This window comes from Sciurus vulgaris (assembly GCF_902686455.1).
Source record: "Sciurus vulgaris genome assembly, chromosome: 14".
NCBI lineage: Eukaryota > Metazoa > Chordata > Mammalia > Rodentia > Sciuridae > Sciurus > Sciurus vulgaris.
Genome location: NC_136475.1, coordinates 23,568,703 through 23,640,791, shown reverse-complemented (window position 1 = coordinate 23,640,791; position 72,089 = coordinate 23,568,703). Strand labels below are relative to the sequence as shown.

General features: G+C 38.0%; 1 pseudogene across 1 annotated transcript; it reads left to right on the top strand.

Annotated features, from left to right (window-relative positions):
- The first annotated feature begins 24,634 nt into the window (after positions 1-24,634).
- On the top strand, positions 24,635-58,307 carry LOC306644491 (10 kDa heat shock protein, mitochondrial-like; annotated as a pseudogene). The gene is made up of 4 exons: positions 24,635-24,715; positions 25,448-25,505; positions 26,375-26,485; positions 58,014-58,307. The product of its transcript is annotated as a 10 kDa heat shock protein, mitochondrial-like (transcript).
- Positions 58,308-72,089: the final 13,782 nt, after the last annotated feature.

Genomic DNA, 72,089 nt, shown 5'->3' with positions numbered 1-72,089 from the left:
CACTACAATTCAGCATTAAAACAAAGCAATATTGGGCACCCAGAAAGTAGAGAAACAAAGAAGTAGATATCAATGTGATATTGATGAAGCAAAATATGTCACAGGAGGGAAGGAAGGAAGGACGAAGCAATGGGCACTGAGTCCAGCTCTACCCTTCCCAGGGGAGCAATAGGAAGCCCTCAGAGGCTTTGAGTCAATAGCTTCCTTCTTTATTATCTGCAATGTCTATGACCTGCATTTTCTACTGACCACATGTGATTAAACAGGAGACAACCTTTTGTATTTTGGGGGATAAAACTGGAGGCTGGCTCTCAATTTCTACTGACCTCTTTATCAAAGCAGTGTGAGTCACTCTGAAAACACAACATTAGGAGAGAAATCAGAAAATTTTAGATAGAAGGGGGTCTTGAGATGAATGAGTTCAATGTTTTCATTTTACATATGAATAAACTACAAGCTGAAGAAATGCAATTGCAACTGGGGTTTCACTGCTTGCTTGTGGCAATACTTAGGCCTTTGGTCCCTGGAGGGTGTCCTGCTGTCCTAGCACACATAGGCATCTTTTCATATAAGAAATAGAAAACGTTTTGTGTATTATGTATAAAAATCTGTTAGATTCAATTCTTCTTCTAAATCTTCATGCTATCAGCAGTGACAGATAACGATTGAGATTTTGTCACTAGTTATGGTCTTAATTCTGGGTTTAAGAGTGTATGTCTCCATCCCCAAAGTTTTAAATACTTATGACCTTGGTGATTTCCCCCACTTCCTGCATTTGTCTTGTTTTAAGTTTCCCGGTGAAAAATGCAAAACAGAAAAAATGTTGAAATCTCTCTCGGCTTTTAAAATGCATCCACAGGATTTTAACCAGGAGGATAGAGACAGAAACAGGAGATAGGAAAAGTCATTTTCTCTCCTCTCTACTTTACTCCCTCCAGTGGAAATGACAGTATGTTTTAGAGGACTCTTAAGCAATAAATACATTCTGGATGGAATGGCTTACCTTACTGATTCTAGGGTATGACATTTAAGGGCTTATGAACAAAGAACTGAGAGGACTTGCCAATATATCTTAGCATACAACAAAATGAGGTTAACTACTACTTTTTTTTGTTTTGTTTTGTTTTGCAGCAGACAAGTCTTCAAAACCCAAACTGAAAAGATTATATTTACAGTGTGTGATGTAATTGTATATGTGTTTGTGATACATATGCATATACACATAGAATAGACCTACCTATCCGGGATATGCATACCTATCTGCTTAATGCATGACAGATTAAAATCTCAGAAGAACTTTTATTGTCCAGCATTTCCTCAAAAGCCTGAGTTAAACATCTCCATTTGATATATAAATTCTTTAACAGTTCCTTGAACAGCTTTTCACAAAATTAATTTCATCTTGGTTGTGTAAATTTATCTAGAGTAAGTGTTGAAGGTTCTTTGTTTAAATGAAAAATAATGAAGGGCTGGGGTTGTAACTCAGTGCAAAAGTGCTTGCCTAGCAAGTGTGAGGCACTGGGTTGGATCCTCAACACAACATAAAAATAAATAAATAAAATAAAGGTATTGTGTCCATCTACAACTTAAATTTTTTAAAAAATATATTGAAATAAAAAAAAAAACTTAAGAAGGAAGAGGAAAAAAACAACAAAGAAAGAAGGTGAGAAATAAAAAACAAGAAGAAACTCTCTTCCCTGAAATCAAACAAGTGCGTCAGAATGTAATAATCTGAGGGCCTTTTAAAACTGCATCTGAAAACCAGTTACTTAGGAAGATGACACACGATGGATATTGAAAACCACAGACTGGATCACTACAAAAAATATGTATAATACAAACCTACCTATTGATAGTCTATAGAGAAATATTATCAGAGTCAACAATCAAGTCTGTAAAAGTGATAATGTGAAAACTTTCATTCAAAGTAGAAATACCTAATTTAACTTGGCTCTGTTTATAATTATTTTATAATATAAGAAGATTTGCTAGTTATTTTTCTTGAAAATTTTTGTTGTTGTCTTAAAAATATTTGGGAAAATAATTCAAAGTGTATGGGAAGTAGTGCCGAGTTGTGAAGTGAGCCCACGAGCAGAAGTGAGAAATTGTAGCATCTAATCCCTAACTTATGGGGTCATTTTCGGAACCATCCTTGGGGTTGTCAGTCTCAGGTCCCCAAATCTGAGATGGCTGGGACTAACATCATTGTTAACATTACTTCTAGCTTAACTTTCTGTGGTTCATTTACTCTCACTGCATAAAACCTGTCTGGAAACTTTAGCATGAATGAAGGTAGAAAACAGCCATTAAGTTTAAAGGATATATTTTTATCGCAAACCTTGTTCTTGCTTCAATCACCAGCACATATACTTGCTAAGAAATCAAATTTGTCAACTCTTATTTTCAGTCACTAGCAGTGCATCATATTTTCCAAATGCCATTTGTGATCAAGCCCCTCAATACAGTGACACATCAAAGTTGAGTGTCCACTTAGGTTTTCTCCTCTTAGCCCTCGTGTCTTAGTCATTTAAGGAACAATGCTTTTGTGTAACATTATTACTCATTTATCCTGATCTTTCTTTTTCAAAATTCAGTTTCCTGGGCTGCTTCTAAAGGAAAAATTCAATCATGAGAAATACCACAAAGGAGAGCACCATTGCTACTTTTAATGTTAGCCTCTTTTAATCTGGGTTAGGTCGTCTAACTTTTCTGATTTTTACCTCAGGAGAGCTTTGTTCTTATTTTTAACATATATCCTTTTGTCTGGTTGGTCAGTAATTCACTTTGTCCCTTTTTTCATTTATTTCCCTGTCTCCTGGTTGTAGCATCTTCTCCCCGGAGTCTCAGGTTAGAAGTTTTCCCTTTTGTGAAACCATGACAGGTGCCTAATTGAATGATGAATGTCCCTTTATTACTCTGTAATTGAACTGCCAGCTTTTTGATTGGTTTGTAGAGATGCTGCCCCCCCTCATCAGGCACAGCAGGGGGCTTGATAGTTGGCAGTCTGGTCCTACACTCCATCTGTCTAATCCCATCTAGCCCCCACTTGCTTTTTTGGGGGGTGGTATAGAGGTAGGGAATGAGGGGGAGGGAAGTCATAATAAATTATGCTAATTCGATGTGGCTCTGACAATGAGAAGATCGTATTGTTCCGTGTATCTTGGGGGTAAACGCTTCAAGACATTTTGTCGTCATGGGTGCCTAGTCTGACAGGCCCAGGATGAAGATTAATGGGCCTCACCTGAGTGACAGAACAGGGGATTGTGGGGAAGAGAGGGTCATTCATCATACTCTGACAGGTGTCATTCAATCCGACAGCAGCTCCACCGTCACCCAGCTAGCAGTTCCATTTTTCTGCCAGTTAAGCAAGGAGTTTAATAACATCCCCAGAATTAAAACTCATTCTTTGTAGCAGGTCTGACAGCTGAAAATAAGAAAATCAATTCTTCACATGTTATAGCACAGTTAACTGACTGGGGCTTTGACTCTAATTTAGTCTTTGGGCTGCATTTCAAGCAAAGAGCTTTTTGCAAGACATCATCTATTAAAATTTACCCCTAGTGCTAACTTTGGTGGTGTTATTATTGTGGGTGCATTAAAGACTCAGGCTTCCAGACATACTCGCTGCATGCTGAAACACATCCCCGCAGTAGCAGGGTGTCTCCGACTTTATCCTCATTAACAATGTTTACTGCTTCTCTCTTCATTAATATTGATCCCCTCCCCAACTACCAGGAACAATAAGACAGACACTAATTTGAAGCATTTGGTATCATTAAACTGTTTGGATTTCAGGTTTCAGAGATGTAGGAAGGTAGAGAAAATGATGCAGAGATCAAGAAGAGGAGTTAAAGTTTAGTGCTTCAGGGTTGATGTGATGAATGATGACACTCTAGGTGGGTAGGTGTGGGAGATTGCAAAACCTGGCTCTGGATTCCTTCCATCCCTTTTCTCCTCTGAAGGAGGAGCCTGTATATTTTATTATTATTATTTTTTTAAGTTTTCTTATTTTTGTCCTCAATGAATCTGTGCTGTGATTGCCTGTTGTTAGTGTTAACCGATACAATGCGGCAGAATCGGTGCTGTGACTTTAAAGATTGGGGCTTAAGCAACTATACTTTCTGCTTACACCTCTTCTGCAACCTAAACACCAGGTGAAAATGCATTCCACCATATTGTGAGGAAGCCCAAGCTAGCTATATGAGGAGAGGCGCCAGACACGAGAGTGAAGCATTCTTGGATCTTTCAGCCCATTTCAGCTGTCAACTGAATGTACCCAAATGGAAGATTTCTTGGACATTTTAATCCCAGCTGGTGGCATATGCAACAGAAGAACTGCCCTGCTGAGCATTGCCCAAATTACTGGTCCTCAGAAGTGTGAACAAATAAATTGGTTGGAATTCAAAGTTATTAAATTTGGGGATAGTTTGTTACATAGCAATGAATAACTGGAGAAATGACAGTGAGATAATGGTGGCACAGTACTTAAGAGCTAGATACAGCTGTTGTCCTGTAACACAGAGGTAGAATTATTTGTTTTTGAGGGACATCTTTATTCCCTTCAAAAGTTCCCTGGCTTGAGAAACTCTGCTTTCTCATGTGACCTCCATCTATAGTTTCTTTCTTTTGTGTAGAGCAAAATAGCTTTTTAGTACACTTTCTTTGTCACTGGTTGTAGAATAATTCACATTATTTCTGTACTCCTTAGTTCTATCATTTCCATTTTATATTTCTAGGGTCAAAGAAAGCATCTTTAAGAAATAAATGCAAAAATTGTAGTAGTTAAGACATGGTATAATACTGAACATGGTGAAAGGGTGGTTAAGTTTATATGTTAATTAAAATAGGCAGATTACTGGTGCCATAATATACACAGTACATACAAGTATTTGCTTGTGAATTACTTCATTTGAATCTCAACAGTAATCAGATTAGCTAAAGACTTTGGTAAAATAATCCAATGGGGCATCAGAAGCAAAAATTATCCTATCCCTGCTGCCTATAAGGAGACAAATCATAACTGTAACCTTTTAGATTTCTGAGTAATGATCCTGGAAAGAATGGAGACAAAAATGTAGTAGAAGAGGCAGCTATTTGTTTATAGAGAACTCCTTTATGGCATCTGTTATAAGCAAACAGAGGGTATGTGATAACAATTTTGGATTTTCCAAATCCACAAGTCATGGGTACTTATGTCAGCAGAAGAACATCTGAAGCTGGAGAAAAAGAGACAAGGACGAGAGTACTTTGAGGAAGGTCTTCAGCTCATAGTAAATTCCAGGGTATGGAACAGAAGAAGTGAAGATAACCATGTGATTTTTATTATAATTTATATAACAGAATTCTTACTATCTAAGAGAACATCCTTCAAAACAAATGTATAAAAATTCAGTCTAGGCTGAATGCACTGTCATTAAAACCCATAAGTGCCATTTGCTAAAAAAGTCTTATAAAGCAGACACTGTGGCTGGATGCCATTGCTGTGATGTTGAATCAGCTGCCTCTTTTAGAATTATTGCTGTTCTTAAGTTCAAATTGGCCCTCAGGCTCCCATGCCCATTAGAGTAAATATTTCCTGACCCCCAAACATTTGCACTATAACCTGGTGATCTGATCACATCTCCTTAGCATCTGCCATGGCTCATTTCCTGATTTAGGTTTTGCAAGTTGATTTCCACACAGATGTCATGAAGGAGATCTTCCTGATACCTTGCCCTTGGAATAAGTGGTGGAATTTCCAAGGAACAAGTGTCTGTCTTTCCACTAAGCTTGAGCACCAAGAATCACTTACTAAAATGAATTATCCACTTCTAGTCATCATTCAGTAGCTGGAATGATCAGTTTATTTTAAAGGATCTGGAGTGATACTTCACAAAGAGCACACTATATTAATTAATAGTTCATGAGCTAAGAGAGACAACTACAAAGCAGGTGCTTAAGAAATGATTATCAATAAATATTAATGAGCCAACCCATAAGTATCAGCTTCTTGCTGACTACACCATTTAGGAGTTTGCATAATATGGAAAAGTTACATTCACTGACTTTTAAAAACATAACCGAGGCTAGGTAATTCTAATCCACTGCCCTGAATTGATGGATATCTTTGACTCTAACCAAGGGTCAAATTAAATGCTGTTTTATTGGAGGTATACTTTTTAAATTATCTTTATTGGTGCATTATAGTTTTACATAATAATATGATATATGCACATATGCACACTGTTTCATTCTTCATACTCCCCCTCTTCCTCCCTTCCTCCTTTCCCAGAACCCCTTTCTCTAGTCTACTGGCAGAATTTTTGCTTAAGAATCAGAAAGTCCTAGGAATATTCCATGCTTTTATGGTTCAACAAGGCTACCAAGAATATACATTGGGGAAAGAATAGTCTTTTTGAATAAATATTAGGAAAATTGGATACTCATAAGCAAAAACAAAAGAAAAATGAAATTATACTCCTATCTTACATCATACACAAAATATCAACAGATGATGGATTAAAGACTTAAACATAAAACCTGAAACCATGAAATTCCAAGGAGACTACAGGAAAAAATTTTCTTCTTGACATCAGCCTTGGTAATATTGTTTTGGATATGATACCAAAAGCACAGATAAAAGCAAAATTAGACAAGTAGGCATCATCAAACTGAAATGTGTCTGGATAGCAAGGGAAGCAGTGAGATGAAAAGGCAACCTACAGAATGGGACAAAACATCTACAAGCCATAGGTCTGACAAGGGTTCCTTTCCACAGTATATAAGGAATCCTTAACTCATTGGCCAAAAATAGTAATAATAACCCAATTGAAAATGGACAAAAGAACTGAATAGATATTTCTCCACAGAAGACATACGAATGGCCAACAGGTAAATAAAAGGTACTCAACATCACTCATCATCAGAGAAATACCAATCAAAGCCACAGTGAAGTATCACCTATGCCCCTTAGCATGGTTACTCTCATGATCACAAAAAAATAACAAGTATTGGTGAGGATTTGGAAAAAAAGGGAACTCTTGTGTGCTGTAGGTGGAACGTACATCGATATGTCCATTATGGAGAACAGTATAGAAGTTCCTAGACAGAAATTTAAAATAGGGCTACCACATGATCTAACAATCCCATTTCTGAACGTATACACCAAAGAATTCATATCAGGATCTTGAGAAGATATCTACATTACTATGTTCCATTTCAGCATTATTCACAAGAGCCAAGACATGGAAATAATCTAAATGTTCATTGGCAGGGGAATGGGTAAAGAATATGCGCTGTGTATGTATAATGAAATATTATTTAGCCTTAAGAAAGGAGATATTGCCATTTATGACAAAATGGAGAACCTGGAGTACATTAAACTAAGAGGAACAAGAAAGACAAATACTCTAGGATCTCATTTATATGAGGACAATTCCAAAATTGTCCAACTTGTTGAAGCAGAGCCTGGGATGGAAGACACCATAGGTGCTGGAGGAAGAGGAAAAAGAACAGCAAAATATTGGTCAAAGAATACACAATTTCAGGTATGCAAAATGAAGAAGGCCTAGAGATGAACTGTTTAACAAAGTACCTATCATTCATAATACTGTATGGTATTCTTAAAAATTAGATAAGAGAATATATCTTGTGTTCTTGACAAAAATCGTAATCTTTATATCATTAAATGAGGAAGGCAGGAGAAAACTTTTCAGGTGATGGTTATGTACGTGGCCTCAATTATGGTTATGATTTTATGGATATAAATTTATCTGCAAACTCATAAAGTGTATGCTTTAAATATATACAGCTTTATGTTCATCATACCTCAACAAAGTGGTTTAAAAATGCTTGCAACACATGGAATGACTATACTTCACAAGGCCCTGCAAGACTATAAGTATTTAATGATGTATTTATCTATGTAAAACTAAAAATAAACTCAAACACATTATGAAAAAAATGAAAATAATCCAAAGACGTGGATTTAGGCTCTGCGGCTTAGGAGGTAACTTCACACAAGTCACTTCTACTCTCTACATGCCAATTTTCTTATTTACAAAATTGAACTCATAATCTAACCTTGCTACCCAGCAAGGATCAACCTGGATGATGGATATTAAAATAACTAGCCTAAGTGTAGGCAAATCCTACACCCATCCCCAACTCCATCCTGCTGCCTGTCAAACCAGTTGAAACTTAAATTATTTTTGTGGATATGACTGTAATTCCAAATAAAATAATTTTTAAAAAAGCTTTTAAGATAGTCCTGTAGGAACTTCTGAAGTGCATAGGCAATTATATCAAACTTTGTTTTTCTCTCTAGTTCTAATAATCCTTCCGCATAAGCAGCTATTCCATATCTCTATAGATGGACCCGAGTTTTTTCAGCAGCAGAACTACAAAGCATCCTTGGGTTTCCAAAATGATACAGCACACTGTCTATGGAAGAAGGATCTGTGGCCAGGAAGTCATCATTTCTTAGGAACAGAAGACAAAGAGTAAAGGAATTGAAGACAAATGAAAGCCAAGAGGGGGGGGAAAAAAAAAAAAGAGCAAACACCTCTCAGAGATGAAAGTCCTTGCAGGCAGGACTCATGAAGTCTGAACTCAAACCTGGGAACGATGAATATGCATGCAAAAACCGTAAGTGCTCTCGTGGCCCTCTTTCTGCTGGGTGGAAGAGAACAAATGAGCCACCCATCACAGAGATTCAATTGGGACAACAGAGCTGGCTTGACAGTGCCTACTTTGTAGTATGACCCGTAGTTTCCACCCAGGGAAACGTTAGAGGGGCAACATGCCAGTGCGTGGGTCCAATGTCAGGGGGGTGGATTCCGTCCTACTTACAGCTGCACCAAAGGCTGACTTTGGCAGCAATTCCCGGGCTATAATTTTATAAACAGTCTTTTCTTTCCAGACTTCCAATGTGAATTTAGACCTCAGCACAGATTCTGTCTCACATCTTTATTTTGTGTCATCACATTCTAATTCGATGACAAACAGTTGGTTTGAGATTTCAGTATATTACTATATTAGTGCAATTTATGTCCTGTGTGGAAGCTGATGATGTGTAAAGACTATACTGTGGATTCGCCTGAATTCTAATCCAGCACCTAAATGGAGAGTGTTGCTCTGCTGATCACGACGGCACTTCATTATGAAATCAAATGGCTAGTTTGTGGTACTGGCTCACCAGAAGGCACTGGCAGCAATATTCATCACATTTCCCAAAAAACTGGGCCAAAGCTCTGTGATTCACCTTGAAATGATCATCATTATAATTTATCATTCAATTGTGTCATTGCTGCTTGATAAGGTGTATAGAAACAGAATTTTAAAATTTACAATCAATCTTAAATAAGCAAGGTGTTACCATGGAGTGGATCCAGCTAAGGAAGGTAGATGTCTACTACCTAGGTGTCTCAAAAGGCCATCGGCCAGCCAAGTAGGCTTGACTTCCCTGCTCAGTGAGGAATGTGGTGCTGGACGGCAAACCAGTCAGCAAAGTGCCTACTCATTCCAAATCTGTCTCGGTTATTTGTTTTTAAAAGAAATTCCCACAATCTGAAAACAGTGCAGCCTTCTGCATACCCCAGAAGGAGACCTGAAATAGATGAGCTCAAGAAGAATAGAAAGTAAATCAATTTCCATTTTCACAAGCCCGGGTCTGCTCATTTTCAGAGAGGACAAATCATGCAGAAAACAATGCCAAATTACTCATGAATTAATGACAATTTCACAGAAACAACAACTGATATCCTAAGTTGTTTCTGCTCAAGAATATGTCTGGAGAGAGTGGTTTAGACCTGGACTGGGGCATGTAATGCCTCAGGGACCAGAGCCTCACCCTTGGCTTCTTGGCTGGGGGTGTTCATGTAAGAAAGATAATTCTCCTGCAGGCAGCTGTGACTGGTGTGCCTCTGCAATGCTCCATGGCTATTTGTCTTGTCCCCGTGTGGCTGGTCCTTCAATCTTTGTTGAGATAAAAGAGATCATGTGGTAGTGTGTGACATAAATCCTCAGCTTATTCAACTATTTGCACAGTAGTCTCTGGTAATTATTTTTGCCAGGTCAACTGCTATTTGTCAGGCCATGTTCCTTCATTGGAGGACTGAGTTGGAGAGGGACAATTTAGTTACTTTGTGGAACTATCTCAAGATTTAAAAAGAGGGGGAGTAGATGATTAGGGTTTTGGTCATGAGACACACCTCAGTTTTCACCTGATGTTTAAAAGGCAGCTATTGACTTATTGGGGGTTCTTTTCCTCCAACATTCCTTATCATCATTAGGGATATGATGTCAGTGGATTACCATCAGCAGAGGTATGTGATAATAGTACATTTTCTATAAGTATTTATCAACTTATCATATTGAACTTTCCTTCATAATTTTTTTTTTAATTTTCCCCACCAGAAGCACATGAACCATATAGATAATTTTAAAATTTTCTAGTAGCCACATCAAAAAAGTAAAAAGAAACAATGAAAAGAATGTTAATAAAACATTTTATTTGACCCAGTGTATCTAAAATATCATTATAGCTCCTAATCTTAAAATAATAACTAATGGTATATATAACATTCTTTCATTCACAGCATGTCTTAGAAATCCATGTGTACAACACACCTCAATTTGGACTAGGCACATTTTAAGGGCTCAGCAACATGTGGCTAGTAGCTACATTAAAGGGAATAGATCTAGACCAAACAGGATTACCTTGTTTTCAAAATGCGTTTGTTTTAACAGTGTACCTCTCTAAGATTTTATAATATACAATATTAGAAGATTATTCTTCCTTTCAGTGGCATGACAGAAACTGGTACTAAAGAAGAAAAAGAGATTTACAATCATGAGATATAGTTTTCATTATTTCTGCCAAAATCATATTATTTTTAACTAAACAAAGTCACATGGTAAGTAAATTCTGGATCAAAATTCAGAAATATTATCTCTAAGATGTGAACAAAGTTGACAATTGCTAAATGTCTGGGTTTTGGTTTGGTTCTACTTATGGTGATTCTTCCAAGTAAAACAGTGTGTTCCTAATTTGGTAAGAAATGGTAAGAAATGGTTATTATGTCAGTTTGACTAGTTAATCAGAGTCTAACAACTAGGTTAAACTTCTGCACAGCAAAGGACAAAATTAAGAGCATGAAGAGAGGACTCACCTACAGAATGAGAAGTCTTTGACACCTGCTTCTCACAATATCCAGAATATATAAAGAATTTTTTAAAAATACCAAAAAAGCATTACATAATTAGTAAATGGACAAAAGAATTAAGAAGACACTTCTAAAAAGATGTTCAACATCTCTAGCAATCAAGGAGATACAAATCAAAACTACACTAAGATTTCATTCACCTCACTCTAGAAAGAGTGAAAATTATTAAGTATACAAATAAAAAAAAGAGTTAGTGAGAATGTGGGGGGAAAAGGTACATTCATACATTGTTGGTGGAACTGCAAATTAGTAAAATCACTCTTGAAAGCAGAATGAAGGCTACTTAAAAAACTAGAAATGGAGCCACCAAATGACTTGGTTATCCCAATCCTGGGTATAAATCCAAAAGATCTAAAATCAGCATACTTTAGGAATGCAGTCCCATCAACATTTATAGCAGCACAATTCACAATAGTCAAGCTATGGAACCAGACTAGGTGTCCATCAACAGATGAATAGCTAAAGAAAATGTGGTATATATACACAGTGGTGTACTACTCAGCCATAAAGAATAATGAATTATGTTATTTGCTGATAAAAGGATAGAACTGGAGACTATCATGCTAAGTGAAATAAGCCAAACCCTGAAAGTCAAGGGTCAATTGTTTTCTTGCATCAGTGGAAGCTAGATCAAAATAAAGAAAACAGAAAAAGAAAAAAGAAAAAAAAAAAACAAGTGTATCTTTCAGGGGAAGAATCCCATGAGAATAGAAGAGAGATTAGTGGAGCACAGAAACAGGGTTGATGGGGAAGGAGGAGGGAGGAAGGACAAGAAAAGGGGAGAACAGTGGAATGAATCTGTTCCAAGTGGCGTATACACATATAAATACACTGCAGTGAATTTCACCTTTATGTATATCCATAAGGAACTAATTTCAACAAAAATTAAAAATAAATAGAAGAAAGATCAACAGAGTAGAGGAAAGGGAATGGTAAAATAACCAGCAACTGAATTGCAGCAAGTTATATTCATGCTTGTATAATTATGTCAAAATGAACCCCAATATTATATGTATCCATAATTAACTAATAAGAAAGTCTAGGTCAAAGGAGAGCACGGGAAAGTATATTTAATGATTGAATTCATAAGATGAGAGGGTTGGGCTAGAATTGACAATCAGTAAACATTTATTTAGGCAGAGTAAATGATTCAGGTTTTGTGGGCCACATACTCTGCTCTGAGACTCAACTCTGCTGTGTCAGGAAAGTAGCCATAGAAAGTACGTAAATGGGTGGGTGTGGTAAGATTTGGCCAAATGGCAGTTTTTTGATGATCATGGGACAAGGACAGTGGGCCTGTGCCACTTGTACACCTCCTAACCCACATGGGCCGGTTGTGCACAGCACTCCCACTGAGCTTAAACCCAGCCTCACTATGCTCTGCAGGCACCCACTATACATCATTTAGATGTGACATATTGTTTGGGTTTGGGTGTGAGGTGTCCCCTAACAGCTCACCTGTGAGACAGTGGGAGAGGGTTTGGAGGGGAAATGATTGAGTTGTGAGAGCTTTAACGGCATCAGTGAATTAATCACCTGATGGGATTAATTGAGTGGTAGTTGAAGGCAGGTGGGCACTGGGGACATGGCATTGGGGTATATATTTGTATCTGGCAAGTGGAGACCTCCCTCTGTTTTCTGATCATCGTGTGAGCTGCTTTCCTCTGCCACACTCTTCCGCCATGATGTTCTGCCTCACCTGGAACCCTCCTGAAGAAGGGAGTTGGCCTTCTATGGACTGAGACCTCTGAAACCGTGAGCCCTCAAATAAACTTTTCCTCCACTGTAGTTGTGCTGGCGGGGTTCTTTTTAGTCACAGCAGCAAACAAACTAAAACATATATGAATGGAAAATTATATTTTTGCCATTTCTAGATGATTTCTAGAATTTGAGGAATTCTCATTTTTACTACAGGTAGGTACTTAAATATTTTGAATGAAGAAAAGAGTACTGGAAAAATATTTTTCAATCTTTAATTGAGGTGAAAGAAATTTTTAAAAATCGTATATTTGTAAGAACAGGTATAAAATCTGTTTTCTGAATGTAAAACAGTTTTGTTTATTCTTCCAAAAATCCAAGCTTTCTGGATATTGTAAAGCTGTTGAATATGGATGTGTATTTATCTCAGAGTGTTTTATTTATTTATTTATTTTTATATCAAGAATTGAATCCAAGGGTGCTTAACCACTGAGGTACATTCCCTAGCACTAACCCCCCCCCCATAATTTTTTTTTTTTTTTTTTAATTTTGAAACATGGTCTCACTAATTTGCTGAGGCTGGTCTTGAACTTGCCATCCTCCTGCCTCAGCCTCCCATGCCACTGGGATTACAGGCATGCACCACTGTGCCTGGTCAGAGTGTTTTATTTTGAGGTGAGAGTTTTGTTTCAGTGTATACAAGACATTTTTCTAGTTAGACTTACAAATAGATATGATTTCCCAACAGCTTCTATTCTTGATTTTCAAAAGTTCCTGATCTTTAAATTCAATGTAATATTTTTTAGTAGAAAGAATATGTTTTGTTCCCATTTAACTTCTGACAAATTCTATCCAATGTTTAAACAGTTCAGAAATAAAATATGTGATAATTGAAAAACATGGGGAAGTTGTGGCAAAAAAAAAAAAAAAAAAAAAAAAAAAAAAAAAAAAAAAAAACTCTTGCAAAATAAACTTATGTTCATAGTTTAAAAAAATGAATTGTGTGCTGGGCCTGGTGGTACACACCTGCAATCCCAGTGACTCAGGAGGCTGAAGCAGAAGGATCACAAGTTCAAGGCCAGCCTCGGCAAATTAGCAAGACCTTGTCTTAAAAAATAAAATTAAATAAAAGGACAGGGGCTATAGATCAGTGGTAAAGCAGCCCTGGGTTCAATCTCCAGTATAAAAAAACCCAAACATATCTATTGTGTGAGAAAAGAAGGCCTGCTACCTGCATTTGTCCTGGGATGGGCTGCAAACTATCTACATACTTCAAGGTCAATCTGTTTTTGGCAGATAGAATCTCTTTACCACCATTGAACCTTCAATCTGAAGAGTAGGCACAGGGCTGGGGATATAGCTCAGTTGGTAGAGTGCTTTCCACTCAGCACAAAGCCCTGAGTTCAATCCCCAGCATTGCGACAACAACAGAAAAAGAGCAGGAATAGTGTCACCATGGCATAGGAATAGTGTCCCCTGGACAGGTCTAGTCTCCTTACCAGCAGAGGCAGCAGCCATTGTAAGTCAAGGGAAGTGCTTTCTTTTCTGGGGAAGTCAAGGGGCACTTGAATTGTAGGCAGATGGTAACAAGGTGGTAGTATGGGATGCTTGGGAGGTAAAAAACAGTAAGAAAAATAAACAAGAATACTTTAGAAAACTCTGGAGGTAGCCACTCTGTTATTAGAGAAAGATTGTGTTGCTTCTTTTTTTTTTTATGGAGACTTTATAAGGTCCTATTTTTCCACTGGAAATTTGTAATTCTAAGACAGAGGTTATGAAAAAAATTATTAGTACATTTTTTGAGGTCCATATCCTTACTCTACATATGCTTTATACTCTGACTCATGCCTATGGCATAATTAATAGAGAAAAAGTTATTTTTTAGTTGCAGTGAATGGGTGGGTTTCACTATCTCATTCCATTCCAAGAATGGCTTCTTGGACTGCAAATCACTGGGTAGAAAGCAATGTTACCAATTACAGTAATAAAAAACCAAGATCATTGCAGGATTCTAGAAAGTTAAAGTACAATAGAAGATCATCTATAGATCATCTCATAATAATAATAGATCATCTCATGTAAGTGCAAGATTTTACAGATAAAGAAGTGGAAGTAAGAACTGAAATGATCTGTCCAAGGTTGCTTAGCTAGTGGCAGCTGAGGTTAAAACCTGAATCTCACTGGGTGTGTTGGTTCATGCCTATAATCCCAGCAACTCAGGAGGCTAAAGCAGGAGGATGATAAGTTTGAGGCCAGCCTTAGAAACTTAACAAGACCCTTAGCAACTTAATGAGACCCTGTCTCAAAATTTAAAAAAAAAAAAAAATTAAAAAAATTTAAAGTCCTGTGGCTGGGGCTCAGTGGTTAAGAGCCCCTGGGTTAGATCCCCAGTACCAAACAAACAAACAAAATCTGAATCTCATCCTGCATCTAGTGCTCTCTCTACAATCATAATTTGTGTTTTCATGTTTTCTTTTTCTTTCTCTTTGTTAAAAAACTGGATTCTCATTGTGATCATTCACTGGAAACTTCTATGTGCTAAGTGCTATGCCAGGTTCTCTCACACAGATTATCCTGTTTAATCTTTTTGAATCTATGCAGAACCTCTGCTTTAATAACCCCATCTTACATTTGGAGAAACAGAATCGCTGAAAGACAAAGTGATGTGCTCTAGGTGATATGGTCAGCAAACAGTAGGGCCAGAGTTTATAAACCAGGGGTCTATATTCCAAATCCAGTGCTTATAATTGCTACACTAGATTTGATATCAAAAGTTGCAAACAATATTTAGCTAATGTTTGGACTAATGCACTCACTAGTGTTCTTACAGATGGAAAATTAGAATAGCAGTTGCTTTAGTGACCTGAGACCAGCTGGTTGAATTGTGGTTGTCTGTGTCCATTCCTTCCAGGAGCTATTGCAATGTTATCTTCCTAAGGTGGAGCAATGAGTGAGGAATAAACAAAGACAAGATGTGGCAATCCCCACAGATCGAGAGGCCGAGGCAGGAGGATTGTGAGTTCAAAGCCAGCCTCAGCAACTTAATGAGGCCCTAAGCAACTCAGTGAGACCCAGTCTCTAGATAAAATATAAAAAAGGGCTGGGGATGTGGTTCAGTGGTTAAGTGGCCCTGCATTCAATCCCTAGTACCAAAAGAAAAAGATGTGGCCAATGGGGAATGGCATTCGTCTTTAGGTTTATGGGGGATAGAAAAGACCTACACGGCAATTAATAGGACTCCCTCTTCTTTATAGACGATGAGATGATGCTTCAAAAATGGCTGGTTGGGGCTAAGTTTAAGTTCAAGAATAGTAAAGTCCTGTAAGTACACACAGCCTTAGTTCTTGATCTTGATAAACTGCAGTTGTGGGTAGTTTATTTTATATATGTGAATATAGGCCGAGGGTTTTCCTTAGTAATGATAAGTCCTCTGCACTTCTGGTCTGCCCTGTAGCAGGCTGTCAGATATCCCATGATTTAGAGAAAATACTAAAGTCAGAAAAGTAATCAGTATGGCAGTTCCTCAAAAGTCTAGGCCTGGAATCACCATATGACCCAGCTATACCACTCCTCAGTATTTATCCTAAAGAATTAAAGTCATCATACTATAGCGATAGATGCATACCCATGTTTATAGCAGCACAATTTGCAATAGCTAAACTATGGAATCAGCCTAGGTGTCCACATATGAATGGAAAAAGAAATGTGGTATATATACACAATAGATTTTATTCAGTCATAAGAAAAATGAAATTATGTCATCTGCTGGAAAATGGATGTAACTGGAGACCATCATGGTAAGTAAAATAAGCCAAACTCAGAAGGTCAAGGGTCATATGTTTTCTCTCATATGTAGAAGTTAGAGAGGAAAAAAGGAAAAGCAGGTTGGGGGGGGGAATCTCTCGAAAATCAAAAGGACATCAGTAGAATAGAGGAAAGGGAACAGAGGAGGGAAGACATTGGTCACATTATATTGTTACATTGTGTGCATAGGCAAACAGGTAACAACAAACCCCACCATTATGTACAACTATAATGCAGAAATAGAAAATGTGGGAAAAATAAAATATGTGTTTTTTGCAGGTAAGGAGATGCTGTGGAGACTTGTGCTGGGCCCAGCCAGTGTCCATGGTCTCCATAGCTCAGCTGAAGTTTCAGATGAGTCAAGGGAAAGAAGCATTTGCTGCAGCCCATCTCCTACCAGTCAGAGGGACACTTGTATTCTGTATTATGACCGATCCATCCCAGACTCTTCAGAAAATCCTGAGACAGATGACTATAACTCCCTCTGCTGTAGCTGGTTCCAGGTTTTAATAATGTTCACTGCCTCCCTCCTCCCCTGCCCATTCTGGGCTTTCCTTACTTTTAGCCAAGTGGTTAGTTGGCATAGCAGCAGCCCCATGCCTTCCTCCTTGAGGGTTCTAGTCCTTGATGCTTTACCTTTGTCAGTTGCGACTACTGCCCTTTCTCTTTTCTCCCAGTCATGAGAGCACCAAGCCCTGCACATACTCCTTGCAGTCCACCTTGTGAAGGATCAGTCTCAGCCTGATGGTGAATCTGGTGACTTTCCCTTGCCTGGGGAACTTCTTTCACTGCCTGTTGATTCACAGGCGTGAGGGGCCTAACAGGACCAAGCAGTAATCGACACCTTAGGTTCAGAGAACCCTTGGGGTGCTTCCCCCATGCGTGGAACATTGCCCATACTCTCCACCACTCCCCATCCATCCTGACCCACAACCTCTGATAACAGACCCTCAAGTGGTGGTGGGACACACATATTCAATAGTCAGGTAGGGGGATGGTTGGCCCGTGTACACTGACTATTTGGGGGCACAGAAGTGTCTCAGGGTGTTGATTTTTTCAATACACAACATTCTAGAGCATAGCACTCTGACCCCGAAGATGGTAAACCTGGAGGTGGCATCTTTTTGGAGACAAAGCCCTTCATAAATCATGTTGTTCTAATCATTATTGCTGATTTGTACGTAGATTTGTACAACACAGGCTTGTGTTGACTGGAAAGTTTCTTTGGGACTTACATGATCTCTTTGCTTTTTTGGAGAGAAAGATGTGGAGGTTCAGAATGTGCATACCAATGGTGCATTCGAGCAGGCTGAGAGGGCACCTCTGCTCATTCTTAAAGGTTGTCACTTGGACCCAAAACATGACTTTGCTAAATTGGTACTGTCCACAGATGAGTGAAGTGTAACCACAGTAAATAAATGGGATCAAAGTGATGGAGTTTTTTGAGTGGAAAGAGGAGAATTAGTGTAAAGGCTTTCCTCTTCAGTCTTTTCTTTGAATTTTGGAGATTACAATATCAGTTCTCTTTGGACCTTTTATTTAGACTATGGACGATGACTCACTAGATACCGCAAATGATTACACAAATGATTCTGCATATTTTTATTGAAATTCAGCTGATAAATATAGAACTGGATATATCTTAAAATAGGATCTTCATTTTACTGCAGTTAACTTTTTTCTTTCTGATTCAGGAGAAAAGTACTACACTTCTTTATCCCTAGAAATGTGTCAAAAATGCACTTGTTCAATTTATCCAACTCCAAATGGTTCTCAGTAGCATTATCTCTACTTAGAAATATAAGTCACTGTGACTTTACATCCTTCCACTTTATCTGAAGTGCCTAAACTTGGTCATTCAAGTATGTTCTTTCTAGATGAGTAGAATGGCCATTTTTAGAGCTCATGGCAAGTAAAGACATCTTTTTTCAGGAAGAATGGAAATTGGGGAGAATAAGTCACTGGCCCATAATGTTGTTTATGGATAATATTAGTTTTCTGAAATGTGACCCATTTAGGGTTGAAAGAAGCATATTATGCTCTAGAGAGTACAATATTAGGGGTCAGGAATACCAACTCTGACTCTCTCTAGCTCTATCACCCTGACCAGTCACCTGTCCTCGGGCTTACAGCATACTCTACTAAAGCAATGAAGCTAAAATAATCCTCTCTCTGTTGTGAGCGTCGATAAAGATATTGTTATTCCTGTGAGGCTATTAAATTATTATATACATTACCTATTCCTTTCCCTGAAGGATAGATTTTCTTAGAAGGTTTTTGTTTTGTTTTTGCATTGAGTAGTGAACCCAGAGGTGCTCTGCCAGTGAGCCACACACCCCGATTTTTAATTTTTTTTATTTTGAGACAGGTATTGCTAAGTTTCTTAGGGTCTGACATGCTGAAGCTGGCCTGGAACTTGTGATTTCCCCCTGCCTCAGTATCCTGAGTTGCTGGGATTGTAGCCATGCACCACCGTGCCTGGCTCTTAGAAATTTAAATATTCAAAATAGATGTACATTTCAAAGGGCACAGTAATGATGGGAATTATTTATCTTAGACCTGCCCTCAGATCAATAGAGATAGATATAGTTCTATATTTGTATAATCTATTCAGGAATTTGTGAGAAAGAAAAACGTAAATGGTTTATCAATAGAAAGATGTCTTTCCAATATACCAGATTGCTCAACACCAAAAATTTACTAAAATGGAGCAAAGTTTTCTTCCAGTACAGTCTATAAATAATTGCCTTTGGAATGAGCTTGTTGAGCACTAAGATGCTCACTTTTTACTTGAGGGGGAAATTCTTTCATGATATAATAACATTTTCACCTATGTTAGTTGTTCCAACATAGTTCATATTTTCATCTCAGTTTGTGATTCTGAGAAGCAATTATCCTATTACTCAGGAAAGCGGGTTTTCAGTAACTTATCTCATAGTCTCTTCCTTTCCTTGGAGACATCCTCTTTTATTCTCAGAAACTCTGTCTCTGAGCTTTCTTCTCTTGGCCAAGGGTATAAATCAAAAAGCCAGTTCAATTTGGAATTTAGGCCTTTGCCTTAGTTGCTGTAAGAAACAGACTGGATTATTTATAACCACAGGTGTCTGGGTTTTCCTCAGCACAGACGGATGGGTGTTTTAGAGCATTCACCTTTAAGATATCCAGAATACAAGCTGTTGATCCTCTGTGGATTGTAAATTTCTAGAGTTGGGCTTCTTGGTTCTTGTCTGCGAGGTGAATTTTATGATCACCATTACATTAGCTTCTCTGAAGTGTTGGGAAGCTGGGAGCCTCCTTCCTATTAGGAAGCCTTGCCTTGCCTTTCATACCAATAAAGTTGTTCTTAGACTAGAGTTCATCCTAATAAGCATCTTGAGAATTGCACCTGAACTAAGAAATATTTCCCCCTCTGTCTGCTCTAAGCCTCAGAATCTCTAGCAGCCTACATGCTTTGAATCTAAGACAAGGCTTATGGCCTAACAGCTTTCCCCGCCTGCTCTCTCCTTTTTTATCACCTTCCATCAAGCAGCAAAGCCTCCAGGTGGATTAGGCTGAGTGTGTAAGAAGCTTACAAGGTAGCAGATGTCAAGCCTCAGTAAAGGTCATTCTATTAGGACTATTCTCTTTCTGGACACAGATTTCCTCCTGGACTAGTTAATAGAATGGGGAAGGAGGACTTGGTATTCTGCCACAGACCTTTGGAATGCTTAAGAGGGAGGACCCTGTGTGACAGATGTGCACATGGTCTAAGAATCTAAGCTTCAAAGGGGCAGCATGTAAAAGGACATTGGAATACAAATGAGAAAATGCAACTTGAGGAATCTTTCCAAGTGAGATACACCAAGGATTACTGGAATGTGAGCCTGTTATGGTTTCTGGAATAAAGACTCTTTCTTATGCAAAAACACACATTTCTTCATCAGAAGAAAAGTAAGTCAGAGGTCCACATGGTGGTTGCCTTTGAGAAGAAGGATTTAGGGAAGTTCTCTACCTTCCTACAGTTCTTACCTGGTTGAATACAGCACAGTAATTTGCTGAAGGATACAGAGCAGATGTGCAGGAATGGGGGAGTGGAAATGAGCCTTAATAAATATTCCTGACAGCCAAGATCCATGCTGTGGTGGCAAACTGCACAACAGTAGAATTGTTTCAGGGGTTAAAAAACAAAACAAAACAAAACAAAAAAACCCTCCACGTAGAGTATTGCCGTAAGGCTCTGGCCCAGTTGAGTTGAGTGACTTTGGCCAAGGTGTGGCTGTTGATGCTTCACTTGCTGGTGGGCTATGGGACTAGTGTGGTTAACCCAGGCATTCATCTTATACTCCATTAACAAGTACAAGTGCCAAAGTCATATCAGTGTGTGTGGGGAGTGGGGGGCAAGGCAGGGTCTATTTCTCAAGGAGCTTCAGTTATTTTAGAATCTGGTTGCATAGCACTCTCTTCTCCTGGCTCCAACTTCCCCTAGAAGTCTGGCCTTCTAGAAGACAATCCAAATTAATGTCAAGTACAAATGGATTCTCCATAAAAGCATTTGACTGATTCATTGCCTAGATCTGAACACTCAGGGCCAAATTTCCAGTCTCCTGCTGAATAACTTTTTGTTGGAAAATGCCAGGAAGAAGGAAGATATCACAAGCCCTATGTCCAACTATTTCCTTCCACACATCTGAGTCATGGGTCAAGGGTTTAACCAATTTCCTTTCTAAGATTTTTCCTAGGCTCCAATCTAAAAAAGAACATAGTGCCAGATGGGTGGGAAGCAGGGAAGTGATTAGGAATTTATTTGTATTATTAAAATGTTGAATATGATCTTAGTGCCAGGGATTGACATTCATTTTCTCTGAATAGAAATTTGGTATTTCTGAGGGCGGGTAGGAGAATGTCTTTCTGTGGCAACACAAAACCCATCACAATCTGGTGAGCTCTTGGAGTGTCTTGCTTAAAAGGGTTCTTGTCACTGGGAGTACTTGTTGGAGCCAAGCCAATTCCCTGGGGAAGGCTGGTGTCTGCTACTTGCAGAGCTGGCTGTCAGGTTGGTCCTGTGTGTTTGTAATTAACCATGATGTCTGGATGTTGATAGAGTGAGTCTGGCCAATGGTTCTCCTCCAAAGAGGGGTTTCCTGGCTAGCTCTCCTGTGTCAGAAATGCCAAGTTGGGAGTTGCCTGGAGACTTCAGAGATGCAGATTCATTTGGCTGAGCTCCGGTTGTGAAGCCAAGTGCCGAGAAAACAGATCAGAGACCAAACCTGAATTGTAATCAGTGGGCTTCTCCAACCATTTGGCTTCTCTGCTTTCCAATGTTATGTTTAATGTTTTAGAGCATATTTAGTAAACATGTCACTAGCAATTGCCAGTCCTTAGTCCCTCCCTACTTGTTCCTTAATGGTTTTTCCTGCTTCTTCAGGTCACTGTGGCAGGCTAGTTTTATGTATATAAACGTGTGTGCCTGTGTCTCAGGCTAGACAGATTGGAAATTTGTTTATACTAAATCTATGGCTTGTTTATAGCATCTACTCCTTATAAACCAGGTAAGTAATATAAACTCCTCGCTTTACTCACTAGATTTGGCTGATTTTAAAGTCCACATTAATTGCCAAAACTTAGTTTGAATTTATAGACTGATGCAAAATGTACTGCTTTTTCCTGAATTTAGTTCAAGGAATGATATTCTCTTGTTCATGTAAGGTACAGCAACACTTCGCCAGTTGGAGAAGTGAATGTTTCTCTGCCATGCATGAAGCAGCATGAAGCCAGTTCTCACCATAAGCTAAGGAGGTGCTGGTACCATTCTCTTGGACCTAGAGAACTGTGAGTCACCTCCCAGCTCCCAGCACCATCACGATACAGACCAAGCCTCCAGACTGTAGGGACATCACAGTCATTCCTTCCACAAGTGTTTATTAAGCATCTACTCTATATCAAGATCAATGCAAGGCTCAAAGTTCCCCTTCCTTACTTTTAAGGAGCTTAAGATGGGAGGAACCAGCAAATCATTAAAAGTAGGCAGTAAAGAATGAATAATGAATCCTAGCAATAAAGTATCCAATCCAAGGGAGGATAGAGAGAGTCATAAACTCAAGTCAGAAAATATTCCTGGGAAAGGTGGTGTTTGAGCTAGTAGCTGTCTTTTAATTTGATACTACTTAAAGTTTAGTTGTGGGCTAGTGGCCTCTGCAAACTGTTACTGGTTTGATAGATGGCCACAGTTATGAGTTTGGAAACTTTTCTAGTAATTTGGTATTGCTACAAAGTCCAAGCATGTGGTTTTGAAAATATATTAGTCAACAACAAACTGAAATTAAAATTTGGGAAAAAAAATTAACCAATGTAATAGATAGTCTGAGTTACCTAGCACTGACTAGGTAACAAGTGTAAACAAGGGTCCAGGGTTCAGACAACAGTCTGGGTGTGGTAGGATTAATAATAACCCTTCCTCCAAGATATTCAAATGCTAGTTCTTAAAATAATAAATATTATCTTAGATGGAAAAATGATTTTTTTCAGGTGTGATTAAGAATCTTGAAATTCTGCCTCTTATTCCATTCTCTGTAGTTCTGGTAGTAATAGAAATTCTGATAATTTCTGGTAAATATTTGATGATAATTTAAAATGAAAAGAAGTTTTAAAGGACTTATTTGGGTAAAATTTAAGAAATGAATGGAACCAATGAGAAGAAATTTAGCATGGTGTAGTAGATTGGAAAAAAAAAATGTCATGAACTATTTCCATTAAGAAGGAAAATATGTTTCCTTGCCCTTTAAATCTAGGTGGCCTAGTTATTTGCTTTGAACAACTCAATGTGGCGGAAATTATAACTGACTCCTGAACTAGCAGTTCAGAGACTTTTCAGCTTCTTCTACCATCTGCTATCGTGTATCAAAAGCTGGGTTTTCCTCCTGAACAATGAGACTTGCAGTGATTGGCTCCAGCCCTGGGTTAGTCCAATCATTCTTCCGAGCCCCTAGATATGTGAGTGAGCACAGTGAAGGACAGTTGAGCCCAGGTCAGTCCAGAAGAACCACCTGGCTGAACCCAACCCTGCTGGGTGATACTCAGAATAATAAACTAAGTAAAGTGGTTATTGTTTTAAGCCACTAAGGATGGGTAGTTTGTTATAGAGCAAACGCTAATTGATCCAGAGAGGAATCAAAATGGGGAATCAAAGTTAGTAAAGTTAGTTTGTTGTCCTCACCCAAGGCAGAACAGAAATGGTTTTAAGGTGACAGGGAAGATTAGAACTCAATATTAGGGAAGGATTTTGCCTTGTAGACTGTGGCATGTTAGAAAACCAACAGAAATAGCAAGAGGAATTAACATAGAATATCATTTAGGTCTCTGACTATAGAGCAGAGGGTGCTAACTGATTCACTTGGAGCTGAAACCCAAGGTCTGTCATCTATAGATGCAGAATCAACAGGCAACTTGCTGACTGTGTAGTTCAGCCCCACTGAATAAAAACTGACACTAACTTGCATTGAAATTTGCAAGCACACTAAGAAGAGAACTACCATTAAGAAATTCAGGTTTGGAGTTTGATAACTAATTCAACTTGTGTTTTTGCTTCCTTATGCCTCACTTGCTCATCTTTACTCATCCCTTGCACAAGTGTGGCCTGTACACCTCCGATGCATTGGGCACAAGGCTACAAAATGGACATTTAGCGATGAGTAGGGCAGACACAGACCTCGCAGTCCTCACAGTAGGGAAAACAACCAGACAAGCAACAATTGAGCTTCAAAACTCAGGCATTTTTGCTCTCTTCAGTCAAAATCAATATACCTTTCTGCCTCTGTGATGCCCACTGCCATGTACAACCAGCCTCTGTCAAGCCCTTGGCATCTGTACCTTTCAACATGACACTTAGATTGCTTCATGATAGTCTGAAATCAGACATTTGAAATCCTGCATTTAAATTATTGATGTGGATCATGACTGGAGCAGGGAGTGTGGAGTCAGACAGTTTGAAGAAAGAAGTAGCACATCTGCTGGAGGTTTTTACGGGCTTACAGGTGAGCCCGTTTGTGCCAGACTATGGTGTACATTTTTAACTTCTGCTATAAAACATCTGATGCCTAGAGATCACAAATCAGATATATTGTATCCAACATGAAGAACATCTCATAATTTTCCACTGTAAATCAATCAATATTTTCCTAGAAATATTGGAACTGAAATAAGAGTTGAGTGAAAATAGAAATATCTCTGGAGGTTTAGTTGGCTTAAAGATATTTCTCAAAATATTGGATCCCAAGGGCTAGAAAACTCTATCAGGGATATCCATGAAAGATGTTTTCCCAAGTGAAGAAAAAATGGCTTCCAGAAAGTTATTTATGACTTAGTAAAGAAACCCGTTAGACCACAGAGGATGGTCAGCTTTCAATCACTTGGGGGACAATTATTCCAAATCTTTCAACAGGTTTGTGCTGTATACAAACCTCTTTGAGCCTCACGTCCATTTCTCCATACATTAGAGCTGCCATCCAAGGGACAGCTGAATAAGGCAGAGGGCACGTAACTCAAATCAGCTAAAAATTAGCAACACATTAGCTAAGCTGGTTCTTCAAATGACTTTGTGAAAGTGTGGTTTCATCTTTCTAACATGTTGGCCTTTTCTACATGTGAATTTGTACTTATTCCATAATCCTTGTCCATATTCACCAGAGCAGGTAACCAAAGTAGGTAACTAGAACACAATTTTCCTTTTCTTCTTCTTATTTTTGCTTTTATCTTTAAATTTTTAGTATAATGTTCCTCCATCCCAAACTCCTAGCAAGTTCCAGAAGAAAAACCATAGGACTGGTGACTGGGAAACACACTTCTGCTCTTGGCTCAGAGATAGTCTAACTTCTTGATTCTCCATTTACTTATCTAAAATAATGGACTCAAAATAATGTCTTGCAGTTCTTTACTGAGGAGGAGGATGTTATGCTGATTGACAGAGAAGGGAAGTTAAAAAAATGTTAAAAGCACTGTGTAAATGTGATATGATGTGTTAAGTCTGAAACTCCCAATAATATATTTTGTGGAAACCATATCCGCAGTAGCTGCCCATTTGGACCCAGGGATGAGAGCCTCAAGGTTGTGGAGGAGGGCCATGGGTATATCCCTTTCATCACAGAAAGACTTCTTTTGTGTTTTAGTGTCAGGTCTCAGCAGCTTGCCCTTCTTGTGTTGGCAGCTATCCAACCAAAAACTGAGAAATCCTGATTGATTTCTTTTCCTAACTCACAGGCATAGTAGTAAACTTTGGAATTATAAGATTATCTCTTCTAAGTCACAATATTCAGTGAGCATATAACAATTTCAGGGTCTGAAATCTTAAAACAGTTTCATGAACTGTCACTACCAAGTCAATTCCAAAATTACACAATCATTTTCTTTAGTTAAAGGACTTTGGTGAGAATTTTGAGTTTTCACATTCTCTTAATTCGTTGACCTTGCTGAAGAAGCCCTATAGATACTAAACCTTGCTCTGCTCTTTGAACTACAAGGGAACACACATACACACGCACAAATCCACACGTGCAAAACAGGAAATGCTCTGTTGTCAATAAAACAACAACAAATCAGAACTGATCATGTCAACCTACTGCATTCAGTAAATAAACAGATAATACATTTCTTCATGACTCTTAATAAAGTGTACTGTACTTTTTCAAAACACGTAGAGAATGTGGACAGAGACCAGAAGTTCTCCCTGAAGAGGTCAGAGAGTGTAAGGGAAAAACTCTTTGACCCAGGGCCAGAAGATATGGGTTCCAAACTTGTGTTTGACCATGGTAAGCCACTGAAATTTCTAAGCCTCAGGAAACAAGGGGCCAAGTTCAATAATAATTATGAAATTCCTTTTCAACGTTAGTTTTGGACTTTGATACCAAGAGCAATTCTAGGGTACTGCCTTCTTTGGGTTTCTCTATATTGCTTGGGGTTTAGGATGACTTCCTCCCTCACTCCTTCCCTCCCTCCCTCCCTCCCTTCTTTCCTTCCTTCCTTCCTTCCTTCCTTCCTTCCTTCCTTCCTTCCTTCCTTCCTTCCTTCCTTCCTTCCTAATATTCACTTCCTACAAGGCACCTGGCACGCTGCTAGGAGATTGTTTGAGCAATGATGAAGACAGATGGGATCCCTGAACCTCATACAGCTTGTAGTAGTGAACCCAGACAATAAACAATGGGTTCACTAAAGTCAGGAAAGACTTTGCCAGTCTCTGCCCCATGGCTCCTGTTGTCTTTCAAATCTGAAGAAGATAGACTGTCTAAGGAAAGGCCAAGGCAGATCTATCTTGCATTTTAACCTCTAATTTGTGTTGTCTGACAGAAGAGAGTTTAAGTTTAGAGGCAGGAACCTGGAAGGCGAAGGGTAGAGCATGATCTAATGGGTACCTGTCATCCAATTCTTCGGACTCATGGTCTCTTTTATAATCTCTATTAGAGGGGCAGATTGGGAGATCAGGTGTCCTGACCCGGTCACCTAGAAATAGGAGCCACATTTCCTGCCTGTCAGGGGAGTGCACCAACCACTCCCTCACCCAGTTCTCTGAGGTTCCAGGTGATGAACCAGAGATACTACTTGTATTTCTCATGAAAAGCGACTGTGTCTCTTTTGTCAGTATTTGAAAAAGGGTGTGGATGAGATGATTCTGTACACGCATTGGAGAAATTTCCTGAAAAATGGATCTGAAACTTTTGATGATCTTTTGCCAAGTAAAACTGGCTCAGACTCTTCAAATCAGACTCCATCCAGCACCTCCAGGAGACAGTCTCTGCCTATCCTGCTGAAAGGAGTCAGCATTATACAGCTTCACTTGTTATACATAGGAAGTGATAGTAATAAATATCAATGGCAGCTTATATGCCTCATTTCATAATCCAACCGGATGTGCTAGCAAAGGAAGAGGCTTCAGGAAGATTGCATGCATTTGCAATCCTCAGCTTAGCACAGTACTTGGCACACAATGAACATATAGTGAACTGGAGAAATTGATAGATACAGAACTTGCAGAGATTTTTCTGATTTATTTCATGTCTCAAAATAGATGTAAGTTAGCATGTTGGGAATAAACACCATTAGACTTTATTTTCTTTCTTTTTTTTTTTTTTTTTTTTTTTTTTTTAGTAGAAACTACATATTTACTTCATTTTAGGTACCTGTCATGAACTCACACCTCAAAAAACCATTGTTTTCTTTGCTCATGAAAAGCCAAAAATTTGTCATTAGCATTTTGATGGTTAGACAATGGGAGTTTTACCATTTTCAAAATTCTTCTGGAGATAATTTGAGAGAAGCAAATCCTCTGTCTCTTTGGTCCAACACCTAATGAGTTGGGAAGAGTAAGCCAAGTAATTCCTAAAAATAAATTTAGCATACAATCCTGATCTAAGAGAAGAATGGGGAAACCTCAGCTCTTAAGAGAACAGTATTAGACCTTCTCACCTGATCTGTTCACTTAATCATATAGCATTACTGCAGGCAAACATGGTTATATCCATTTTATAAATGAGGATATTATGGCTCTGAGGGTTATGTCCTAACCTTAAGTGCTTCAGTAGTTGGGTGCTAGATTTAGAATCAAGTATTTCTAATTTCAAAGCTCAACCTCTTTCTCAGATTGCAGAAAATAAAGGGAAGAACTGAGAATAAGCAAATAGGTCACATTGGAATGGGAAGGTTTATAAGATAAAACGGGCTTATTGGCATTTGCCTAGGACAATCCTCATAATAAACAAAGAACAAGATAGGCAAATATGTCTGTCTTAGTGTTCTCAGGTTGCTATAGAAAAATGCCAGAGATTGGTGAATTAAACAACAGACACCTATTTTGTCACAGTTCTGGAGCCTGGAAGTTAAAGACTGGGTGCCAGTCTGGTCAATTTTTGGTGAGATCTGTCTTCCTAGTTTTGAGGCACTGGATCCTGGTATCTGTGCTTGTAAAGATGACCCTATCATATCAGGGTCCAACCCTATGACCTAATTTAACCTTAAATACACCGTATGGGTCCTGTTTCCCAGGATAGTACCTTGGGAGTTAGAGCTTCAACACATAAATTTGGAGAAACATAATTTAGTCTATACTTCTGCTTTTCTCTGAGTCTACACTTTTTTTTTCCCCCAAATCTTTCCCTTATTTTGTATTCCCAGTACTTAGTATGGTCCCCATTATACAATTCAAGAACTGATTTTTTGGTGAAACATTAAATGAATGAATGCACAAAAGCAACTGGGGGTTCTTTCTTTCCAAGAGACTATAAAAATTGATGCTAAATTATAATTCAGGATTTAAAAAAGATAATTCCAGCAATTTAACTTAAAAAAAAAATTCCTAAGAGTTTCTAATGTAAAACTTGCAAGATATTAGCTTTTAATCTAAAACAGGATTTCTCAACAGTGACATTATTGACATAATTCTTTCTTGTAAAGTCTCCAGAGTTCATTATAGGATGTTTAGCAGTGTCCTTGACTTCTACTTACTAGATGCCAGCAATGACTGTCCCCACTTACTCCCAACCTTAGCCTCAATCGTGACAGTAAAAAAGGTTTCCACACATTGCCTAATGTCCCTGGGCAGGATGGGGGTGGGTGGCAAATTCATTCGGTCAACTGACATAGATTCTGGATTCTAGACCTTAGAGTATTGTGGAATTTAGAAAGACCTCTAACTCTAAAACAGAGGATCTGCTTAAACCTCATTGGCGTGCACGAGACCTGATTCTCCTCTCATTCCCCAAATTGTGGTCCCTTTCTAAACCATAACTGACCTCTCACCTCATTCTGGGGCATTCTTGGTCCTAGGAACTGCCTGCTCTAAACTCCTGCTCCCAGTTAGGTAAAGGTGGGCTGCGTAAGCGACACTGGTAGCATCTTAGATAAGCCTCTGCTGCCAAGGTGTGTTCACTAGTTTCAGCAGAGCAGTACTGACCTGCACTCTGCTTCTCACCTTTCTAGTAAATTCCACTCTCAGATCTGATCACATTAAATGACACTCATCTATAACTTTATCTAAAAAATCAAGACTCACTGGTTTGATTGCTCTTTAACCTCTGTCCCTAGTTCGCAGGCTTCCCTTTGTTTATTTGCTATGGGGAAGTCCTTTCTCCTATCCAAGGCACTCTTGGCCTTCTTTCTCTCTTTGCACCCTGGTCCGCTCCTTAATTTTTCTCGCCTTCCTCTGCATCTTCACCCTCTCACATTCTACTTGTCTTATTCCTCCCTGAGTATTTGCTTAAGTTTTCTCCACCTTAAAATCAGAAGCAAAAATCTTTTTTCCCAAGGGTTCTCAGTCAGGGAAGGTTTTTTACAACCCTCTGGGCATTCGACAGCATCTGAGGACATTTTTGATTGTCATGACTGAGGAAAGGGTTGCTACTGGCATCCTGTGTATAGAAGTCAAGGGTGTTTTGAAGCATCCTAAATTCAAGGGGCATCCTTTCCCAACTCTAACAAAGACTTTACATGCTCCAGATATCAACAGTTCCTGAGGTTGAGAGAACACAAAACGACAATTTCCTGGAGATACTATGTCTTCTCTTTTACTTGGTGACTTCTTGAGAGAACTGTGCTTGCCTGAGGCCTTGCTTGCTCACACAGCTCACTCACACTCACCGCGTTCTCCATGGGAATCTAACTCTCTCGTAGGTCACCAAACCATCAAATCAAGCAACCCTGGCCAGACTTCAGTTTCCCAAGTCCTCTGTGGTCTGATACTGCCTTTCTCCCTGAGGTTGAAGTAGCTTCTCTTATTTTGGAATGGGCAATCTTCTAAAAGCCATAGTAGTTTATGGTCTAGAATCTAGATCAGTGGTTCATAAGCGAATTTTCCCCTCTTCTCTCCTACCTGGAACCATTTGGCAATATATAGAGAAAATTTTTATTTTCATGATTGGAGCAGGGGCAACTATTAGCATCTAGTGGGTAGAGGCCAGGGATGCTACTGAATATCCTATAATTGCCTTTTTTTCTCTTTGGCTTCCTTTCTTGACTTGGACTGTCTTTATCTTCTTCCCATGTGACAAATCCGCTTCTATTAATTCTGATGTTCTTTGCCACCTCCTTTGTCTTATTTACCCTGCTGTTTTTTAAAGACACCAAAAACATTTTAATCTTCCCAGACACCTGTAATATTTTACAGGGTGCCTTGCATAGGGAATAGCCCAATAAATATTCATTTGTTTGAATTATTATTGAATAGCATATGTATCTATGTGTAAAAAAAAAAATAAACTACTCTCGAATCTCATGAAAATCCTTGAGCAAAATTTGGAGCTTTACCTATCATAGGATATATCTTCTCTGCATTGTTATGTGATAGTAAGATAGGTCTATGAAAAATATTGAGGGGACAGAATCAGAATTTGAGTTTAGTTGCTGACACATCTACCAAGGAGCCTGAGTGACCTCAGTAAATCCTATATCATTCTTGAACATGTAAAACAAAGGGTGCTATAGCAAATGGACTTCGCCACCATTTCCAATTCTAAAATTTTATGATCCCAAACAGAAAATTCATAAAATTGAATCCTTAGTAGAACATTTTTAATTCAGTAAATTTTTTGGTAAAATGACCTTCTAAAGTTGTCCTAATAAATTAATATGTATTAACTTTTTTCAAGTCAAATGTATGGTATGTAAACATGTATATGTATTTATAAGATATACTCATTAAGCATATGCACGTACATATACAAGAAATGTATGAGCATATATGTATACATGCAATGCATGTATGTGCATTTTTAATTTTCTATCACATAAATCTGATAAAATTAGGCTTTTTAACTAGATCAAGTATTTCAATGGAGTTCTAGGTGAGTTAAAAGAAGTTAATCAAAAAAACACAAACTCAGCCTTAACAATTGTGGCAGAGATAATGACGATGTAATAAGAGGGAATTTGAGAAGCAATCAGAAATTGTATGTTTTTTTTCCCCCTTCAAGCACATGTTAAATGAACCAATAAGCCTTGAAACCATGTATACCTGATGATTATTTTATGTTATCTTGTGTTTTTAAAATGGTTCCAAAAAACTAGATTTACAGCAGTGCAGAAACCCACATTGTTGCAATGCTGTCTTCAATTCAGCCATTTCATATTGAAATTTCACACACAATAATTGGCTGACCTTCACAGCTATGGCAGAAACTAATTAAAGCTGTAAGGCTGTGCTAGCAATGCGTTTGTGTAAAATGTGAAGTTTGGTGATAATGAAATATGGGGTGCAGATGTTATTGTCTTAGATAGACTGTGCCCTTGGTTCACACTAATGAAGAACAGCAATTATTAAACAAAAAGTATTTTTTACCCATTAATTATTTTGTGTTGTGATCGTAAGAATAAAAACACAGCGGCATCTCTTCTAGCAGCTTCTTCCCAAAGTAATTTTATGGAACTTTACCAGCTGACTTCTTTATCATTAGACATCTAGTTTTCACTTTGTTTCCCTATGATCTTAGACCTTTGGGAGCCTCCAGCAAGGACCTGGATGGGTTCAGAGAGCAAAGGGTAAAGGGCAGGCTCAAATGGTCACCCATAAAGATTTTCAGACAGCTGGAGGATTAAATAAATGAAGCTTTTTGGAAATAACTTCACACACCAAACAAAGATGTCAGTGGAAATACGATGCCCTCCACACTGTCGGTGCATGATAGACAAAGGTCACTGCTGCTATTGAAGTGCAAGTAGAGAAATGAAGCAGAACTGAGCTCTGTTTCTAGGTCTGGATTTAGGAGTCTGGATTTCTATTCATAGGTCAGTGTGGAGTGGAGGACTTCCACCAGGTCAAATATGACAAATCACAGATTTGCAACAATAGAAGAAAAAGACTAAAACAAAGAAAAGGCACACTGTCTCATCAAGTCTTAACTTTTCATGAACTAGTAATCTATTCTGCTTTCTCTTTCATCCTGTCCTTGCTGACTTCAGTTTTTGACTGTATGTTCCTCCTTGACTTGGGATCACTTGGTTCGTTTATTTATTTATTTATTTATTTTTGTGGTGCTGGGAATTGAACCCAGGTCTTTGTGCTTGCAATGCAAGCATTCTAACAACTGAGCTATATCCCCAGCCCGCTTGTTTCTTATTAACGGGAAAGAGAGGAGAAATGTGAGTTAAACCCAAAGTGGCCCATTTCCCTATCTGGAGAAGGGGATAAAAATGATTAAATGTAACAATTGCTTGCATGATTTCCTCTGACATCTGTGTCCCCTATCATGAGAACAGACATGGCGACCATCTTGGGTACTATGTTAAGGCACTAAGAGGTGCCAGCTACTAAAACCAGCAATGATGAGACTGGGAAGTGGTCATGTAGTGGGTAGGAGGACATCGGCCTGATCACATCATCTCAGCCGAGGCAAGGACACAACGGTTAGTACCTTAGGAGGAAGAGGTTTAATGGTAAAGAAGGATAAGCTGTAGCCAATAGAAGAGATACTTTCACCACAGACTGGGCTCCATTTTCATGAAGGTTCTGCCACTTTTCAAGAAGTTTTGTTTAGAGGTAACAATATTAAGTGGACTAAATTTGAGGAGTAATTAATATAACCAGTGGAGGGGCAAAATGACTGTTGAAGCTATGTGACCCTTCATCTTGGATGAAGGATAAAAACTTCTTCACTCGTATGAATGATGACTATGTATTGCCGAGTGGAAACACAGATTTATTATGTTGTTATAACAATGTTCAATGGTATGCAGATGGGTGCATTTAGAAGCTGAGTAGCCAAAAGAGTGGACTATGTGAGTTCTTAAATTATTGCCTCTCAACTCTAAATCTACTGTTCATTGCTCTGCCTTTGATAATGGAACATTTCTCTCTGGCCAGCTACACAATGTTAGACCTTTTCAGTAGAGGGCACTGGAGGGACACAGGAAGAAAAAAAGGGCTCTTCTTCCAGATTCTGCTGTGCTTTCTGTTTGTTTATATAGTGTAAGGTGCCCAGGAGCTCCAGAGACACCAATGGCACTCAGCACCAGCAAATATCACCAGCATTACCTGCATGTGTGGCTCCTCTCAGCAACCTAGGGGGCGGCAACCCAGGGCGTAAAGAGTTCCACCATTGTGGCAAACTTGTCCACCCTCTAGTGAGCCATGGTGCTGTGCGCTCCAGGGGAAACTGAATCTCATGCTTGAAGGAAGAGGGGTTTCTTTGAGTCTTCTGCTTCAACTCTAGAGGCAGTGGCTGCTCCCTATGTCTGCTCTGTGTATAATCTTACCCCCTGGTAGGTAAGAATTACTTATCCCTAGTAGGTAACTCTTTTTTGTCATGAATAATCTTTTCCCTTAAGCTTTCCCAATTCAAATTGCTGTTAGGTTTCTTTCTTCTGATTGGCACCCAATTGACTCAATGGCCCTCTCAACCTTAACAACTTGTGAAAGAAGTTTTATGTCATGACTTTTTGAGTTAAATATGAAAGGTATGTGGGAGGCGAGGAGATATTTGTAATAATTGAAGAATAAGATAACAATTGATGCAAATGTCAGCTTTCAGAAGAAGTAGTTATGAATTACAAAAGATTTCAATCCTATGCACTCTTTGGTATTTAAAAAGCAAGAATGTACCAAAACAATTAATTTTACCATATACCAAATAAAGAAGTAAATCAGAAAAACCTGTAATACAGACAAAACGAAAAGGTATTGAAGTGGGCACATTGTCCTGGGTCAAAATTATAGACTATGCATGTAGATATTTAAAAGGTGCTTCTATGGTTCAATCTTTTGTGTCAAAATATGAAACATCTATTCTGGAATAGTCCTGGTTTATAGCAGAGAGGGAATATTAGATTGTCTCCATCTCAGAACTGATTCTGCTTCTATCACCCTTCATCCAGAATACATCTGCAATTCACTTATTTGATGCCGACTCCATAGCATCACTAAATTGTATAGACACAAGATCCCATACAATCTTTACAGCATAATCATCATTTTCCTCAGTCAATGTACCATTACAGACAATATGATCAATAATGGAGTGGATGCAGTTAAATAGAGCAGCAAAAAGACCTAGCTGGGCACATTAATGAGAGGAAAGGCAGAGCAATGGAAGCCTGCCCTTCCCCAAGGAGAGAAATCGCCCCCAAGGATATCAAACCACATTTCTCCTCTAGCTGCTTGGCATGGGGACCTATTGATGCCAGGAATAGAGCATTTTGATGGTAGAGATCACCCATGGGAATGGAATGTGGGGATAGCCGTTTGGGCAGAAAAGAAAGGGTAATAACTTGTTCAGTGAGAAAAAAGTGAGTTATAATGTTACTGACCAGGTGTCTGGTCTGACACTGTTATGCTAGGTGTGCCCCTTTGGCTTAGAAAAAATAATGTCAAACTTCTTTTCAAGCCAGAACCCTGGGGACAACTAAAACTGGGTTGCTGCAAAGAACTGCTTTTTAACCACGGACTGAGTAAAGTGCTGCTAATAAAACGTCAGATGATCTTTGTGGTGGTGTCTTTCATACTAACCTGGCTTCTGAGCGTTGGGTCTTGGGTATCTGCATGTTTCTAGCAAAATTTTAATGTCAGGTCCTGTTTGTGGTGAAATCTTGTTTACCTCCAGGAAGGAACAAATGCCACTTTAAGAAAGAGAATGATCTCTTCACCATCGTGAAGTTGCTTCTGGTGACTGTCTCTGGGTCACCTGTGGAGTGCAGTTTTCAATTCTCCTACCTACTACTCTTTAGAGTGTGAGTTAATTGCTACCCTGCCTGATAAACACTGTAAAATGTCTTTCTGAGTGTCTCACTGAATAAGTAGTTTCTAAACAAGGGGTGACTTAGGGCTGGGTGCTGCCTATAGAAACTTTGATTGATTAGGTCTGGGGAGGGGGATAGGCATCAAAACTTTGATCCCAGGTGTTTTTGATATAACTACTCTCAGGGATCATCTGGTAAACACTAGATACTTCAAGGACCAAGGTGGATCCATGTGATAAAGCTGGAAAAGGAAAAAATGGTGCTCTTTGGAGATTACTACAAGTTAAAAGGAGACCAGGACATTTGGAGAGGTCTGTTAACTAACAGAAATATAGATGGAAGATTTAAACTGGATGCGATCTGGAGAGCAGAGTTTTGTTACCTGGAATGATATGAGTCTGGTGTTCCTGGTACTATTCTATACATCTTCAGGAGATATGTTCTCATCCTATTCTTGGTAAATAACACTCTTTGTAACACAGTTGGCTACTATGTTCAATAGTTAACAGATCCAAAGCACCATCAGTGTGGCTCAGTCCACGTCCTTCATCATCATGGCCTCCAGGTTAGGGAGAGGGGGCCACTGCTAACCAAAAGCGATCTGTGACTGAATGGTTAGGTGACGAAGCAACCAAAGCTGATGAAGAATGGAGAGAAATTTCTTCTTGCATAATTTTGTAGTTTGAAGAAGAGTCAATTTATCATCTTCAGTTGCAAGTCAAGAGGAGCCTGATTAAGGATGTTCTTGGAGAAAGTCTTTGATTTCCTTACAGAGAGGATTGATTTATTTCATTTATTCAGTCTTTTAGAAACCCATTCAAAATAATCACATGAATTTGAGAGACAGGGGATTGATATAAGGGCATAGCCTATACCCATGTAACAGAACAAAGATAATTAGTCCATGTGTAAATCACATACATGATGTTGACATCTTTGCTCTGTCCTCTAAACAACCAACTTATATTATAGTCAGGGTCACTCATGCAAGATATTTATTTGCTTAATGTAAAGATAATGTATTTTCCATGTAGATACACATGAAAATAATATTACACATAATGCACATTAAGGATATGAACCATTCTTTTGTAGTGAAACAATCCACATCTCCTAGGCAATCTTCAACACTCAAAACATCTTACATCAAATTGATTGAGTTTCTTGGGTCATGTTTGTTGGGTCAAAAGTCATTTCCTTGTACACATATGATTGCATGACTGATGTGATCCTATAATATGTATAATCAGAAAAATGAGAGATTACACTCCATTTATTTATGATCTATCAAAACTTATAAATGCATTTTTACTGTCATGTACAACTAATTAGAACAAAAAAATTAAAAAAATTAAAAAGTCATTTCCTTAATCATTCAGTTAAATCACAGTGTATTTCTGCTTGTTTGGATATATCACAAACTAAATATAGTGTCTAAGCAAAAGCAACCTAAAAAGTGGTCAAAACCTGAGATATTGTATTTGTTTTTATTCAGAGTGGTCATCATCTGAACAAAATACCATCCATTGTTTTGAAGAGATAAAAAGGAGAAAATACCAAATATTAAATGTGCACATTATTCATAATAAATGTTCTGATTTGGGAAATTTTAAAATGTTAGAAAAAGAAATAAAAGCCCTAAATCAGGTACCTTATAGCTGAAGAAAATGCCAGCTATCATAGAATTGTTCTTTCTGTTCTTGAACATTTGATCATAGAAAAGACTAAGGTATTTTCAGTACAAAGTGACATCTTTCATGAAGTTCAAGTAGTCTTACAAATATATAAACACCACTAATGCATTTAAGCTTTAAAAGAAAGGCATCCAGAGAATTACTTGAAATATACATGTCAAAGAAGGTTTTTATTTTGACCTTACAAATCTTCTTTGGAGATGGACCATTCTCTGGGCAAATTTGCAGGGCCTGTGGATGCACTCAGAGGAGTTTGTGAATAAAAGATGGAGAAATCTTTTAGGGGGTGGGAGGAAGGAATCATAAGAAGGAAGATCACCAAGTCACAGAAATTTCCAATGGCACCAGGCTTGGGAAAGAAAGATGGCCTCCAGCCCAGCCCAGGTGGACTTGTGCTTGAGTTCCAAGGAGAGGGGATTGTGAGTAAATTGAAACAAGCAAAAAAACAGTCAGAGTATCTGCCTTTTTTCTTTTTCCACAAATTTGTAAAGATGTGGATAATGTAAGACAATGTAACACCACAGGACTAGAAATCATGGCAAATTTAAGCACATTTCAAGTTTCATTTCCTGTGTTCAAGCAACAGAAGATGAACCTGCAGGTCAAAGCAAGAAAAACTTGGGAAGGAGCTCATGTGCCATTGGTATCCCAGCCGCAGCAACAATAGGGACATTCTTGGAGGGCACCAGTGGCCTTGCACTGACACCATGGAGGCCTTGGGAGACTTTTGGCAGAGGCTCAGCAGCTGTCACATGTCATTGAAAGCAGCTGACGGAGACATTTTTAGAGAACTAAGGTGTCAACTAGGCAAAGGGATGTTGGGGGGCTGGAAAAACATTTCTGAGTGTATATGTGAGGCTGAATCTGGAAGAGATGAGCTTTTGAGGCTGTCAACTGAGTAAAGATGCCCTCACCAATGTAATCTGGCACCATCCAAACCAAGGAGGGCCTAAATAGTAACAAAAGAGGAAGAGTGAGTTGTGAGTTCTCTCTCTGTCTCTTTGGACTTGAGCTTGAACATCCAACTCCTGAACTCAGTCCTTGTAGCTCCTGGTTCTTGGGCTTTCAGACTCTGAAACTAACACCAAGACCTCAATCCTTAGGACTCAGACTGCTGTATACCACTTACTTTCCTGGATCTCCAGTTTTCAAATGGCAGATCATAGGACTTCTCAGCCTGCATAATCACTTGAGTGAATTCCCATAATAAATTTCCATGTATGTGCATGTATGAGTGTAGACAGATCTATATTTACATATAGATCTGATTGTCTGTACCTATAAGCGCATATCTATATTTATCTATCTATAGAGAGACTGTGTATATGTGTATGAGTGTGCATGCTATTGGTTGTTTCTGTGGAACAACAACAACTAATATTTAGGAAAATGCAAGATATTGAATTATAACCAAGGGTTTGTCATACACCAACAAGAGACTTCCCCAAGTTTTGTGTGTATGTGGGTCAGGGGCTAGAGGTAGGGAAAGGAGATGGAAGAGAAATGTAACTTTAATGTAAAAGGAAATTCCTTTTACTTCTGAATGTGGACAGAACTCTCAAAAAACAGCAGATTTGGGTTGGGGATTTAACTCAGTTGGTAGAGTGCTTGCCTCACAAGTCCAAGGCCCTGGGTTCAATCCCCAGCACCGAAAAAAAAAAAAAAAAAAAAAAAAAAAAAACCAGCAGATTTTAATTTTATTGGATTGATTTAGTAAGGAAAACCTAGGTTCTACTTCAAAGAGTATAAGGACATAATGCATTTTCTAAGTAAACTTTGATTTTAGTAACACATTAAATAATTCCATGTAATCAGTGCTCTATATTTTAAAGAAATTACATAGCTCATAATAATAAATTATTCAGCTATTAAATAAGATTATTTAATTCTGAGTATTGTAAAAATATATTATTTTTGTATTGTCTCTTCATATTATTAATCAAGCAAATTAAGGTAGTCAAGTGGTTGTGAACAGAATGTGGTAATTCATTATACATAGCACTGTTAAAAATTATTGAATTAAACTATGTGATAACTGTGTTTCTAGAATCAAACATCCACATGTTTATGTCTTGAAGACTATTCAAATAGTTTTCTTCTTAGTCAGATTTTTAATAGCTACTTTTGTTATGACTTAAAAAATATCACTGTCAATAAAGTGGATAAACAATTTGAAAAATCACGGGCACACACTTTCATACTTTTCTTTAAATGAAATGCAACACTAACAATTCACATCTTGATAGATATTAATAAGCATCTTATGTTTCAACCCGGGTTCCCTACTTTCTTTCTCTCTGGTATTTACAGTAATTTTAAAACACATCGTCAGAGAAAATCAAAGAAGTGTTAACAAGTAAATGTGTTTATTTTATAGATGCTACTTTTTATTTAGACACTTAAATGATATTTAAAGGAAAAACATTGTTAAAAATCTCAAGGGGGACTGCTCATAATTTTCTAACATGTTTATAAAAGAACTCTAGGTGACCTCACCTGGTGTTTCTATCCTTGGAATCACTGACAACTGTATGTTTTGTAGAACATTGGTTCACCATAAAAGATTTAAAAAAAAATAAAAGACATACGTGTTCGTTGGATTTCCGTTATTGCAACAAATACCTGAGATGAATCAACTTATAAAAAGGAATGGTTTGCTTTGGCTTGCAGTTCCACAGGTTTCAGTCCATGACTGACAGCTCCTGTTGCTTTGGGCCTGCGGTAGTAGAGTACCTCGAAGTGGGAATATATGGCAGTGGGTAGAAGAGGCTCATTCACCCCATGGCAGGGAACCAAACGAGGAAGAGGAAGAAAATATAGTCCCACAACCCACTTTGAGGACATGTCCCCAGTGCCCTAAGACCTCCCACTAGGCTCCACCTCTTACATGTTCTACTACCTCCTAATTGTACCACCTGCTGGGGACCAAGTCTGAAACACCTGGGCCTTTGGGGAACACTTATCCAAACCATAGGGACATGTTTATTTTTTCTTGACAGTTTTAATTTTTTAGAGCTAATGTGTGTTTTCCCATGCATTACAATGTAAAATTCTTTGGCCCTCAAATACCAGTAAAGATGGAATTGGTATATGTATTAAAGTCACATTGATAAACAATGCTTTTGGCTCCCATTGGCTAGCATAGTTGTAAAAAGAAGTATCTTTTGTGAATAAAAAAGGAACAAGAAATGGTATTTATTGAACCTGACAGTTAAGCAAAAAGGTTATGCTTAATTTTTTTCATAAAAATTGTACATATGAAATTCAAAGGATTGGAAACTTTCTGATGAAAGGAAATGTGTGAGGAGCTGTTTCTACAAAAATTATTTAGAAGGAATTTTGTTCAATGTCTTTAGATTATGGTACCACGGGATCCAAGTAGGCCATCTCTTTCTTTTCTATTTATTTATTTTTTTTATTAGAATGTCAATGCTTTGACCTTCAACATCCCCAGAGTGCAATCTATACATTTTGACCTTTGCTTGAGAAGCAACTGGAACAAAAGCTTGAAAAGTTAAGAAATGAGGGTTGGAAAATTTCTTCTTTTTTGTGAATTAGAAAACAGAAGTTATGCCTCTCAAATATTCCAGTTTATTAAAGAACTAAACACATGTCTTGTTTGACCCTGTCTCTCTGCAGAGACTAGGATATTCTGCCTTTGTCTGCCGGGTGTGCTTCAACCTTGTCAGTGGGGACTTTCACTGGGTTGACGGCATTGAGTCTGAAGATCTCATTAGAACCATTTACCCCACTGAGAAAGAGGCACAGTGCAATCCGTACTTAGGAATTTCCTCATGAAACGGAACTTTGAACGTTTGAAAATGTTGCCGAATTTAACTTAATTCTGAATATTTTAGATATGTTGCTAAAATTGGGAGTTGAGAAAGTTACAGCTAAAAATCCCAGATCAAAATGGAATATGTCAGGGCTGTTGATGTGTGGAAGAATTTTTTAGAAAAAAAAGCTTCAATCTTTGTGAGTTTTGTGAGTCTCCCTAAGCACACACGTGAAAAAGGCTTTCAGTGACGTGACCATGTTTGTACATGGAACACCTTATAATCTTGGATGGGCCCTGTTCTCAGGGTTCCTGACCTGCTGAATGCCTCCATTAGCTTAACTAGCTCAAACACTTAATAGCCAAAATTCACAGGCCTTCTTTCCGCAACCAAATTGATTGTCTGAGAATCAAGTAACAGTATCTCCAGAAAGCTCTACTGTGAAGCTGAATTTTGGTAATTGACACCAATAACATTGCAGCATTAAATCACTCATATTTTTATAGTGGATAAGCTAGTCTGCTTGTAAATATGTTCAAGAATAGCATGTAGGTGGCAGAAGAATTATGCTACAACTTTAACAGCTAATAAATCTTTATTTAACCAGGGGACCTCTGAAATTTAATTAGGCATATGAAAGCAGAGATCATTCTGAGGGTAAAAATATGCCAATTCTCACAAGAAAAGATGACTGCTTTGTAGAGAAAAGGCAAGTTAAAATTTACTCTTCTGTTCCTTTGTCAACAGAAAAGCTTTCTGGTAGAAGAGCAAATATCTAACTTAAAAAAATAACAGAGCCCAACCTGAGGTATTCCTGGCACACCCTTAAAAGGGAGGGGAGAAAAGCCTATTTGTGAACTTCGTGAGCATTTTAGCTAATTCGGGTCAATGCCTCTCCTTTCTTTTCCTCTCTTCCTCTTTCCTGGGTCATGGAGGGTTAGTCAAGGACCTAGGGCAGAAGTCACCTTATGCAAGTGGTAGGTAGAGCAGTCAGCTCCTCACCGGAGAATTTTCAATTCAGTGCTCCTCCAACACTTCCAACTAAAAAAGGTTTCCTTGATCACATCACAAAGCTTGGCTACATTAAAGCAATACCACTCCTTCCACAATTTATAATTTATAAATGTAAATTACAATTGGCTCCTGAGCCGTCTATAGGTTGCCGACGCCTCAGTACCTGAAAGTTCTCCTTAAAATGCAAAGACCGCTGGGATTGATTGCATTCTAATTCCAAAGCTCATTTGTGAGTTAATGTCTTCCTTTGCTTTCCTTCTTGAGAGAAGAGAACTGGTTCAGTACACAATTATGACCTGACAAGAAGCTTTAACCATCAGTTGCATTATTTTCCAATTGATTTTCTTCTTTCATAAGGATAGAATTTGGTGGGCACTGGAATAAGATATTAAGGCACAGCGTTCGACTCCTGGAACTTGATCTTGTTCAGGAGATGAGACAAATACTTGAAGCATGAAGTACACTGCAGTTGTATAAGGTGTAGCCCAAGGCAAAATACACACATGAACCAAAGTATCAGGACAAATAACTCTGGTTTTGTTTCCTGGATCAGCCCTAGACCTTGAACCAATAAAACTGGAGTTTTGTTTGATTTGTTTTGTTTTGTTTTTGTTTTTTGTCTCTCAGGAGTCCTCCTCATAACAGAATAATAAAGTTGAACAAAATCAATTTAGAAAAGCAAGCTCTGTTTTTACCTAATGCTGCTGAGATGTGCAAATGAAGTAGAATGCACACCACAGAAGCAAGACTACTCCATGTTAGGATGTATTAATGTCTTTGCTCACACGTGATACATCCTGAAGATGTTCTGTCCTTTGCATAGTAGTTCCTCCAAATAATTTACTTTTATGCTAAGAGGGTAACTTTGGTGTTTCACTTCAAATGTCAACAAGCATCATAAATATTACATTGAGAATTGAGCTTATATTAACTCAATTAAACTGTCCTTTCATTTGATTAAATGCCATTCAAGCCTTTTTGTGCACTTTACTTCATGCTATTTTAAAAGTCATATGCAGTCATTTAAAAAAATAAGCAACAGACTTTAGATCTAGCTTTAAATGACTGCATAAAACAATTTAATGAAAACAGAAATATGATGTAAGGAGAAATACAATTGTTTATCTTTTCCTAGACTCTAGGAGGTAACCCTGTACTATGTACTCTTGGTAAGGACTCAGGGACCTTGTGACTGGGTCTGAAAGGCAGCAGGGATGGACTGGGAATCAGGTACCTGGCTTAGCCCTGCTGCTGTGAACTGGCTAGATGAACTTGGGATAGTCTCTTGGACCACCACTCTTTAGCTTCTCTATTGGCTGTCTGAACCCAATAGCTTCTAAGCTTCCTTTCAGCTCTGGAATTCTATGAGCTAGACCAACTCCATCAAAAGGGTACTATATAATGCTTAATAGAAACTTGAGTCTTATTTCTATTAAAGTGAGAAATTGCAAATTTTGTTAGAATAAAAATGGTTTTGACATTCATATGCTGATATGTAATAAATCATGCCAGACTTTAGTGGCTTAATGCAGCCACCATGTAATTGCTTGTGATCATGTGGGTCAGGAATTTGGGCAGAGCTCAGAGGAGTCTGGTAAATAGCTCTACATGGAGTTGGTTAAAGCAAGAGTTACTAAGGGCTTGTCCATATGACTTCTCCCTCAACCTCCACGATCTGTCTCCCCATGTGGCCTCTTCATCCTGTAGGATCTGCTGGACTTCTTAGTCTGGCAGTGAGACTCCAAAAACAAAAGGCAGCCTGGGCATGGAAGTCTCAGAGAGTTATTTCTGCTGCTGTCTATTGGTCAGTTCAAGTCAGCAGGCTAGCCCAAATTCAAGGGATGGGGAACTAGGCTCCATCATCTTTTGATGGGAAGAATAGCAAAGTCACATTGTAATTGGCAAAGACCCAGGAAAGCTTGATTTACTGGGGGCCATTCTAAAGTATCAACCATATCTCAGATAAAGCCTGGCATCCAGGAGGCACTTGGTGAATACCTAGCAACCTTCATGTTGTGGTCATTCTTAGAAAGGCAGTGCCTATTGACTCTGAATTAAAGAAAACGAGAAGAAATACTGTACTTGCCCAAATTTCATCTAGTCAATGATTCAGATAATGACTTGATTAGGACTTGTATATATTTTTTTTTCTGGCTGAGAATTCTCTATTCTTTCTACTATAATTTACAGTTGATACATTGGAAAGAAAATCAAATATGGAAAGTGATCAGTGAAAGCCATGGCTTTGTTATTTTATAAAATTGCACTTTTTCGTTTATGAGCCAAATGTTGGTTGTAAACACTGAAAGAAGATGATATTCTTGACTATATTTCTTAGATACCTCCTCCAAAACATAACTACATCTGGGACAACTTTGCAACTGAGCTTTAGACAGGTATTTATTAGTAAAGGCTATTTTGGAAACATATCCCAAATTTTACAAAGTTTCAGCTTCTTGTAAGAAGTTTACAGAGAGAAGTGAAAAGAATGCTAGCTTTGAGGAGTGCTGTGGAAGCTGTGCTTACCACCACAAATGCACTTCACATCTCTGTTCAATCTTTTCCTCCTTCAGATCCAGTAGGAAAACAATGATTTTTTTGAGGAAAAATGCAGAAGGAAGTAAATGAAAAAAAATAAATTGTAAGAAGTATAGCATACTCATTATGCTTAAAGCCATCACAACATATTTATATAACATGCAATGTAAGAATCTCTTTATGTAAAAAGGTCATAGAAATAGTCTTATTCTTTGTCTTGTAGTTGTTATTGTCATTATTTTGATTGAGTCCCTTCTTGAACTCTGAATTCTATTTGAACCTGAAACAATAATAAAAACTGTGGGCTATTTGATAATCCCCATGAACATGACTGAAAAGTTTTCATGAAATCCCCACAGACTGAACCCATTGAATTTAGAATAGTTCTCATACCAGTAGAAAGAAGCAGATGTCCCAAACCAAACACGCTTGGTTTAATATACTTTAACGTTGGCTTTAATGGACAGATGTTTTGACTATGACATGGCAAGACAAGGATTTGAAATGGTGGATTGGAAAGATTTTGTTCATAAAAGTAATTGCTCTTACATTACAAAGTGCAGGATTTACATGTGGAAAAGGTCAGCCTGTTGCAGCATCTCATGATGGATCGTGTTACCACAATCCATGGAATTCCCTAGAAATGAGCAACTTACTTCTGAGGGGGCCCTTTTAATAGGCATTACATAGAGAATGGCAGGGAATGGAATCCTCAAATCTAGAGTCATTCTAGTTATGTAGTTAATCCTTGATTGTACACTTTCAGGATTATCTTGACTTTTTCTTTTTCCCATCAGGATTTGGCTTCTGTCTTTATTATTTTATGAGCTAATAGTAATTCCTACGTACCAGACACTATTCGAAGACCTTTACAAATATATATAATCTATTTTATCCTCATAAGAATGCCTAAGAACAGGTGAGGAAACCATGCACAGAAAAGTTATATAATTTGTTGAAGTCATTCTTCGAATCAATGGCAAAGGTGGGGAAGCCCCAGTCTAGCTTCAGAATCCGTTAGCTATTAGACTCCACCCTTTCTTTTATTATTCAATAAATGGAAGACGCTGCATGCAGCTATTTGTGTAGTCTAGGAATTTCTTCAAGGAGGCAGATTTAGATAAGAGAATCTGTTGTCCTAGGACCTCAACTGTGACCTCTTAACCTATCTAGAAGTCAGCTAGCCCAAATGTTATTCCCAAATTTGGAACTAAAAAAGGTCTTCCAGCCTATGAAATACTCAGAAAGCTCTTAGATGAATTCCATGTACTTAACCCTTTGGGCTCTATCTCAGACTTTTCTATTAAATAGGAGATGAGAAAGAAAGGGGCAGAAAATTTTGAAAATATAGGATTATTTGTACAACTACATAGCACAACAGAAAGTGCACAAAATACTCTGAATTATTAGAAAGAAGCTAATATTCACCATCCTTTCTATAGAAGGCAGAGAAATAGATGATACATGCTAAAAGATCTTTAGTTAAAAGTGTTTAAATCATTAAACTTTGGTTGCTCTGTAGACTTAGTTTGTATAATGAGAGATGTTATTTGTGGAATACCCTGTTCTCAACAGGGCTCGTAGAAGAAGAGGCATTGCTGTGGAGAGAACGCTGGGTGAGTTGGAGACATGCCCCCACTAACTTGCTGATAAACGATCTGGGCAAGACATTTATCCTCTCTGTGCCTCAGATTGCTTATATGCCTCACTCCGGAGTTATTGTAAGGATTAAATGAAATAATGTATGTGAAAGTGCCTAGTACATGGTGCATTCTCAATAAATATTTATTAAAGAAAAGTAGCATTGCATTCCAATGTCAAAGATAAATTATTTTTGAATTATGACTTGGATATTATTTGTGCAATTATATACACATAAGACTATGGATACTGGAACAGAAGTGATTGTCTTGGGATTCTTCAATAATTATACTCCCCTTTCTTTTGACTTTTTTTTTTTCTTTCATCCACTTTGAAGAAAATAACTATTTAAAGACAGAATCCTTGGCAGAAATAAACCTTCTTTTTGATAAAACCCAGATGCACAGGGAGAGATGCATTTCCTGTAGAGAATCATGCAGGGATGAAATGTCCTGTGAATTCTTTTCCTGCAACTTCACTACACGTTCATGTTGGCTGCACTTGGTAAGTGGAGCGGGAGAGTGGAGTGGGTCTTTGTTAGTGTGTGCATCTGTGACAATGTGTGCACCTGAGTGTGCTGGAGGAAGCATCGAGGCAGTCATCAGCCTCTTCCCGGCACAACCCCCGGACTCGCACAGTGACAATGTGAACAACTAACTGTGTTTTGTTGTCCAAAACAATTTTTAACCTGTCATGTGCAGAGGTGGGGGCTAGGGAGGATTCAGGGTATCAAAATGACCTAGGAATTTTTTTTTAAATTAAAAATGTGCATGTCTCCCTTCTTTAACTCAAGTTTTAGACCTTTTCTCAGGGGTGGAGGGAGGGAGATGGATATTTCCTGGAGATTCTGATACCCATCCTCCATACCCCTCCCCAACCCTGAGAACTGCTAATCTAGTATACGATTCTCACCTATCTGTGATTTGACCTTACCCCAGAGCCAATGGAGCCTCGGGGGCACAATGGGTTATGGCTAAGTACTGGCTGCCTGCTTCAGGCAGGCTGACACCTTTGACAGCGCCTTCATGGACGGTGGCATAGGATTTTACACTAGGTGTACCACACTCATTTATGTAATTGAGTCCACATGGCCTTTGGACCTTCACACCTAGGCAAGAAGGGATCCAGTCTTAGTGCTAATCTTTGCAAATTGTGTTAGTGAGCTATGAAAAAAATACCTGATAAGAACAACTTAGAATGCCTGTAATCCCAGCAGCTCGGGAGGTTGAGGCAAGAAGATTGTGAGTTCAAAGCCAGTCTCAGCAAAAGTGAGGCGCTAAGCCAATCATTGAGATTCTGTCTCTAAATAAAATACAAAATAGGGCTGGGGATGTGGCTCAGTGGTGGAGTGTCTCTGAGTTCAATCCCTGGTAACAACCCACCCCCCAAAAAAGAACAACTTAGAAAAGGAAAAGCTTATTTTGAGCTCATGGTTTCAGAGGTTCAGTCCTCCATCAGCCCTCTCCATTGCTCTGGGTCTAAGGTGAGGCGTAACATCATGTTGGAAGGGAGTGGCCAAGGAGCTCTGCTCCACTCATGGTGGCCAGGAACTAGACAGCAAAAGGGGAAGGGGCCTCAGGGAAGATGAATGCTTCCAGTGTAGGAGGACCTGCCTCCTCCAGCCACACCCCACCTTCCTACGTTACCACCCCGTTAGTCCATGCCAATGGATGGCTTAGAATACAGTTCTCATAATCTAATCATTTTACCTGTGAGTGTGCAGGAGCCTTTGGAGGACACCTCATAACCAAACCTTATCAGGACTCCATCCTGGTTCTCATTCACACCTCTCTCCACTGACAAGTTTCACTTGTTTTCTTGGGGAAACTTCCTTATTGATCTCCAAACTTTAATGGGCTTATGAAACATCTGGGGATCTTGCAAAAATGCAGATTCTAATTCACTAGACCCAGAATGAGTCTGATCATCTGTATTTTTATAATAACGCACCTGATGACATGGACTGTGCTTTGAGTAGCAAGGGCCCACATTATGCTCCAGGTGCCCAGGATCCTGGATGTCCCTGAGCAAATGACATCTACCCTGCATGACCTTCTTTCTGGGTCTTTCCTTCTGAAGATAGACTGATGCCCGTGCACACTCCTACCCTGGGAACTGACCAAAGGGGTGTACAACTTAAATGAGGCCTTTGGGGTGGGGAAAGGAGTCAGAAGGAAATGGGGATCATAGGGCTGACACTGGGTTGGGATCAGAGGCCATGAGGAGTCACTTCTCCTCACCTTACCTATTGTAATTCAGCGTTCCAAGTAGTCCCAAACTTCTAAATTCAAAACTGCCCTTTTCAGGTTGTTAATTATTATAGGGGAATAGAATGAGTTTCCTGTAACAGTCTACTTAGCTTGATTATATATGTATTTTTAAACATAAGGACATACAGTGTCCATTTCTTGTTGCGGGTCCCATAATTGTTAAACGTGCTCCTGTTGGAAGGCACCTGGCTTTGTAACCACTTTTCACCCCTTCTCTAGATCATTCTGGGTGTAAACTTCACATGACAAAAGAATGATGGGCAGTCATTACTCTTAGCTTGAACGGTTAGTTCTTCTGTGGCACATGTACTTCCATCCAATGTCATCTGAATCTCTTGCTTTTGTGGCCCTCTCAGATCTATTAAGGATAAGCAAGTCAAGATCTGTTAGCACCATTAATATCTGTACTAGACTTTCCAACACTCAACTCTCTAGAATATGGAGTGGTCACCTCTTCTTTGGTTCACAATGTTTGCAAATGTGGCTACAGAGTTGCATGACAATGAACCCCACCCAGCTTAAAAGCTGGCTAGTGATGCGCTTTGGCCTGTTGCCTTAAGCTCTGTTGTTATCTTATTCCAGTGAACAGTTTTTCAAACCCTGGGTTGGGAGTCAAATCTCAGCTCCACTACTTTCAAACTGTGGGATTCTACCTTTTCCGAATGTCTATTTTTTTTCACATCTAAAATGGAAATAATTTCTACCTCATGGGTCTATTCAGATAGATAATAGATAAGAAAGGATTATATATATATATAAACATTTAGAATGGCATCTGATCCAGAATGACCACTCAAATAATGCTATTATTAGTTCACTCAGATTTTAACTCCTTATTGAGATTGTCTAAATGTTCTCTGATATCCTTGATCTTACTCTTCTTTGAAGTCTTTCATCTTTATAATCTTTATTTTACTATTTTTTTGTTTATATTACACTGTTTCTTATTAGTCAAATATGTTTTTTTCCCAAATATATTAAATGCATTTTAGGTCAAGGTCAATATCTTCGTATCCTCCAAAACTCAGTGTACAATAGCAAACACAAGGAAGGCCCTCAAATGTCTCTTGGATGATCAACTCATAAATTGCAAAGGAATATTTAAGAACAAATTGAGCTGATCTGAGGAATATTCAAGAAAAATGAAAGGTGGAAACAGTTCAGAGAAGGAGTTGAAGTCACCAGATTGAAGGGGTTGGAGAAGGGAAATCGCTCAATTGGCTAAACAGGAATAGAGATTAAAGTACTAAATTTCATCTGGCAGAATTTGGTGGAAAGGCCAATACACTTTTCCAGCTGAGTGAGGGGGCCAGGGTTCCTGGAGTCCACCTTCAGTAAGAGCCTCTACCCCAGGGTAGGCTGATCTCTTTGTTTTGTGTCTGTCCATCCCTACCAGCCTGGGTAAACTATCTAAGCGAAAATATTCTAAGGCTACACAAGACAGCAGGAATTGACACAGAAGTCCTGGGGGGGGGGGGGAAATAAAAAAGCAGTTATTAGTCAAGACTTTGAGAAATTTAATTTTAATTTTAATTTGTAGACTGCATCCTCACTCTCTGACAACTTTCCTGGCCAATAAGAAAGTCAGTCTCCAGTTAGTCCCTTCCTTCACCGTCCGCCTCCTCTCTTTCATTTGCTGAAACCATCTAGAGGAGCCCACTTCACTTGGAAACAGGGTGGGACTTATAATGAGGCTCTGACATGGGAGGGAATCAGCCACAGATTTTGCAAAATCCTCATTTGTTTACCCCCTGCTGACAGAGAGAAATGTTTATGTTTATCTCTGAGGCTGTGGCCCCTTGTGGAGTTCAAGTGTTTTAACAGTTCTAACACTTTCAACACCACAAAAGGTTAGGAGTCCGTTTGTCCTTTATTACTATGTTGGGGAATACATTTGGGTTTGCTGTTTGCGCCCGTAAATGCAAGAAGGGATGCCATTGTGACATTGTTTCCTTACCCTCTCTCTCCATGTAAACAGAAGTTGTCTATCTGGCAGCCTGGCGGCTGTATATAAAGCCCCTGTTTACTCAATCTGAATGTCCATTTCATTTCTGCTTGGTCCGCAAAATAAATGAAATGAAAAAGTGTGTCCGACTTAGAATTGTGTGAGTCTGAAAAAGGCATTCGGGTCACTGAGTAACTAAAAGCACCCTCCGTTTACATGTTTCTGCAGTTTCTGTCACCGCAGCTGTGTCACAGCTTATAACAACTAATCCCTTTTTATTTGTATTTTACTTCATTTTATTTTGTATTAAAGGCGTTTTTAAGCCATGTCTTCCAAATGTGTCTGAGGTTTCATAACTGTCTTAATCGTGTATACACATTACAGTGACGGCAGCGAATTTCCTCTGAATCTGGGTTTTGTTAAGGGTGACTTTCAGAATAGTTTGTAGGACAATTAAAATGTGCTAATCTGTATTTGAAAACTTGATCTGGTGAAAAATCAGATTCCCATCCATTTATATTTGCCAAGTTTCCTAGAGCGTGTAAGTGGGTTTCCTTGAGAGGTGGACAGAGGGGGCTTGGGGGGTGAGAAGGCTTCAGCCAGCGAGTCTTTTAGACTTTGAGACCCAAAGGCCTCTTAAGAGAACCTGTGTTCCTTCTCCGGAGAAAGCGACACACCTAAGAGTAGGAAATGGGGCTTGAGCAAGCTCACTTCATGCTCAACAAAGCCTAACATCATTTTAGTGTACAATTTGAGTTATGTGTGTGCTTTTAATAAACTGATCCTTACAAAAAAATAAATAGATTTGTTCTGCTTAAACTGGCATACAAAGCTTGGAGGGGAAAAAAAAAAAAAGAATCTCTAACACCTCTTGGGGATTTGGAAGGTAACTTCACACTCCAGCTTCAAGTCGGGAATGTGTGATAACACTTTGACAGGAGTAAGTGAATTCTGTCCCAGACCTTGGGAGTCCTCCTGAGCCTGGATCGCAGAGGTGGGAGTCTGAAGGCCAGGAGCTTCCCGCCCAGCAGGGGGTAGCCAAGCGCCGGTAACTGGAAAGGAATTCAACTCTCAGGATCCCTCCCGCCCGCCCGCCAGCAGCACAGCTCTGGGATTCTAGAAGCAGAGCTTAGATTTCCCTCACCAACGCTTAGATTATTTGCTCCAAAAGGAGCCACTCCCCTGGGGCCTTCACCTGAGAGCTGGAACCTACGTGATAAGAGCCTTTGGAAAGGAATCCAAGAAAGAGGTGGTGGGAGAGTCCATTTACCTGCCCAAGGCTGGGAATGAAAATAGGTGGTTTGGAGGGCAAGTTTTACTTTCCCTTTTCTTTCTTTTTCCTCTCTCTGTGGGCAGAGTTCCCTGGGGAAGGATGGACAGACAGACTGGTCCAGCTAGCTGCCCTGGCTCCGTGGGTGTATGTTTGGCGACAAGGGAGTCTAGGGACAGAGTCCCCACCACCTTCCCTGAGAGAACCTGGAAGGCTGCAGGTGAGCCCCAGCACATTTGGTCAGAGGCTGAGGCCTGGGTGGAGGAGACTTAGGGGTGACTGCAGGGTTGCTGGGGGAGAAAGAAATGCCAAGCCAAGAATTCTCCTGGAGGAAGGAGGGAGGGGGGTGAGCTGGGGACAGGTCACTGTAGGAAAACTGTTCAGAAGGCAGTCCCTGCTCCTCAGTGTCTGCCTTAACAGGAGCTTGAGCCTGCATCACTGCTCAGCCCACCCAGAACCTTCAGGCCCCAGGTTTCCCCAACAGCGTCACCTTCTTCCTTTCTATTCAGGCCATTTTCGGTTGCTACTGCTTTTCTTTGTTCTGCCTTTTCCCAGTGCAGTGAACCCTTACATTATGGGTTTCTGTTGTAGTTCTAACCTCTAATACACAACCATTACATCTTATCTCGTCTTCTAAATTACTCTAAAATCCAATTATAAAACCCTCTCTCCTTCAGGAGCACACACAACTTGCCACATTACTGAAATGCTGGGCCTCTCTTTTGTTTTTCTAAATTAATAATAACTACCATTTTCCGTCTGCTCTTACCATGGGACTCTGTTATAGCACCACACAGCTTTCCCACATGCATATTATGATTCTTTTTGTATCTTTGTTGGGCTGCGAAAGAGCTAAGGATGATTTTCCAAATATTCATAAAAGATCTGTCAGTTGGTATCAGTACATTTGAAATTCTACCATCCTTAAAGAAGAAAGCATTTTGAAGTCAGTTGAAATTAAAATTAAATCTGTTAAAATTTCCCAATGCTTTCGCTTTTCAATGTAAAAAGAAACGCACCACTTTCAAGGTTTTAAAGTGTTCGAGTGGATTTTTTTCTGTTAGTTAAAATTCTAACGGATTGAAAACTCTTAGTCCTTTGGAGGTCTTAAAAGTACAAATGAGTTTTAATCCAAAAGTCATTGTGAGTTTCTTGAATTGAAAGGAGGAGAGTTTTAAAGACCAATTCAACTTCTATAAATTATAAAAATATTTCAGTAAAAATGAACATACCAATATCATTTTAGGGAAAACTTCAAAACTGCTGAGAATATCCACAAACACTTTTTCTAACAGAGATATTAGAGGTGTTTATAATACAATGTTGGTCTTAGGAAAATATGGTAAATTCAAGTCTGTTTTAGAAAAAGAAGGCTGACTTTTCTAAGTGTTTTATAATCGCAAGCATGTAGTTGAATCGTGATTGCTTTTCTTACTTCCAAATTCTTTTAGTCTTGTGGAATAATGCCTGTGCTATACCTAAGGCATCCGGTTATGCAATTAACAAAATATGCTTGAAGTGCAATTATTTAAAATGTGGATACAGTTAAAGATCCACACTCCTTTTAACTTCACAAGCTTGGGTGTGTTCAGCAGAGCTCTTCATTGTAAAGTTTGTACTTGTAAGTTCATTCCCAAGCTCAGGCTTTGGCTGTTTAGGTTAAATATATTACCAAACATTGAGAAGATTGGGAAGGTCTGAAAGTACACATTAAGTTTCAAACAAGAATTTAAATAATAACATCTCTCTTTAGGTATTTTGGATATGTATTATGCCTGAAGTTGAATCTTTATCTCTGTAAATATTAAAATATCTAAAGCCAGTTTTTCTTTAATAAATCAACTCTACTGAAGAGTTTTCAGAGACCAAAGTGGAGGCCAAGGGAGAAGATGGATAGCATGTACTTGGAATGTATAGGCTAAGTGGGATGGGCCGCAGGACACACTGATCACAAAATACTGCTTTCAGTTCATAATAATATAAGATATAGGGAAATCTCATTGTTATCATGGGCAGCAACTCAGGGAAATGGAGATCAGAAGAAAAGAAATCACAAATTATATAAAAAACAAAAGTTGTAGTTTTTCATTCTTACAGAAATTATATGTTACAGTAATTATATATCACGGTAATTATACATGTGCAAATATAGACTGCATGTTGTATGTTCTTTTTAGTTGTATTGAACAAATATACTCTATTATAATCTTAATTTAATTATGATGGAAGCATAATACTATTATTTAACAAATGTACTTACATTTCCCCTCCTCCTTCTCTCTTTCCTCTTTTTAACTCTTTCTTTTCATTTTGTTTGTTTGTTTTGTTTTTGTTATCCACTTTTCAATGAAAATTAGAATACATGGCCAGGGTTCATGTTTTCTTGCACCTTTAAATTTTCAGTGTTATCTTTCTCAGCCTAACAGTTACTATTCGTTCTGTTGGATAGAATCTCTCACAACTTATACATTAGTTCAAAATTCAAATGTTTTAGGTATTGACATGATCCACTGTGCTTAGAAATACATATGCTCAAGCATTCTACTAGTAAGTTCTTTGAGCTTCTCTTATCTTTCATACCTAATTTTTAATGAGTTTCTAACAAATAAATCAACTTTTTACCATTTTGATAAAGCAGACTTGAATCTACACAAGTCAAATATAGGGGTGGTCTTTGTAGAATTGATTTTCTTTTTCTAAAATCCAGAGTGCATTTTTTTTTTTTTTACCATGTGTGAGTATTGCATAGCAAACTTCAAAAGAAGCATTTAAATGGATATTGATTTTGCATATAATATGGTGCTTCCTTTTTTTTTAAGGAAGTCTTAAGATTTTTGTAGCTCACTGGCAGATGAACATATGGACTATGTGATCTCTATATTCTTTAAAATAATCTATTACAACTATTAAACAAATCACAAGTGACTGTATGACACATGACATTTAAAAAATAGTATCTTCAAGCTAAACCACCATTTCCTAATTTATAAGTCACCCTAACAGGTCTTTAAGGCTTTGTGTCGATTTGGAGATAGACCAGGTCTTGGGCCACAAGAGTACCATTTAGGGTGCAGTAGAAACACAATAAATTATTCTTCAGTGCCCTAGAGCCCTGAAGAGTCCACACAGCTTCCAGGAAAACGAAACACCTGGTGAGTAACTCAAACAGGAGGATGGACTGATTGAATGTGTCACAAGCATGTCTCAATTGTGATTTTAAAGAGCAAGATGCGACAGTGTTTCAGGTCCTCTCCTCTCTTCTCCTCCATGTTTCCAGGGGACTGAGCCCCTCCCTGCAGTGTTGAAGCACTGGAGATTATTATGGTCTTAAAAGCAAAAGCCTGTAATTTAAAGTCATAACACCACCTTTAAAATGGAGATTGAAATACAGTAATATAAAATACATAAGGCATCAAGATGTAGCAAATGTCTCCTCCCATTAGATTTCTATATTTACAAGGGGGTAGTAATATGAAGTTTATTTTCCATATTGATTGTGTAGCTTCTCCCTTTAAAACTGAGCAAGTGCTCCACAAGACCCAAATGCTTTTAATGCCTACTAAAGAAAACTTCCTTGTCCTAAATGATAAGTTAAAATAAAATAAAAGTTAAAAGCTTAGAAAATAAGATTCCAACTTTTTAAGATAACAAATATTACTTAGAAAACAGTATTTAGATCAGTTAGATATAAATGAACATATGGATTATATTTCCCTTAGTATACCGTAGTTTACCATGACATAAAAAAAAAAAAAAAAAAAAAAAAAATAGTGCTAAGTACACAAAGAATCCCCATTGCCAGACACTTGATTTGGAAACAAAGGAGCTCAAACATTTAGCAAACTCAAAGCATCCTTTTCCCTACCTTTAAAAATTATGTTTGTGTATTTATTTTGTTTGACATTTCAAAGCTTTTTCATGATCCTATATATTGATTTGGAAATACCAGTTTTAAATATTAAACTATGGTAAAATAAATTTTTTAAATTATTCAACCATGAAAAAGAAAAACAGTTCTATAGGGAAAATGATTCTACTTTTACAAAGAAGAAAATGTCACAGGGCCTTTGAATTAGTGGGGGAGGAGGGATATCCTTGCCATGGTGCCTATTGGAAATTACTAGAAATAAATCTTTTTTTTTTTTTTTCTTGAAATAAAGTTCAAGGTAACATTTAAGTGAATAATTATTTACCATTTTGTTAAATGCTGGCGTGGATGGTGGGCATCATCTATTAGTACTAATGCTTTTTCTGCTTAGAATGGCTCATTAGTTTCTTTGTAGGCTGCACTGGTTTTAAGATTCAAATTCAAAATCTCCTCTGATTTTGCTGTTCCGTTTCTGGCAGCCGGCCAGGAGCAGATATGCATAATATTTCACTGTTAGACCTTGCAAACATTATATCCTGCTGTGCTAAAGAAAACATTGTGTTTCTTACCACATGAAAATAATCCATCACTTTTCAATCAGCACACAAAAAAAGCTCTACCTGTTTTTTCCATCAGACTCAAGAAAAATTAATGGCCCCAATGTGAAAGGTGGACCCTCCATACATGATCCATTAAAGTACAAACTAATCAAAATATATCTAGCATCTGATTTGCTAAGCAAGATGGAACAAAAGAGGTGTGATGAAAAAAATAGATCCTTCTAAGACCCATACAACCTTATTCTATCAGTATTAACCTTATTTATTTTAAATATGGGAGGACATAAATAAAAGATCATGAAACGAATCCATTGAATTCATTCAATTCAAGTAGACACTATTTATCTAAAAGAGATGACTAAGGACACCTACTGTGGACTGGAGGAAAATTTTAAAATGGACATGTTTTCAAAAAAATAAAGAAAGGTTATGAATTCCTCCAGGGGGTCACAAGATGATATAATATATTAAAGTCAAAGTTTTCTTTGGGAGTGAAAAATACCAGTATTTTGTCAACTCGTACATGCCTTTAAAAATAATTTCAGGCCTTTTGCAATGCTGATGTCATAGCTAATTTTGAGTGAGACATAAGAGCTCTATACTTTTTGCAGCTATATTCTAATCAGAAAGATTAGCAGTTATCTCAAAGGAGATCCCATTAAAAATCCATCTGACAACTTTTTACAACTTCCATTGGAGTTGCTTAGATTTCTTTATTACCATTGAATTTGGGGAGTTTTTTCAATCTCTCTCTCTCCTCTCCCTACTCAATCTATTTTGGCATGATTGTCTCTTTTAATGCACTTAATAAAAGCACATTAATAAAAATGTAGATAATAGAATATAATGCTAATGCTAAGAAGGTATACTGGTAACTGATTTTTTCCACAAAGTATATGATTACATTGTGTCTTAAAAACTTTACATTTAGAACTAATATTCTGGTTTCTTTTTTCTTTTGTCTCCATTTCCAATTCATGCTGAAGAAGTCCTAAGGTTGGTCTCCCTGAAGCATAACTGTGTTTATATTGCTTCTCAGTTACCGGGTTTCCCTTTTGTTGATTTACATTGAAAGAGAGAATAGAGTTTTAGAGTTGGAAAGTTAAAAAACCCACCGTTTTGCATGAGAAAACTGAAGCTCAGAGATCTAGGTGCTTTATCCAGGGACACTTAGTCTGGAATGATAGCTGAAACGTAAGGAACCCCTGTCCAGTAGTTTCTCCACTACTCCAGTGGTTCTTTCCTACAGTAGTGCTTCTCAAACTGTAATCTGTGTGCAAATGACCTGGAGATCTTATGAAAATATAGACTCTGATTTCAGTCAGTCTGGGGTTGGGCAGCAAGTCCACATTTCTAACAAAGTTCCAGGGCATACTGATGCTGGCTTTTGCAGAGCACCCTTGAAGAACTCTGTCAAATTGTCAGATTGGTATTAAGGTCCTTTGAAGTCTGATCCTGCCTTCCATCGACCTGTATGTACACTAGATCTGATTACTCACCTATTGAGTATGCTTTGAGTGTCCTAATTTTATCCTCTTTATGTATTCATTTACTCTGCCTCTTTTCACTTCCTTGCAACTGAATGTCTACTCTTTTCATTTGCTTTTTTTTTTTTTTCAGTGACAAACTTAATTCCCAACTTTTTCATGAAGACTTTCTTGTGATCAAATATAAAATGAGCTTTTCTTCTTCTGATCATGTCTATCCCTCCTTAGGGGTTTAGTAGGTTGATAACTACTTGTTGAACAGAACAATAAAATAAATACATAACTGGGCAAAATGGCAGACTTAAGTTGTAGGAGAGAGAAAATGAAATTTTGGGCCTTTGTGGAGAATCTGTGGAATTAATAAGAGGTTCTTCTTTTCTTTTTACTACATATTATGCTGAAAATAATTCTGGGCCAATTACAGAAAAGGAAGCTTAGAAGTTTGTGGATTGTCCTAAGTCAAGGGTCATATAACTTATTCATAAAGTCCTAGGTAGTAAATGTTATGGCCAAGGGCCATACTGTGGGTCTCCTTGTGGCAGTGGTAAGAGTCATGTGAGGACAAGCATTTAGAAAGTTTCTTCCACTCTTTAACCAAGTATTGGTTGAAAGGAATGCAGCCAAAACTGTAACTGGAGGAGGCATTATGCTTCCAGAAAAATCTCAAGGAAAAGTATTATAAACAATAGTAGTAGCTGTGAAATTAGGCTCTAAAAGAAATAATGGAGAGATTCAACCAGTTAATGTGAAAGTTGGAGAATAAAGTTCTCCCGGAATATGGAGGCACCAAAGTAGAAGACAAACATTATTTCTTATTTAGAGATAGTGACATTCTTGGAAAGAATGTAGACTGAAATAAATCACTGTTGAAAGGACATCATACAAAACCACCCATTCCAGTGAAGTTCTGAAATCTTTCATCGTGTAAATAATTTCCATGTCTCTCTTTTATAATAAACTGATGATAATCTAAAGTAATGGCATTCATTGTCTCTATAGTTTCCTTGTATTTATATAAACAGTTCCAAACAAAATATGTAAAGGAGAAAAAAATATTAAAGCAATGGCAGACCATATGATCTCCATAGCCATTAAGCACCTCTACCACTGTAGCAGGAAAGGAGCCATTGGCAGTATGTGAAAAAATGTATATGCTAGTGTTCAATAATACTTCATTTACAAAAAGAGGCAGCTGCCAGATTTAGCCTCCTGTAGTAATTTATCAATTGCTATAATAGATTGTGCCCTAATATGTTCTAAACAAAGACAGAGAGGAATTATTGAATTCGCAGTTGTTAATTGTAGCTTAATAAACTCTACGATAGGAAGCAAATCTAAGGAACTGGGTTAGGCCAGACCAGGGAAGAGAGAAATTGGGCAAAGCAAGGAATCTAACTGATTTTTCATAAAATTACCATTTATGGAAACCTTCCAAATCATATGTTACTCATATCTAATCTCAATTTTCAAAATGCTGCTACCTAGCTACAAAGGTGTGGCATGTGGGTCATATCATTGGCAGCACCCTACTTGTTAGAAATGCATGAACCCCATCCTTAGCTTTGTAGAGTTAGCATGAGCAGAGTCTACATTTCAACAACATTTTCAGTTGATGCACTTTATAATGTGAGATCTCTGAAAGTGGTATGTCAATCATCTGCATCAAAATTATATCAGGGCTAGTGACAGTGTGAATTTTGGGCCAATCCTAGATTGATTTCATCAGTGCCACTGGAGGTAAGACCACGAATTTTAGAAATTTAAATCTATCCTGAAACTCCAAAACTGTCAACCAGGAACAAGATTGCCACTAGTTGTTTCTAATCTGTGTCTTTTATCATGACTCCCCAGCTTTATTTTTCTTCATCAACTCTACTTTATTTATTTGATAATCTCTTAACAGTTTTCTTTTTCCAGTTCTGAGTTTGTTTTTCTTAACATGAAAGTAGCATTCAATTTTTGTTAATTTTTTGTGAGCATTAACATACAAAATGACATGACAGCTATTTTAATATCTTACCAGATGGTACCAAGTACCTCTTGTGGAGGATACTGAGGCTGTTTGGGAGAAAATTTGGATAAGTCATTTGGAGTACAGAAGGTTGTGAAGGCAAGTTCAAAGATTATGGCTACTATAATGCTTTCTGCATACTTTTTTCTACTTTTCTTCCACACAGTGTTGTTCTGTAAAAACAAAGTAATCTCAGTTTTATTAAGTGGACAGGATTTTAGAGGGAAAAAAAAGTCTCATGATTTTGGAATATGTGCTATAAAGTGCCCTCTTTGATACCCCTACAACCTCTTCAGCAAAGTCTCCAGTGCTTACGATGAGTCTTCTTACTGGATTTGTTTGAGGTAAGGAACAGAGTGGAAGGAGAAAGGATGCACGAAGGTGACCTGTGGTGGATGTGCTGGGCAGAACGTTAGAGGATGAGAGAACAGTGGGCATCAAGGTGACATCAACTTCTGGTGAGAAGATGAGGGCTTCCCCAGGGCTTCTGCTATGACTTTGCACATTTTAAGATGACCTTTACTTCAAAATCATCTTCTCCTGGTCCTGTTCTCAGAGATTCTTGTTCATTTGGATAAGAGTAAGACCCAGACCAGGACTTTAGTTTTCAAGATCCAAGTGAACGTTAAACGTGCAGCCAAGACCAAGAGCTCACGTGGAGAATCTAACCTAACCCAGGCAAGGTACACTGTGACTAGCAAAGTGAAGAAGTATAAACAGATTCTAATTCTTTCACTTTTTAAAAATTTCTCCCCCTCCTCCTCCTCCTCTTCTTTTTTCTCTTTTCCTCTCTCCCTCCCTCTTACCCTCTCCTTCTTTTATCACTAAGTTGATTTTTAAACTATTGTCCTTCTATAAGCACTCAATAAATGTGCTGAGTTCCTAACACAGAGAACACACCATTAAACTAATCAATCAGTGCAGATTCTTCTAATTTATTATAATCTCCTTGCTTCTTGATTATTAAAGAATATTCATGGATAATATAAATTTAATAGTAATATATTATAAATATATGTGCATCTGATTTGACAGTTTTATGAATATGTATCAGTCTACCTTAGGTTTAAATGGCTTTTCTTTTCTGAGTTAGAAAATTTCTCAGAAACCATTATTTTTCAAGACTATTTTTACTATGGTCTGAATTCTAGGGCTTGGGGATATTTTGAAAAAAAAAAATAGTACATTAAAAATTTAGATGTATTTCCAGTAAAAATTGTTAAATTTCTCTCTGATATTTCATATCTCAGCATCATCATAAAGGTCACAGAAATTTTTGAAGAAAGGTCAGGTGAGGTTAATGAGGTCAAAGACAGGTTGTGTGAAGGAAAGATCCACTATATAAAGGATTCGGTAATAGCATGATTCTGGAGCATCAGCATCAAGTCAGAAGAACTATCTAGGACTAACTAACTCTGAAATGTAAGGTTGGAAGTAATAGGGGATTACAGTTGGAGTCTCCAGAAAGCTCTTTCCTCATAATCCCTTTTAAAGTTGGAGAGAAAATTAGAAAATAACCAAAGTTCTTAATTTAACTTAACATTTATCTAGTCTGGTTATTTGAAAGATTCTGAGCAACCAAGAGTTTACTACAGCATATTTACACAGTTGTGTTTTTATTCATATGGTTGTTGAGTAAAGTCTTTTCCATATAGTTATGTCTACATCTCAATAAAGACATTGGTTTTGTGAGTCTTAACTTTTTACATAATAATAGATAGCCTTAAATTAAAAATGTGTATATATGTGTATATGTGTGTGTGTGTGTGCGCTCCCATTTATATGTTCCCCAGAAATTAATGTACTATGTTGTAACTGTTTCACACCAAAATCCATCCCAACCAGTCCCTTTACCATAGATAGAATGTTCAAAAAATTTAAGGTAAGTGATATATTTATCTAAGAACTTAATTGAAGTGTAGTTGACATTCATAAAACATATATATATGTTTATACAGTTAGCTATATATATACTCTATATATAGTTACATATATATATATATAAAGTTTAGGCATATGTACATGTCCATGAAACCATCATTGCAATTAAGATAAGGAACATATTCATCATTCCAAAGATTCCTTGTGTTCCTTTGTGGTCTCATTTTTTTTTTTTTCTTTTCTTCTTTATTTTTTGCACCAGAGATTGAACTCAGGGTACTCAACTACTGAACCGCATCCTCAGCTCTATTTTGTGTTTTATTTAGAGACAGGGTCTCACTGAGTTGCTTAGCACCTTGCCATTGCTGAGGCTGACTTTGAACTTGAGATCCTCCTGCTTTTGCCTGCCAAACCACTGGGATTACAGGTGTGTTCCACCATGCCTGGCCTTTGCACCTCATGTCCCTGCAGTAGTCACTGCTTTGTTTTCTGTTAGTATAGATCACAGTTGTTTCATCTAGTTTCTACCACTGAGCACAATTAGTTTGAGATTCATCTTTTTATTTCATGTATCAAGAATTTATTCTTTTTTCTTGCTGAATAATATTCCATTGGTTCAATGCACAACAGTCTAGTCTGATCTCTTGTTGAGGGACATTTTGGTTTCAATTTTTGATGATTGCAAATAAATATTTGTATGCAAGCTTTGTATGGACATTGCTTTCCTTTCTCTCTAATACAATGGAATGGAATGTTGCATTGTGTGATAGTTGTATGCTTAACATTTTGGAACTTACAAAACTGTTTCCAAAGATGTTGCGATATTTTACATTGGCAAAATGTAATGTGCTACCAGTACTCTTTGTAAATTGCCTTTCTTTCACATCCTCAGTTATACTTCACATGGTTCAGTTTTTTGTTTTTGATTTTTCTGTTTCTTCTTTTGTTGTTTGCATGCTGGGCAAGTGTTCTACCACTGAACCACATCTTCGGCCCCTCATCAGTATTTTTAATGTTAGCCATTCTAATAAATGTGTGTTTATATTTCAACAGAACTTTAGGTGAGCAATTTTAAAGAATTCCTTGCTAGGAATGTGGGAGATAAGAAAATGCATTCCTTTTATTTTATTTTTTTCTTTCTCTCCTGTCTTAAATATTTCAGGTCCTGAGTCTATTCCAAAACTTTTCTCTGCTCAGCCATGGTAGAAAGAGTTCATTCACCTTTCCCCTTTGACACTTGCGGACAATTGTGTTCCTTTAAAGGATCTAACAGCAAGAATTAGGAGTGCCCTGCAGGCAAGGTAAAATTTGGCTCATGTAATCAATCATACTGCTTCACTGAACTGTAATGACCCTGGGTACAGAACACATCTTCAGCGGGGCAGACTCGCTTCCATGAAGTCCTTAACATTTTGTGGGCTAGAAAGCAGTTTTTACATTTATGTTCTGCCATGTTTTGTCATATCCACTCTTCTCTTCTTAGGCATAGGTGAGTTTATTGGTGTGCAGTTATGGTAGTGTAGCAAAATATAAAGATAAGTAGATCAGTAGATGAACTGAACTTTTAAAAAATTCTGTCTCTGATTATTTAGGAAAAGAACCAATTGTATAATACCCAACATCACAAGAGCCACTTACAAACAGTAGATAGTTTCAGTTGCCCTGGGTTTCATCAAGACTGATTCCTCCCAAACCAAGTAAAGCCAAAGATTTGGAGGTAGATATATGACCTTAAGAACAATTTCCAGAAGACGCAAAGTAAAACAATTTTCTATGTCAGCACTAGGGTAAAAAGCTGTAATGTTGTCAGGACTCACCAAATTATAATAGCAGTCAATAAAAGTATTAGAAATCCCAAGCACATGTAGCTCAGTAGGGGAAGGCACTTTACTATTCAGCTTTCTGGTTTCTGTTTTTATTGAAGTTCAGATACATACCTCGTATTTTATTGAGGTGTCACTGAGAGGTGATACTAAGCCTGTAAAGTCTATGAACCTTCTTTGCACACATATCCCATACTTTTATATACCATAAAAGAGAGATTGAGGAAAAATCAGCAGTCAACTTTCACCTTTTAGAAAATGCTTTCTAAATTAGAATATCCATGTGATATAGTGAACATCATAACCTCTAAAAAGGACATGAGTATTTACTCTTGACCAAGATGATGGTCTTCTCTCCATGGTGGTGATGAAGCTGATGATGATGAAGTTGAGGATGATAATACTACTAATGATAATGGCAGCTAACATTCTCAAGGTGCTTACTCTGCGCCAGCACTCTGCTAAGTGCTTTGCATGCATTGTCTCAGTTAATCTTTGCAAAGCCCTGTCAGGTTGGTCCTATTATTATCTCCCTTTTACAAGGAAGTTTAGTGAAATAAATTACATAGACTGTATGTCACTTTGTAAGCCCTCTCCATTCTAGTCTTGTCTCTCTGTTGCTACAAAAAAAAAAAAAAAAAAAAAAAAATTGGGACTTAGCTCTAATAATTATTATTAGCAGAAAAACTGGAGGACAGACAACGTGCAATTTGGTTGGAGGAAGAGCTTGATAGCTCTCAACCTGGATAACAATCAGTTAATGGATGTAGATATCAAGAATAGGGAAGAAAGCTCTTCAAGCAGCAGATCATTATGCAGTAGCTCAGCATGTTTATTAATCATTGTGCACAATTAAAATGCCATTTCATCCCTCTAATTAAAACAAGTAGTTCCCTGAGGCTAGCACCTGAACTAATGAAGCCTGGTTGCCTAAGGATCTCACTCAGGGAAGGGAATTAAACAATGGAGGAAGCAGTATGTTTACCAAGTTGCCCAGACAACGTCAAACTGTATATGACATCATGAGCAAGTGTACCAGTTGACACTACAATTTTAAAGAACCGGGGATGCTTCTGATTTAACAAAAGCTGATCTTAAACATGGAGATCATTCCAGTTCTTTTCAGGTTTCATCTATTGCGAACTTGCATATTTACCAACTAATTTTGCATTTTCTCCCTCCTTGGGTGTCTTGATGTTCAGAGGAAGGCATCTTGGGGATGGCATGTTGGCATCTAGGCATTTGGGAGGCTTCATAGGTTTCTGAAACTGGTTGACTCAACAAACAAAATGGTATGGATAGGTAGCGAGGTGTGGTTTAAAACAGGGGAACGTGGAATTTGCTAGATGAAAGAAAATCTAGAATTCAGTCCTGGCATTGCACCTGAACTGAAGGACCCTGAATAAGGCTCTTAGTTTCTTTATTGTCAATTAGGAGGACTGGGCTGGTAATTATCAAGTTTTCCTCTAATTCTAAAATTCTGTGGTTTGGGAGGAATTTGTGATTAATGAAAAAAGTTCAAAGAGTTTTCATTATATCCCAATTCCCCTACAAAGTTGGCTTAATTAAGTCTTGCTTATTTTTTCCTTATAATTCCTGTTCAGTTTACCATGATATCTTTAGTGTCTAGTATGATATGAGGTGAATAGCAGCTACTTGGTTAAACATACACATAAAACATAAATCAAGTTGAATCCATAGATCTGGGTAATTCACAAGTTTTAGTACTCTCCTTCAAATATTTGATACAACAAAGGAAAAAAACAAACCCAACACCACCCTTCATAATATCCAGCGTTCCTCCTCTGGGGAACGGCACACCTGAGAAGCAGGGGAATGATCTTCATTCAGTGGGTCCATTAATCCAGTTTCCCATGATTCTGTGTTCAGTGGGTCCATTAATCCAGTTTCCCATGATTCTGTGTTACATCACCTCTGCTAGTGCTGGGCAAGAAGCCATGGCCCATGCTTCCTGTATTCTCCCGGTTATATCCTTGTTTCTCATAGTGTGCTGGTATCCCAGAGAAATAGCTCTGCCTAGAAGTTTGTCAAATTTAGGAGGATTGGATCTTAATTCATCTTCTATGGGTCACAGAGTCCCATCAGATTCTAATAGAGTTTAAAAAAATCTTTCATTAGAAAAATTTATTGACACAATGTTGCAATGCCCAGTGAGCTGTGAGGTCCATAGACTCTGAAAACTCAACTGTGGAGCTCAGATTAAAAGAACCCTTATCTTAAAGGATCATGTGAGAATGTCCAGTGTCCTTTAGGAGGCCTGTGTCTAGCCACCTCTTGCTTCCCTCTAGCAAGCAAAGAAAGATAGCATGTAATCTAAGAGCAGGTCTTTTTGGAAGAGACGGAATCAGTAGTATGTGCATGACAGTGGATGTGGATGTGTTCTTTACAATGTGGCCAGAATTCGATGTCATGATTTCAGTTATTACCTCTCCTCCCTTCTTCATTTATAACCAGGCGTTGTACTCCATGTCTCTATTTTAACTAGAGGGCCATGGGGCAGGGGTAGTAGAAAATAGATAAATTATACGAAAAAATTAGGGCTTTAATTTTCTTACTTTATCCATCCGAATCTCAGGGCTAAAAGTCTATTGGTAACTGAAGATTATAAATTATGGTCATAGAATCTAAGAATCTAAGAATTTAATTTTTTTTTTTATTTTGGGGCAATTGTTCATATGTCAGATCCACATCCTTCTTTCCAAACTGAGGCTCAGTTTCTTTCAAAACAGAGGCTCAGTTTCTCTTGTACAACATAGCAGGAAATATAACTTGGTCAATAAGACATTCAGAAACTAGCAGATATCAGCCAATAACTCAGATTAAGTGGCATGATAATTGGGTTTCCTAAGCATTTTTTTGGTATTAAAACAAGTTAATCAACCATAAAACACAAACTCATCAGAATCCAAGGTCTTATTCAATTAACTTCTGGCCTCAAACACTTAAGTGTTTTTTTTTTCTTTCTTTCAAATCATTCTGTCATATTTTGCCAAGAAAGAAAGGATTGTCTGGAGCGGGAAATTCCAAAGATAGAATAAGAGCCAGTTCTTTTAAACTGCATTATTTTTCAATAATTATTATTTTTAGTAAAAATGAGAACAAAAGTTTTCTTTTTGCTGAGCGGGGAGATGAAATCTTGAACTTACAAGAAAAAGCAGAAGGCCTGGAGTTTTAGAGATTTTTGTTTGAAGTGACCCTTATATTCCTACATCATATTTACCCTAAAACACTGGATAAACTAGAAGTTTGAAAGGCAAAATAACCATTAATATAATACCACCAACATGATTTTGTGCCTAGCTGGTTTATTTTAAGTTCATTTACAGTTTCTTAATATCTTTTCTTGGTATTAAGGTCATAGATTCACAGTTAAACTAGGAACTAGACAAGTGTAAACCTTTACTAGTCCTCAGATCAACTAAACTTCCTGGCTGCAAGCCTTTGGAAACAAGGCATGTGCCTGTAATTTGACCAAACTATTGTGGTAGAGTTAAAATGAAAGAAGTGCTTTCTTTCTTTCTTTCTTTCTTTTTTTCTTTCTTTCTTTCTTTCTTTCTTTCTTTCTTTCTTTCTTTCTTTCTTTCTTTCTTTCTTTCTTTTCTCTTCTTTTCTTTTCTTTTCTTTCCTTTATTCCTCTTTCTTTCTATCAGATACAACTGGGTTAAAATTCCATATATCAGGGCCTGGGGATGTGTCTCAGTAGTAAAGTGCTTGCCTATCATACACCAGACCCTGGGTTCAATCCCCAGCACTGGGAAAAAAATCCTATATACAGTATATTTAGTTATGTGACTCTGGGTAAGTTATTTAATCTCTATGAGTCACAGTTTCCAGCTGTAAAATGATGAGCAAAATATTCATCTATGAAGTTGTTTGGTATGGAAAGCCCATAAAAAGTCAGATATTCCTGTTCCCTGAATCATCTCTATATTTGTATAGTGTCACTATAACATCAGGGAGAGCAGAAAAGAAGTAGAAACTCTCTGGGGGTAGAAGTCAAGAGATCAAGGAAGACAGTAGGTCTGAATTGGGATAGGCAAGGTGAGGTATCAAGACATTGGCTTCAAGATATATTGGACCACAAATCAAGAATACAGACAATTCAGGGTTTATAACTAGGGTTGGCAAAGAGAAATCCAGAGGGTTGAATATGGTTGTTTATGTGTTAACATAATCTGGACTGCCAGCGGGAAGATAGCAGAGTCAAAATTCATTCATTCATTTACTCAAAAGTGTATAGGAAGAACTCACACTGTTTCTGGCATTAGAGTAGCTCATGGTTTAGTTGGGAGACAGAAAACACACACACACACACACACACACACACACACACATCAGTTATCATACACTATGGTAAGTGCCAGTGATAATAACCAAGTCTTCTGAGAACAGAGAAGAAAAAGAATCATTAAGATTGGAGGAACTGAGCTAGCTTTCTGGCCCACTATATGTTTATGGAATGAGACGGTAACATTCGATCTGGGTGTTAAAGGATCACATTAGGATTTTACCAAAGATGCAGGATAAGAAATTTATGGTTTGAGGGAAATAGAATTGTATATGGTTTAAAATTATAAAGTTTTGACAGCTAAAAGGAAAGACACAAAATTCAACAGAGACAAGAAGATTGAACAGGGTGGAAGGTGGCCCAGTTGGGAAATGGGGAGCAATCCAAGGTTTATTGAAGTGTTGGACCACATGACAGCTTTGGTTTTTAAGGAAAAAAACTCTAGTATTAGATGGATGTGAACTAAACTAAGCACAATTAAGTCAGAGAAATACCAGGTAACTTACTGATATAAAAATCAACACTTTTTTGAGGGGTGAGGAATAGTTATAGGAAACATATACATTTACAAATATCTTGAACTTTGCAGCATTTCTAGTTTATAGAGTATTCTTATAGTCTTTATTTCCCTAAGCCACTTTGTACAATAAACATTATTAGTATTATTTTTCACATTATAATGAAGAGAGTAAAATTTAGAGAAGATAAAAGACTTATCCATCTTCCAGTTACTAAATGGAATTTAACTCCAATAGTTGATCTCCAAAATCATTGTTTTTTTATCTAACATAGAGATGCTCAAAAGTCAATTAAATTTCCATCTGAGTATGGAAAATTATATTGTAGCAAAAATACCTGCAAATACTTCCTGTGTCATAACTCTTGAGTAGTTAGTTTCTTCCCACCTTGCTTCCGGACTTAGCCATATGACTTCCTTTGGTCATGGGGACAATAGTAAACATGACTCAATGGGAGACTTGAGAAGTATTTGTGTTGACCTTGTTGCTCTTTGGAATCCCAAAACTACCAAGTTTTTTTCCATTGGCTTGCCTGCTGTATCTTGAGAGACATGTGTCCAAATATTCTCTGTTGTTCTAGTTGATTTCAAGTCAACCTCAAGACCTGTAAGTAAAGTCCTCATGGATCATCCAGCCCTGGTCAAGACAACTCAAACCAGAAGAATCTCTAAGGTGACTCAGAATTTGTTTTTGAAGAACACCTTTAAGTTTTGCAGTTAGTCTACAGCAAATATCTGTCTACTACAAGGTTATTTCTGCAAATACCCTTTGTATCTACACATATATGGGCAAATCAATAAAAACAAATATGTTGGAAATATGCAAAGTTTTTTTTTTTTCCTGCCAGTTCGAGAAATGACTTTCAAATTCAGTCATATGAATAACATAAGCATTTGTGAAAAAAACTCAGATTCTTGAAATCTGACCCACTAATTCTGATTTCTGGGGCAAGAACGTTGCAGTTTTAGGTCCCTGTGATTCTTAGATTCACTAAAATCTTAATTTAACTAGAATACTATTTTCCTTACTCAAATATTCTGACAATGGATATCTTCTATCACTTTGACAAGTTACCTGGAAACTAGCTTTTAAACCATTGCACAAAGAACAATAATTGCTGAAAGTTTGTTTTTAACATAGTGTCATTTTCTGTGGTGTCTGTGGACTTAGAGCATAAGGAGACACCAACACTTAAAAAAAAAGATGGCGATTAAGCATTGGATGTTACTAAAAATTGGCAAAAGCTTATATGTTAAATGTTTACCTTTGTGCTGAAGTTAAATTGCTAGTGGGAAAAAGAAATGAAATGGGGAAGAAATGAAGAGGAAATGGTCAGGTATGAATGCTGTGCCAGATAGGAGGGTAAGACTTAATCACTGGGGAATGTAGAGACTTCCAGAGCAGAGCGAAGACAGAGAAATAGAAGGGAGAAGGATTAACAAGAAAAATAGAATAGGCTTGCTAAGGCAGGACCCCAACCTCATTTAAGATTAATACTGCAGCAGTCTCAAGTTTCTTGGGTGGATTTATACAGTAACATAGAGACAGCATGATTCATGAGGCATAAAAGAACACTACAATGCTTGCTAAAGCCCTGGTATCTCCCAACCAATGGAAAGGAGAGCCAAGAGCCAACTCTCAGTGAATGAGGGGGTCCGGTTACACTGAGAGCTCAATTAAGAGAAAATCAACCAGCTCATTATTATACACAAGGACATTCATTCTTCTGAGTGAGGAGAATGATTACAACTTGAATAGAAAGGCCACAAACCACTAATCAGGGTATCTCAGGTTTGACCTATTCAAGTATATTCCAAATTACCCAATTAGCTGGATTGCCAATAAGTTCCTTGTAGCAGTTATATTGGCACTGATGATACCATAATCAGTTGTCTTAATCAAGCCTTTGAAAACAAAAATGATGTGCTGAATATACTCATAACAAGGGCCGGGAGATTAGAGCCACCAGGTCACTGCTGTTGGGTTGCTCAACATTCTGCTCTGGAAACTGTTCTCAGAGGCCTGCAGGTTTTATTTGGTTTGATTTTGTCCTACTCCCTCCTCCTCTCCTCAGGCTAGGCTCCTATTCCCTGATCTCCCTGCCTCTCTTGAGAGAGTACCATTGCAACCTAGGTGACCCACATTTCAGTCCTTTTCCTGGTTCTGAATCCACTGGCCCTTTAGGACCACAGCTTGGTAGGCTAGATACTTGGCCCTTTAGTTTGCTGCTCACCAGGTTGGGCTGGGCCTCTTATTCCTAAAATGCAGATCATAGACAATGAGAGTCTTCTCCCCCTACCTTTCTGGGTTTTCCTGATAACAGAGTATTTTGTCCTTGTAGGGCAGCAATAGTTTGTGAGCAGGGATGGTTCATTCTTATAGTTTCAGAATTCACGCCTGGCAAACAGTACATACAACTGACCCTTTGTATCTATAGGCTTCACACCCACGGAATTGACCAATCCAACATCAGGATACTAGGAAAAGAATTGCATTTGTTCTGATGTGTGCAGAGTTATTTTTTTCTTGTCACTATTCCTAGTCAATACAATATAACATCTATTTACATAACTTTACATTGTATTAGGTATTATAAGTAATCTAGAGATGATCTGAAGTATATGTGCAGGGGTTCTATGCAATTACTGTGCCATTTTATATAAGAACTTGTGCATCTGCAGATTTTGATATCCCTGGAGGGTTATGGACCTAATCCCTTATGGATATGGAGGGAAAATTGCTTTTTGAATGCTTTTTGAATGAATCAGTATATATGTGAGGAAAAAATGAAGTTTAAGAACTGTCTTCTCACAGCTCCAACAGAGGAGTAGGTCATAGCATTTAAAATAAATCTTACCAAACTCAACAGGAAGGTGCCCTCTCTGTCTTGTTATTTTCCCCAGATCCTAGAATGATGTCTGGAACATTATTTAAGCTCAAAAAATATTTTTTGAATGAATGAATGACTATGAAGGTATATCTATTTTCTCTTTTTGGTGAAAATTATGAAAAGGACTGAGTTCCGAATTTGGATTAAGAACAGTGTAAAAATAAAGAAATAGATACAAACTGCAGAGCAGAAGATAAGAATTCAACATTCATTGGAACCTTAGAAACCTTACCATTATAAGCCTGCTAGAAGTCAAGTTGACCTTGGGGAAAAGGTCACTGGCCTTTCTAGTGCATATGGAATGGAAATTTTAATCAATTCTGTCAAGAGGTTATGGCATAAGGACACAGCAATTAGACAACTGGTTACCCAATTAATTCAAATAACAATGAGTAATTGTCATAACAAAGTACAATATTGTAGGAACAAAACCGCCAAATGATTGAGCAAGTGGAGGAAAGAGTCAAAGATAATACAGTCGAAGATAATACAGGCTGGTCTTTTAAAGCATTATTGGCAAAAATACATGGAAAAGTTCATGAAATGGTCTCAGTCTGGGTTTGGACTTCCCTAGAAACAGGCACTTCAATAGCACGCAGGTAATACTAGTCTCTTTGAAAGGTAGTCCCAAGAAACACTGTCAGGAAAGAGAAGAGATTCAGGAAGGTTGGAGCCATGGTGAAGTGTGATATCAAGTCAGATACCCACCAGAAACTGGAGCACCAAGAAGCTAAGTCGTTTATCCAACAACTCCCTGCCATTGATTAAGAAGCTTCTTCTAAGGACATTAATTCACCTCTCGGAGTAAAGAATGCTTCCTGGACAGAAAAGATCCCTGGACAGAGCATCACATCATCTGCTACAGCTTTTAATTAAAACATGCTAAAACTTCAAGACTTTACGCCATGTACAAACAGAGAAACAACATGTATCCCATTTGTTTACAATAAACAACAACAACAACAACAAAATAAACCAAAACAAACATGCTAAAAACTAAAACCAATTCAGCACCAGCATTACTTGTTTGTGCTTTGGCTTTTGCCATGACTTCTCCTCTCAGCCCCAGGAAGGGCTCTATAATAACAAAGGTAGTCAAGGTGGGCATTGTCCCTTTTGTTCTCGCTCAACTAAGACTTGAGGTAGAGTTGGATTACTTCCATAGAGCACAGAGAGTGGATTTCAGGTGTTTATCCAACAGGCA